General features: G+C 39.6%; 2 protein-coding genes and 1 pseudogene across 2 annotated transcripts; all 3 read right to left on the bottom strand.

Moving 5' to 3' along the window:
- Positions 1–32,871: 32,871 nt before the first annotated feature.
- Positions 32,872–35,484, bottom strand: LOC121967931 (zinc finger MYM-type protein 1-like). The gene is made up of 2 exons (XM_042518472.1): positions 34,351–35,484; positions 32,872–33,453 (listed from the first exon to the last, which is right to left on the bottom strand). The coding sequence occupies exons 1-2, from the start codon at positions 35,482–35,484 to the stop codon at positions 32,872–32,874; spliced, it is 1,716 nt and encodes a 571-aa protein (XP_042374406.1).
- An 11,152-nt stretch (positions 35,485–46,636) lies between these two features.
- On the bottom strand, positions 46,637–60,364 carry LOC122055294 (annotated as a pseudogene).
- Positions 60,365–60,515: 151 nt separating this feature from the next.
- On the bottom strand, positions 60,516–63,068 carry LOC122055293 (probable anion transporter 6). The gene is made up of 3 exons (XM_042616662.1): positions 62,858–63,068; positions 62,569–62,647; positions 60,516–62,134 (listed from the first exon to the last, which is right to left on the bottom strand). Exon 3 carries the CDS (start codon positions 62,035–62,037, stop codon positions 60,706–60,708), a length of 1,332 nt encoding a protein of 443 aa, XP_042472596.1. The 5' UTR covers positions 62,038–62,134; positions 62,569–62,647; positions 62,858–63,068; the 3' UTR covers positions 60,516–60,705.
- Between the last annotated feature and the right edge of the window lie 9,021 nt (positions 63,069–72,089).

Here is a 72,089-nt window from a genome sequence, read left to right as displayed (position 1 = left end):
ATCCTGCGCAAGGCTACTAAATTCCAGTGGGATGAAGAATGTGACCGAGCATTTGAAGAGTTGAAAACATATTTAAATTCTTTGCCTGTACTGGCCAAGCCGATCGGGGGTGAGTCACTTTATATATATCTGTCGTCAACTGAGCATGCTGTAGGCTCGGCACTTGTGAAGGCGAGCGGCGAAGAGCAGCCGGTGTACTTTTTAAGCCACATTTTGAAAGATGCTGAATCTCGTTACACTGGGCTCGAGAAGTTGCCCTTTGCTTTGGTTCTAGCCGCTCGGCGCCTTCGACCGTATTTCTTGGCTCACACCATCATTGTCCGGACGAACAGTCCACTCGGAAGAGTACTGTTGAATCCAGAAGCGTCCGGACGGCTCATCAAGTGGACGACAGAATTAAGTGAATTTGACATCCAATATCAGCCCCGCTCGGCGATCAAAGCCCAATCCTTGGCTGATTTTGTGACTGAAGTGCAAAGGCCAGAGCCGGAAGCTATGTGGAGAATATATGTGGATGGGTCTTCCACTCGGCTCGGAAGTGGGATTGGAATATTGCTGCTCTCACCTCAAGAAGAGAAGATGCACCTATCCGTCCGGCTGGATTACAAAGCTACCAACAACGAAGCAGAATATGAGGCCCTCATAGCCGGATTGCAGGCAGCCCGGCATGTGGGTGCCGGTCGGGTGACTCTCTATTCGGATTCGCAGTTGGCCGCTCAACAACTTTCCGGCACCTTGAAATCAACAATGTACGTTGAGGCCTTTGAAAAACTCAAAGCTATTTTCCGAGAGGTTCTTATACAGAAGATCCCCGAACGGAGAACCAGGCAGCAGACGAGTTAGCTAAACTCGCGAGTTCAATAACACCAGTTGCCATTCAGCCACCAATTGAAAAAGTACTGCTGGTGGCGCACGTCGATCGGATTCAAGGCCTCACGTTTCCAAGCGACTGGAGGACACCTATTATAGAATTTCTCCGTTCGGGCACCACACCCTCCGATGAATATGCAGCCCGGCTCCTCAGAAGAAGAGCCGGTCGGTTTACACTCATCGGAGATCAGCTTTACAAGAAAGCATTCTCGCGCCCGTTGCTGAAATGTATAAGCTTGGAGGACTCAGCTTACATCCTCCAAGAAGTACATCAAGGATCATGCGGGGGTCATCCAGGCGGGCGCTCATTGGCCAAGAAGATCCTCTTGGCCGGATACTTTTGGCCAACTTTACAAACAGATGCCGCTCGGACAGTATCTACATGCCTTTCATGCCAGAAGTATCACAACTTCTCCCACCGATCGACAGAGGAGATGAAGGCATCAACCATCTCGTGTCCGTTCGATCAATGGGGAATGGATATTGTGGGTCCATTTCCGATGGCGACCGGGCAGAGGAAATTTTTACTAGTGGCGGTAGACTATTTCTCCAAGTGGGTGGAGGCTGAGCCGCTAGCAAAGATCACTGAACAAATGGTTAAAAAATTCATCTGGCAACACATCATTTGTCGGTTCGGCATCCCTTGCCGACTAGTGTCCGACAACGGGCGGCAGTTCACAGGGAAGATGTTAGAGGATTGGTGCAAGAGCTACGGCATTGAGCAACACTTCACATCCGTGGCCTACCCCCAAAGCAACGGTCAAGCCGAAGTAGCCAATCGGGAAATTCTTCGTATTCTGCGCGCTTGGCTCGACCACCTGGGAGGAAGTTGGGCGGATGAAGTGCCGGGCGTTTTATGGGCCATCCGAACAACTCCTAAGGAAGGAACGGGTGTTACACCTTTTCATCTGGTGTACGGCGGTGAAGCAGTCATTCCGGTTGAAGTCGGCGTCGAGTCCGTCCGGATCCAGAGCTACGATGAGGACAACGCCGAACGGAGAAACATGGAGCTGGATTTGGTAGAAGAGGAGAGGGTAAAGGCGTCCGTTCGGCTGATGGCGTACCGACAACGAATGAAGCAAAACTATAACCGGCGCGTCATTCCCCGATCATTCCAGATCGGCGACCTTGTCTGGAAGAAAGTCAAGCCGGTCGGCGACGTCGGCAAGCTTGAAGCTCCATGGGCAGGTCCCTTCAGAATCATCGAAAAGCTCCGCTCGGGCGCGTATTATCTGGAGGATGAGGAAGGTCGACAGCTAGATAGGCCGTGGAGCGCGAACCACCTCCAGCCTTACCGGGCAGGGTGAAAGGTGTGCCTATGTAAATCATCTTATGTACTTTTTTTCGACTGAATACTTGAAATGCAGAAACGAAAAATCAAGAGAACAAATAAGACATCGCCAACAAAAGAACGAAGGCCCCGAGCCGCTCGGCCGGAGGTAAATGGGTCGGGCCAAGCGCTCTAAAATTGAAGGCCCCGTACCATTCGGACGGAGGTATATTATTCTAGCCCAGACGGTAAACCGTAGAGCCGCACCGACCGGCTATAAAAACCGAGCGGAAGACCGACGAGCCCCGTCGTTAAAAATCGAGAGCCGCGCCGATCGGCTATAAACATCCGCGCCGACGAGCCCCGTCGTTAAAAATCGAGAGCCGCGCCGATCGGCTATAAACATCCGCGCCGACGAGCCCCGTCGTTAAAAATCGAGAGCCGCGCCGATCGGCTATAAACATCCGCGCCGACGAGCCCCGTCGTTAAAAATCGAGAGCCGCGCCGATCGGCTATAAACATCCGCGCCGACGAGCCCCGTCGTTAAAAATCGAGAGCCGCGCCGATCGGCTATAAACATCCGCGCCGACGAGCCCCGTCGTTAAAAATCGAGAGCCGCGCCGATTGGCTATAAACATCCGCGCCGACGAGCCTCGTCGTTAAAAATCGAGAGCCGCGCCGATCGGCTATAAACATCCGCGCCGACGAGCCCCGTCGTTAAAAATCGAGAGCCGCGCCGATCGGCTATAAATATACCGAGCGGAAGAACGAATATCAGAGTAAAAAACCGCGGAAACTACAAATATTAAAACATTCAGGCCCGATTGGGGGTTGGTCCTTCGATGCTCGGCATTTGTTGACTTCACGCAGGCAGGATACGTGCAGAGCGAGTAGGCCTCCTCGCTCGGACTTTATGCAATGAGCCAAGCCGATCGGACGCGTGAGGGAGAATGCTTAAGAACATGACTGACGCTAAGCATCAACGTTAAGCAAACAGAAGAATATTGTGGACAATGAGTAGGAAGACAAGCAAAGGGACATCGTTTCATTATAAGAAAAATTATGCCGAACGGCACGTACAAAAATTTTACATCCGCCGAGCGGATGAAACACAGAAAGCACTCAAAAAACTCGCCTCACTCGGGGTCTTCAAAGTTAAAGAAGGTGTCCGGGATGTCGTCAATCATGGCCGCCAGTTCGGGAGGGGGAATGCTCAGGTCAGCAGGAAGATGCCCCCCCTTCTTGAAGTACGCCGTGGTGACCTTGATCGCCTCGAGGAAGGTTGAGGAGACGTTGCCACCAAACTTTTCGCCAAAGCGCTCCGAGCAGAGGTATTCCTGGCGCGCTGCTGCTAGCCGACTTGGCTCGCCCTCCTTATATTTTTTGAGTACCGCTCGGGAAGCGGTTAAGGTATCTTGGACTGCCTTCAAGTCCATCTCAGCTTTGGTGCGTTCGGCCGAACGGATCTCCCGCTCGGCATCTAGCTCGGCCCCTAGCTTCTTAGACTGCTGATCTAGGGCCCGGACTTCGACTTTCATTTTATCTAGATCAGCAATTGCCCGCCTCTTCCGACCATTGGCGCGCTTCACATCCCCGTCCCGCTTCTTCACCAAGTCATCGAGTCGGACCACCTCTGCAGCCAGATCGGCAGCCTTCTTCTGTTCGGCCTCAAGAGCTTGTTTCTCCCGCTCGGCCGTGGGACCTCCCGACACTTGGAGTTTTTCTAGGAGATCCTCCAACTCGGCTAGCCGATGGCTCGTGGCAATTTGCTCAGCCCAGCGCTGTAAGGGAAATAATAATATCAGGAATCAAACAACAGCATGACACGGGAATGAAGATGGGTTTACCTGAGTGGCCTGCTGCATATTGTTATCGCCGAGCTGCTTTGGCGTCATAAGGGCCACCTGAAGCTGGGCGTCCTCGAAGAGCTTGGCGAGCGGACCAGTCAAGGTTATTTCGTGAACGGGGCTCGATGGCCGATCGACAGACAGTAAATATTCCTCTGACGGGAATCGGAGGGTAGTCTTGATGGTAGGGTGGCCGGACGGCGCTTCTTCAGTCGCGGCCGCCTGATGCGAGGACTCCCCTATGGTGGAAGTTTCGCCCAACCGACGTAAGCGGCGGCGAGTTCGGGGAGGAGAGCCGGAGGGCGTGCGGTCAGGCGAAGTTACGCTGATCGGCACCTGTGGTTCCCCCTCTTGGGTCGGCGGAAGGCTGGGATCTCTTCGACGTTTCCGCCGAACCTCCAATGGTGGATCTCCAACCTGGGGAACGCCCAGCTCGGCGGGGGCCGAGGAAACAGGATCCGCCTCAACCTCCGTTGAAGCGGATGGGGCAGTTTCTGTTTCAGGGGCGGACTGCGCCCCCCCCTCTCCTGCATCCGCCGGGCGGCTGGGGATGAGTCCCCGCTCGGCGAGCTCTTTTTTCGTAGCCGCTTCAATCTCCACGGACTTCAATTTCAGGTTAGCGGTAGCCTTGGAGCGCCACATAACTTCAGCTGCAATAAAAGAAATTAAAATCAATTAGACAAAAAAAGACCAAGGGAGTAAAGGGTCCTTACTCATGCGGAAGGGGAGATTTGCCCGAACGGGAGACAATCCGAAAATATACAACACCCCTTTGAGCAGCAACTGGTCGATCTTGTATCGCTGACTGGACAACCAGTTCGCCGCATGAAGATAGGCTGGGTTGCTTCTGAACTTGCCAAGCTCCGGCTGAGTCGGCACAGCGGTCTGCCATCTGGTTCGGAATGCTGGCCGCTCGGGAAGTCGGATGTAAAAGAAAAACTCCTTCCAGTGTTTGTTGGAGGTTGGCATATTATCGAAAAATTTAAAGCCTATTCTACTTTGGAAAATAAAAGTGCCCGGCTCGGATTGTTTGGGGTAGAAGAAGAAGTGGAATATTTTGGGGTCAAGAGGGATACTGTGCAGCTTAAAGAGGACGACCACCCCGCTCAGCAGCCTAAAGGAGTTCGGCACAAGTTGGCCGAGCGGGATGCGAAAATAGTTACAAACCTCTAAAATAAAAGGATGGGTAGGAAATCTAAGGCCACCCTGGAATTGGTCTAAAAAGAAACAGATTGTGTCGATCGGCGGGTCATGTGGTCGGTCAGTCGGGTCGGCTATAACTATTTCATGGTTATCGGGAATCCCATACGTCCGAACTAGGCGCCGAGCACCCTCCTCATCAAACCGACTCTCCATGGCCACATACCAGGGACCGTGAACGCTGGTGGCGGGTTCAGAGGAACTTGCCATCTCGGAGAGGCAAGAGGACAGCAAGAAATCGAAAGAAGGGGAGCGAAAGAGGCGAAATGAGCAGGGAAAACCTAGTAAGTGAAGGAAGAAGACTCACTGAGGAGGAAACGGGCAGAAAAGATCACCGGGGAAAAGGTAGTAGCCGGAAAGTGGGACTGGATCGCCGAAGGCTACAGCGGCAGAGGAGGCAGAAGGAGGAAGCACGAGCGAGCGTGCGGCAGAGGAGGAGAACTGAGACTTTATACAGCCGGGGCCCGTCGGCCTCCGCCGTCCGATCCAGGTCACGAAGGACAAGGACGCCATCGGGCCGTCCATTTCAAACGGGGGGCGTCCCATCGTAAGTGATGCCGCCGCCACGCAATGGTCGACACGTGGCGCCCTGTCATCGAGCGCAATTAATGCGCCCATACCGCGCACGCTTCGCCTTAATGAAAAAGATTGCACGATTTCCGGGAAGATTTAGACAAGCAAACACCCATGTTGAGCGACAAGACAACCAAAACGAAGAGCCGAGCGGCTGAATTTGGAGGAAGGGCCGAACGGCCCCACGAATATTATAAACAACGGAAAGGCGACGAACGCCCGCTCGGACACATAGTCCAGTCAGTCGGACTCACTGCCTCCTTCGACTAGACTTGAAGGGAAGGCAAGTGATCCGGCGGTAAGAAGGGAGGGCCCACCCTCTGAAGGGTCCCAGCCTAAGGAAGGATGGAAGGCTGGCCAAGCGGGTAATGGTCCGAGCGGAGCTAGAGATAACCCATCCATGGGCTTGGGTTTCCGACGCCAAGGCAAGAAGATCGAAGGGCCGAGCGGAAGTCCGCTCGGCTGGGACCGAAGGGCTGATCGGGTGGTCCGTTCGGCCAGGATAGGGGCGAGGGTACAAAGGTGGCCGAGCGGCCTATGCGCTCGGCTCGGGTTATGGGATATCAGCAGAAGCATGTCTGATGATTAGGCCGTACACAAGATCACACGATGGAGGATCTTGCCGTCACATCATGGGAAGGTTGATACAGTAGCAGTATGGCCTCATAGACGTCTTCCTGACAGATCCATATCTGGGCATGACCCTTCTGACAGACCCATACCTGGGCATGGTCAAAGGCGGGTGGTTGCTTTGACTGGCGCGCCCAGGCTTTTTCGAGAGGTCTATATAAGGTCTCTATTTCTTCACCGGAGGTATATGAAAAATCTTCATCTTGAGGCCACCTATTCGTTATTCCTCGCCTGACTTGAGCGTCGGAGGGCCTTCGCCGGGACACCCCTCCCGGCTCGGTTTTGCTGCAGGTTCGCCGGAGCGCTCGAGGATCCAGCAGGGAGCGCCACGTGCCCAGTGTCCGTTGACTCCTGGTTCGGACAGGATCAAAGGTTGTTATAGCTAATTATAACATCCATCACACCTTTGTTGATACAGGTAGCTTGGTGAACATCATCTTCAAACAAACCTTTGAGCAGCTGTAGATTGACAAAGGTGGGCTCTAGCTCATGATGACTCCGTTGTATGGATTCACGGGCAATGAGGTCCAGACGCTCAGTCAAATAAAGATGATCATATCTTTAAAGAAGGATCCCCTCATGAGGACGCGCCGATCGACTTTCATAGTAGTGGGCGCGCCCTCAGCGTACAATGTTATTTTGGGTCGTTCGACCCTACGCTCAGTCAAATAAAGATGATCATATCTTTAAAGAAGGATCCCCTCATGAGGACGCGCCAATCAACTTTCATAGTAGTGGGTGCGCCCTCAGCGTACAATGTTATTTTGGGTCGTCCGACCCTACGCTCAGTCAAATAAAGATGATCATATCTTTAAAGAAGGATCCCCTCATGAGGACGCGCCAATCAACTTTCATAGTAGTGGGCGCGCCCTCAGCGTACAATGTTATTTTGGGACGTCCGACCCTAAATGAATTTCGAGTAGTTGTTTTAACCTTCTGCCAAAAAATAAAATTACCGTGGATGACCAGGTCGAGGAATTTAAAGGAAATCAACTGGTAGCACGCAAAGTGCTACGTTAATATCGTCAAGACGGAGGCCAATGTCGCCCGGAAGATTCAACGGATGGAGGTCAACATCATTCATGAAGTGCCTCCAACACTTACTAAGAAAAGGAGAAAGTGCAGATTCAGCCGGCTCGGCCGGAGGCAACCACTCAAATTACTGCCGACCTGACTCCCGAGCTTAAAGCCGAGCTGGTGACTCCTAAATTTTTAAGTCTCCAAATGGATTTCCATTATAAAGGTGTTATTATATTTTCTGACCTGATTATTCCACTCGGCTCAAATAAGTCGCCTGATATCTTATTCAGCTCAGAAGCAAGGAGATCATAATTATTCAGCCTGGTCATTCCATTTGGCACAATGTTATTCTGCCTGATTTTGTGTCCGGCTCGGACATCTTCTAAAAGAAATTATAATATAATATCTGACCTGATTATTCCGTGCAGCCCAGGTAAGTCGTGCAGTATATTATTTAGCTCGGAAATGTATTATGAAAAATTACGCAGGAGATTAAATCATAAATATATCAAGGAATGATAATTGCCCGGCCCAATCTCTTTCGCTCGACGTTAATATTTCGTCCAACATTCTCTTTGGTTGGAAATTCTTTTACTGTTATACATTATCTAACTTGGTTATTCTGCTTGGCATCTTTGCTCGGTGTTAATATCCTGCCCAGCCTATTTTAGCTTGGAAGTCTTATGAATTTTTTAAATAAATGCATTTGCCTGGCTTGGTTATCTCATTCGGTAGCATTAGCTTATATCATAAGTATATTAAGGGATTTACAATCAGCTTGTCTGATTCATCCGATCGAATTCGTTCGCTCGGCGTAAGTAATTCGTTCAGCAGTCTATTTGGCTCGGAGTTCCTCTACCCTATGATAATATTTTATCTGGCCTAGTTACCCTACTTGGCCTATTAGTTTCAATCAGATTATTAATCAGTTCAGTTGTTTGTTCAATATGACATTCAGCTTGGGAATACTTATAAGACAATTCATTTGCCCGACCTGGTTACCTTGCTCGGTGTCATTACCTTACTTGGCCTATTATGCCGGTCGATAAATAATACATGAGGAACATGAGGAATGCACCCTGGAATTCATTCTATAAGAAGTATTGGTGGTTCTGGAGATACACGAAACTAAAGATGTGCAAAAAAATAGGTGTGATCTAAACAATATTTAGCGTGCAACTTCGTATTTAATTCCTATTTTCTTCTTAATTTTCGGCACAACAATTATATATTTTGAAAATCTGACACGAAAAACACAAAAGGGGTTTACATTCAATTGAACATACTCAAGAGGTCTTTTGGAAGCTCCCTTTTTAGATGGTGGTGGTCTATAAACCGAGGAGGAGATTCTGTAGGTAGATAGTCACCCTCCTTCAATTGCTGGATAGCTCCCTCAATCGCATGACTGAGTGTCATGGAGATGCGGTCAACAAATTGATCGCTGAATTCAGGGGGTTTGAGATGGGCCTTTCGTCTAATCTTGAAGCGCTCGTCCTCCCCGACCTTGTACTTACCCAACTTAGCCTGGGCAGCATTCCGTTCAGCTTGGACAGCATACCGCTCAGCTCTAGCTGCCTTTAACTCCGCTTGCATCAGCTTTAGTTGGGTTGCTTGCGCGTTCAGTTCCCCCTGTTGCTCTAATATCAATAGATTCTTGGATGATGATTCTTGGGTTAGTTCAGGGGATCTAGAAGTCGATGTCCCGACCTTGTGAGCCTCTAACTCAGCCTTTGTAGCTTCTAACTCAGTCTACAGGGACTCTACCTGAGCTTCTTGCACGTCTAGTTCTTGCTATTGCTTCAATATCGAGAAATTCTTGGTGGAGAGCTCCTAGGTCAATTCTAGAGATCGGGAAGCATGGGAAATTCTCAGTTCTTTTAGTAGAGTAGTTTTATGAGCTAAGTCAGAAAGGGCCTTGTCCTTTAGGGCGCTCTCTACTTGAAGTCTGGATTGACTGCTTTGCAATAAGAGCTCCAATCTTTGCTTGTCTATCTAGTGGGACTCCACCAATTGCTGTGATTCTTTCAAGGTTTGGCCCAACTCTCAGAGAAGTTGGGCTTGAGCTTTAGTTTATTTTCGTAAAGTAGCCAGTTCAGTGTCGGGACTAGATGCAGTAGCTTCAGCAGTAGTTTCTAGCTTCGATACTCGTTCTCCCAGGACTTTGTTAGCTTGTGCAAGGTCCACCACTAGCTGGCCTAAATGTAACCCAAAAGTATAAAGTTGGAAAAAGAAAGGAAACAATGATAAGACCCACTTCCTACGGAAGGTTAAGTTATGAGATTTTATAGGGCTTACAGTAGTAGCTTGTTGAGCATGGTCATCAACGCATGCTAATACTGTGGGCCCTTTTAATTATGCATGAGATTGCACCCAGGATTCAACTAACGGATCAATCACCTGCAATATCTCATACGAGGATAAAGTAGGAACCCTTGGACCTTGTTGGGAGGGTAGACTGAGTGGTTATTTGAAACGACACCGCGAGTTAGTTTGGGAATCGGGCCTAGAAGGAGGAAGGTCAGAAGCCCCGCGTGATGTCGGAGGAACGGGCAGGGATGACTCTAGCATTGTTTCAGCCGATGCAGTTCTGACCGACCCACGATCCCGATCGGTCCCAGAAGGTTGGGACACGGAGTTGGTTGGGGGTTGGACACTCGAAACCTAATTGGTGACGAGGTTGGAAGGGTGGAGGAAGGCTCTGGTGTTAACTAGATCGGTTCTGATTCAACCATTCTCGATGCCTGGGTAGCCTCAGAAGATATAGATAAGAGGTGGGTCAGCCTCACATCAGATTGAGATCAGCTACGTTTGGGTAGACGGGGCTCTTTTCCCTAAGTAGAAGGAACTTCAGTCATCTCCAACATAGCCCACTCAGTTGCAGGTTGTTTGGGTAACTCCGGAGTTTCTGATTCAGGTCTCTGGCTCTTGCGTGCGAGGGGAATATCAGATTTAGAGGAATCAGAGAAGGAGATTTCCCTAGGAGGATCAACGAGGGGAAGATAGCCAAGGGAGGGTGGTAGAATTTTGACTTTTTACTTCGCCACTCTTTACTTCGGTGATTGTTAATTACGAAGTTATATATAACAATCAACTTCGTTAAAAATACTAGCGAAGTAAAATATTATTTTTTACTTCAAAATTTTAAAAACAAGAACTTCACTGTTAATTTTAATAATATTTTACTTCGGTACATTTAATTTTGATAAAGTAAAAAAATTTAAAATATACATATAATTTTTTTTATGCGAAGTAAAAAGATAAACCAGATACATATAGGAATTAATTAGATCTAATTTCCCATCAATCACTTCTAATTTTTAGAAGTCTTAATTAACATTATATTATAACCTTACTAATTAAATAACCACTACTCCAAAAAGAAACAAAGCCCTAACTCGTGCGTGCGTCTCCAGCCTACCGCCCCTCATCGTTTTTTCATCTTGATCGAGCTTACGTCTCCTTCTCCTACCACGCCTCCGTTTTTTCATCTCCAGCTTGCGTCTCCATCCTCCGCTTCTCAAGCCTTGCATCTCCGTTCTCCACGTCTCCAGCCTGTGTCTCCAGCCTTGCATCTTCGATCGTCCTCTGTTTTTTGCATCTCCAGTCGTGCGTCTCCAGACTTCGTCTCCGTCCACCATTTTTGCATCTTCAATTTTGCATTATAGGGTCAGTCTTCTACCGCTTCAACAATGTTCCTAGTTGATAAATTCAGAAACCTAATATTTCCTTTCACATGTTTTGCCTTTTCTTTGGAGTACGGTTTATAGGGATATATATGAACTATGTCCAAGGAAAAGGATGCCGAACCATGAACGTGCAAGGCTCTTACTTTCTTGTTCATCCTCTTATGTAATTTATCCACTTAGAAATTACTCGAGTGATTTTTTTTTTCAATCTGTAGTCCCTCCGTTTGAATTTCAAGCCTTGGAAGTTGCTTTAGAAGCTATATGTCATTGGCTTGATGCACGTACAAAAGAATTGGAAGCTAGTGCTTATCCAATCTTAGATGAACTGACATGCAAGGTATTATTTTTTCTAGTAATTTGGTTAATATCACAAGTAACAATCAGATCAATTAGCATATAAAATATGTATAAATTATTCAGCATGTAATTATATCATCTTTCATCCTAAGCATTTCCAAAAAAAAAAAGAATGAATATATATATATATATATATATATATATATATATATATATATATGCCTTATTGATATTATTTATGTCATGTTTATGTTAATTTATGTTATTGTTATTATTTATGTTATGTTTATGTCTGTGATATTTTAATTATCCACGTAATTGTGTAGATTTTAATATTGGTTTCATTTATGTTCTTATACAGCAAAGAGCATAATGGGTTGTAAAAAGGAGGGGAGAAAACCTACAGTTGAAGAGCTACAAGGATTAAATAAAGATAAGTTGCATGGAGTTATTGATGCAGAGCTACATGGACTTACTAATGAAGAAGAACGTCTTGTAAATGTGCAAAAGAACAAGAGAGGACCTACATTGATGGGTAAACTAACTGCAGCTGCAAGATGGGGCAAAAAAGTAAAGATTGATTATGATAACATGGGAAGGCCACCATACAATGCAAATGGAAGGGCTTTACAATCATACATTGGCTCTATTGCTAGATCCATGGTGCTAATTAATATAAAGTCCTGGCCTGATATTCCAGAAAATATAAAACAAAAAGTTTGGGAAGAGATCTCTGTAAGTATAAGATTAAATTTTATATACTGTTCATTTAAATTTGTTAATCCAATTTATACGTAAAGTGTATATATGAAATGAGCTTGTGACACTTTAAACCAAGACATCTCTGCACAAAAAGTTTATACAGCAAGTGTTTATATACAATTCAATATTAATTAGTGTACATAGAGTTATACAAATCTACAATTGTATCAACATGTAATGCTTGTTATACTGTAATGCTTGTTATGCAAATTTGCAATTGTATCAATATCTCTATAATGCTTGTTATACAAATCTTCATTACCTATATACAAATTTCAGCATGTCTTAATTACCTATACTGTAATGCTTGTGAGTCTGTTGTAATATTTTTTTTAGTAGAATTACTAGTAGAATTCAGCATGTCTTAATAGTACCAACTAATATTTTTTTTTCAGAATGTCTTCGAACTAGCTCTACAAAGTGAGTCTGCTGTAATGAGTTCAGCAACTCAAAAGTGGCTAGATTTAAAAAAAAAATTGACCAGCAGATTTGTATGGCCAAATAGGAAAAATCCTGAAAAGTTAATTTCTCCACCAAGTCAGTATTTGCTTGCCCTTGAAAAGGAAGGTCATTGTGATAGCCTTCGCTGTAGAAATCAGCAAATGAGCAAGTAAGCATAAGAAGAAAGCCTTTTATAAATAACTAAGTCAAAAATAGAAGTCCTTACCAAAAGTCGTGTTTAATCCAAGATTCACAGGAGTGAGCCCGAAGACATATAGTAAGCCCTCTATGGTTTGCTTCGGTTAGCTAAATTTCAGGCCCCGTAGCCTTTCCAATGCTTGGCAAAGGGATGGATCCTCGCAAATGTTGCCTAAATTAGGGATAGGAGGAAGATGTTGTTGCCAAGTTGTTGGACGGGATAAAAAGGTTAGGAGTCGAATGAAGAAATACTTATCTCTCCATTCACCTTGAGGAGGGATCCTATCAAACAGGATCGCCTTGGGACGAACGCGAAAACGGAATAAGTCATTGGTTACCTGTTGAGGGAAAAAGCAATGGTGGAACAAGCGAGAAGATAAAGGGAGATCAAGTAGGTGGAAGACGATGGTGGCAACACTCAGGATACGAATGGAATTGGGGAGGAGTTGTGAAGAGGGATACCGAAGTATCGGCTCACATCGACAAAAAAGGGATGGAAAGGGAAGCGAAGTCCCACTACAACTTGCTCCCTAAAGATTGCAACGCTTTCTTGGGGAGGAAGATGGGGGTGATCCTCTCTGGTTAGTATGACGATATAGGTAGGAAGCCCGTAGTTGAAGTGAATATCGTTTGCATCTACATCCATAAAATTTGAGGAGTATTGTGTATACCACTCGCTGTTAGCAGTCATTCTTAGCAGGGGATGGAAGAGAGCAGACGAGCATAGAAGGGAGAAGGAAAAGCTCAAGAACGCAAGATAAGGAAACAAGGAAGATGAAATAGCGAAAAAAAGGAAAGGAAGAATGCAGAGGAAGAAGAAGTGAAGGGGTTAGGGTTTTGAAAGATTTTATGAGAATGCCCCTTTAAAGGTTACCCTCTAAGTCCCTTTTTGAGTTGAGCCATTGGATCATCATAACGAAAAGGTGGGATAGACATCGAGCCATCAGATGGCTAGATGAAACGACGGGTGTTGGAAAGCACGTATATACTATGTGAAAATCGACAATAGACTTCGGATATTATCCGAAGTAATAGGTAGATAATTACCGAAGTAGACGCACGTGAAGTAAAAGGGTCAATTTTTCACTTCACCACACATTTACTGAAGTCTATCACCAATCCAAAACCGATTCAAAATTGGACCGTTTTCGAAGTAAAAAAACTCTATTACTTCATCGAGTCCAGTAAAATGACCGAAGTAGTTGATGATATATTACTTCATAGGTTTCGTTATTTGACGAAGTAAAATAGGTATACAACTTCACAATTTTTGAATTCTGGTGCAGTAAATATTTAATTTTACTTCTGCATAATTTATCTTGACTGAAGTATTTATTATTGTATTACTTCATCGTAGTATAGAAGTAATAGAGTATATTTTACTACAACAAAAATTTTAATGTAGCGAAGTAATTTATACGAACTACTTCATAAATTTGATTAGTAGTGAAGTTAATAGTTTCTTTAACTACACTACTATTTATATTTAGCGAAGTCTTTTTTGTTGTATTACTTCATCATTTATTTATAGTATCAAAGTAACTGAGCGTATTTTACTGCAATACAATTTTAATTGACAAAAATTTATATTATAATATTTTACTACAACACAATATTTTTTACCACCAAAATTAAACAAATATATCACAAACCAGTTCAGTAGGAAAAATATTTTTAACCAGTTCAAACTTATTTATACTTCAACATTTAGGCATATTGGTTTAATTTTGTCACTTATTACTTCAACAAATATATATCACGAAGTAAAATGTTAGATAAAATTAGAAGTGGGGCACGTGTTTTTTTAATTTATGAAGTCTAAAATAATATTTACTATATCAAATTTTTTTACTGAAGTTGATTGTAATTTATTACTTAATAATTACTGATTGTCGAAGTAAATAGTGGATATATTTTCGACTGGTCTAGATAAACAATATTTGTCTGGTCTTAAAGGGAGGACAAGATAACGTTACACCCGAACAAATTTTTAATATGACCATGTTGTGCTAAGGGTTCCACTCGTTGTAGTTCATCTAGTCAAATTCGGACGAACTACTCCAAAAGGTCACCCCTTCCATGAATAAACCTTGATCCTTTATAGGTGCTCGGGTCTTAACTTGGCCGAATATAGTACTGTCCTCAGTGTATTTTATGCAGCATGTGCGCATATTCAAAGGCAAAGACATCAAGACGCTAAAAATAATTGGAGGTAAACAACATATGTGACAGAGACTTAAGAACTCGATTAATTATATAGATGGATGCAAGCAATAAGGTTTGATCAAAACTAAAATGAAACATACAAATAAGATAAGTCAAAACAACTTGGGAAACAAGTTGGGCGGGCGAGTCTTCATTATCCTCCTGCGGTCTAGGAAGAGGCGGGGGAATCAGAAACTAGATAACCACCTTCCTTTAATTGCTCTATCGCGCCATCAGCTCCTAATAGAAGATCCTTGCCAATAGAGTCAGCGATAGGTTTGTTGAACTCAGGTGTCTGGAGAAGAACTTTTTTCCTAGTTTCAAACCTTTCGTCCTCCCCCACCTTATAGATAGTCAATTTGCCCGAACAGATTCTAACTTGGATAATAGATCCGCTAGTTTGGATTCCTTGGTAGTCCGGATAGTCTCTAAGTCCGAGCGTAGATTATCTCGCTCAGTATCTTGGCTACTTGGGTCATGTGCAGCTTTTTGCTCCTCTAATTGAGTGGAGAGGCGGTCCACCTCTTTCTTCAAATTCACTCGGAGAGTAATCTCTGATCGGAGGTTGGCTTTTGAAATCTCCAGAGTAGTCTTTAAGTTGGTCGCTTTTTCTAGCTCAACTTTCACTAACTCTCGAGCCTCTTGACGTTGAATTTCTAGTCTACTTAACCATTCGCATGACGGAAGAGAGGTTGTCTCAGAGACGCGCTGCTTTAGTGATGAATTTTCTTGGGCCAATGCAAATAGTTGTTGTGTTGCGCTCATCTCAATCTCCCAGAGCTAGAAAGGAGAATAGAGAGTATAAAAGGTCTCTATCACGATAAATAGAAAGTTAAATTGCATTACCTTAGTTTGTGCATAAGAGAGCTCATTTGCTAACTCCATAGGAGGTAGCTCACTCAGTTGATTGCCAGCGTCTTCCCAGGCCTTCGTTAGATGAATCGGTAGGAGTATCTAGCTAGTTGGAGCGGTCGGGAGAGGGTCTGTGGCCTGGGCGGATGGCACATCGAAGGAGGTGGAAAATTGAGGGGGTCGTTGGAGTGTCCCAAAGGTCAAGGGAGTCTTCGCCCAAGGGGATGCGGGGTCCACTGGCTCGTCTAGTAAGGAAATGATCTCTGATGTATGGATGGGCTCCAATGTTTGGCCACTAGAAGGAAGAACGGGTAGAATCGGTTCAGAAGATTGTTCTTGAACCTCCTCCTGGGCAAGCTCTTCTTGAGCGGGAGACAGATGCGCGAGGATGCCTCAACTTCAGCAGAAGACGTTGGGTCCTTAGGGATTTGGGTATGGATAAGCCTACGCCTTTTGCGCCTCCTTTGTGGAGCATCCTCCACCTCTGTGGGGGAACCCTCCAAGATGGGGATACAGTCAGAGGATGGGTCCCCAGAAATAATAACCGCACTGGGCTTGACCGTGTGACTGCTGGACGCCCCATTGAGGAGGGCGACCGGTTGAGCTGCTCGCTTGGTTAATAATTCTTGCTCATTTACAGCAAGTGCTTCCTCTTCTAAGCAGAGCTTCTTATCGACCAAGGCTTCGAAAATGGCGTCCGCTGCATAAAATAAAAAAAATACCTTAGTTAGTGAAAAGATAATGCAAAAGTTATTGAGCTTACCCAAAGAGCAGGGAAGTTTCTTTCGTATGGGGCTCATGCCAAACAAATGAAGAAGTCCTTCACGTAACCACTTGTGGATGTGAAAGCATTGGCCGCTCAACTTGGGGAAGTAGGAGATAAAAGAAGGGTCCTGTTTGTAATCCTCTAAGATAGGAAGAGGAGGAAGGGATGATTGCTACTCGGGCGACCAAGTAATAGGTTTGGGTAGCTTGAGAAAGAAAAAAAAAAGTGATTTCTAGCTTTTGTTCGAGGATGACATGTCCTTGAAGAACACTGTCTTTGGGCGAGATTGGAAAAGAAATACCCCAGGTTCTGATCTCTTGGGGTAGGAGAACATATAAAGGTTTCACGGTGTCAGAGGGATTCCATAAAGGCGAAACAACATGAAAAGCCCACACATGTAACGAAAGGCATTGAGTACAAATTGCTGTAAGAGAATATGGAAATACTAACTCACCTTCGACATGAACGGAGGGATGGGAAAAGGCAACATAGTTGTTAGCTGGTTCGTAAAGAAGATAATATGGTTAGTGGGTGGATGGTGAGGATGAGCATTTGAGGAAGGGATGGTGATGCGGTAAATTTGGGGGATTATATAACGAGAGCGTATGTACGCCTCCTTGGCAGCATCAAAATCCGAATAGATCATGGTATACCAGGGGCGAAAGACTCTTGGGTCATGGGGAAAGATGGAAAGAGCAAGGATGAAAGGAGCAAAGATGAAAAGAGCGACGATGGAGAGAGCGACAAACAAACGACTTACTAGATCATCAAGCTTGAACGAGAGAACGTCGGGAGAGAAGAAGTCATCGGAAAGAAAGGTTGGAGAAGACGAAGTGCAGAGTGTGGAGAAAAAGGGGTTTGTTTAGGGTTTTTATAAAGGGTTCTTTAATTACAGTCGTTTGATCAAAACGACCTACGCCTGAAGGATCGTTGAGTTACGAAGGGAGATGTGTCATTGAGTCGTACGAAGAAGCATATGTTAGAGGCCATTTCAGAGAATGAGGAGTGGTTCCACATGACATTCACCCATAAACAAGCATTTATGATGGAAGTGACAACCAAATCATTCCACCAACAGAGTGCATCTCTGCACATCCTCGGTATTCCCTCCTTCACAAGGCGTTGTTGACATGCAGTTTTTGAAATTTAGGTGCTAAGTGTGAGAAGCACAAGGGAGAGGATATATTACCGGATGGGCGTATATTCCTGGACGATCCTGGCAGGTGGGAAGTATGAATGAAAACTAGACTTGAATTCAGTCAATCAGCTATACTTTATTCGACTAGATTTGAAGAGGATGCTAGTGATACGAGGATTAATGAGGAGACCCAAAAGATGACATGACGGTCAAAGTCAACGTAACGTGACAGTCAAAGTCTGTGTGACATGGTATTCTGAGTCAAGGGGAGAGGGCACCTCTTGCCTGCCTTCGTCGCCTGCGCTAAGGAGCCCAGGTTTAGCCCGACCAGCTAAAGGTCGGTCGGGTTTAAGGCACTCAGCCTCATACTTCTATAAACACGCTCGGATAGGCTAAAGGTTGGCCAGGTTTAAGGCACTCGGCCTCATGTTTCTATATATATGCTTGGCCAGGTTAAAGACCGGCCAAGTTTAAGGCTCTCCCGCCCTTGGAAGCTCTATGTAGGCGCAGCCAGACAAAGGCCGAGCGGGCTTGAGACCTTTAGCCTTATAACTCTCTTTACACACACCCGGTTGATTTAAAGGTTCGACCAACCTTAAAGGCAATCAGTTTCATATTGAGTCCTAAACGAATTGCCAACATGCATAGGCTATTACATATCCTATTACATGTCTTCTCGGACATATTTCTAGCATGCTCAATATTACATTATATTATTCTCTAAACGAATTCTGGACAACACTCAATACCCAACAGGGCAACTTTAAAGCCTTATACTGCCTCACAAAGACATCAAAGAATGCTCGGCCGGGTAACAGACCGCCCGGTTAAAATCACATATCTCTGTTCATAAACGCTCGGGTAGGTAAAGGTCGTCCGGGTCTAAGATGACTAAGTCTCATAAGGTTTGCCATACATGCCCGACCAAATAAGGACGAACGGGATCAGAACACATATCCTCATCAAGCTGCCGGACTAAACTACTGCTCTTTGAATGAACTTCCAACACAGGGTTTCTACTATTTTCAGTACATGACAGAGATTATCTTCAGTATAAGACAGAGACGTCAACCCTAGGGATGGCAATGTATCAAGTTCGGGTTAGATTTTATATCCTTTGTCCCTATGCCCATTGGGTATAGAATATCCGATGGGTATATCCATACCCATTAAAGGATCAGATATCTTCTACACTTATAATTTTTCTTCTTTCTATCCAATTATTATCATTCAATAAAAGTATATTAAAATTAACATCCTATTATTTATATATATATATAATTAATAAAATAGATTAAACATCTATATAGCCTACTCCTAATATCAACAAAAATAGTTAGTGGATTTTAGAAAAAGAAAATTTTCTTTAATATATGTATATATATTATTTAATCGGGTATTCGGGTCGGATATCGGGTATCGATAGACCTTCCATACTTGCTCCATTCGGGTCGGATATCAGATCCTCCATCGGGTTAGGGTGAAATTGTCATCCCTAATCAACCCACAGAACATCAACCAACAACGTAAGGCAAGAACAGACATAAATACAGTCGACCTTATAAGCCGACCGGGATATACAGTGCTATATATGACTAAACAGCTCATTATGGAGATAAACATAAAATCGGCCGGTCGTATATCCCAGTTAAGTTATACTCCGCTAGTAGACATCTTAACAGCTTATCAGAATAATGATTATATGTCAGAGAATATTTTTCTAGAACCTTCTTATGTCTCCTATCAACCGACAACCTCTGACAACATATTCCTTCAACAAACGACATAAGTTATAAATGATAAAAGAGGTATACATATGGGTCAATGGGAGATTCCTCGGACAATTATCACATATTGCCAAAGTAATGCATACTCCATGACTCAACGACCTCTAACACTCCAACAAGCTATGCCACCTCATGATTACGGAGGTTATGAGATGTGGTATATTAAGGGAGTCTTCTCCGTTGGCAAGGTATGCATAATTCTGCATCTGAACCTTATCTTCGCGTGAGCCACTTTTTGCTATTGTTCTTCTTCTTTATTTCACCGGATCCGTACTGACTTGAGCGTCGGAGGGCCTTGCAAGGGACCCCCTCCCTGGTCTTTAGTCACTAACATTATGTTAGCTCGTCGGAGTGTGTGCAGTAGCAAGGAGAAGCTTCATTGCCGAGGGAAAACTCTAACTTCGATCAACAACCAAGCCATCGTCACTAGTGCGTCATCTCTCAACTTTTAGACAGGATCAAATTTGATTTGAGCGTCGGAGGGCCTTGCCAGGGACCTCCTCCCTGGTCTTTGATCACTAACATTCTGTTTGCTCGTTGGAGTGTGTGCAAAAGCAAGGAGAAGCTTCATTGTCGAGGGAAAAATCTAACTCCGGTCAACAACCAAGTCATTGTCACTAGCGTGCCATCTCTCAACTTTTAGACAAGATTAGTCATGAAGTTGATTTCCAACGTATGTGAAATGTATCATGTATCATTTGACTTTTTATAAAAAGGGTCACTGTGTTAGATGAAATCTTCGTAATTTACCTCCTCTTCAAATCGCATGAGACAGCTCTGGATGAGGATTATCATATTTTACAAGGATAATTTATAAAGTCATAAGAAGAAATGCAATTAAAGCATGTATACGAAAACACAAAAACTAATTATGATGCTCGCCATCCGACAAAATCCATTTGTATTGCTCGATTTATTTTCGTAGTCGGTGGTGGAAAATTTCTAAAATTGAGTCAGTCACCTTTAAAATTAATTGAATAATAAAAATTAAATAATTATAAAAAATTAAAATGAAAACACACACTCAGGGAATGATATTAGTGAAGTAATATACTCCATAGACATTGCTTGAGAAGTATACAACCTTAAATTACTTGGCTTTTACTCTATGAAAGAGGATTTATTGGAAGAAGAAATTCCTAATCAAGAGCTCTCTAGTGTTCTTCCAACATTTTTGCTTCTGCAATATTTTAAAATTATCCATGAGCAGTGAGAAGTCAGGACAGTGAACTTTAGCATGCCTCTGGGTTCATGTCTCTAGCTAATTTTTGGTTTTTTTTGTAATTCAGTATCCAACTTTTTACAATTCTAGTAATTTTGAAATTGATTGACTCCATGAAAGGCACAATGGCACAAAATTTTCAAACTTATCAGGTGTAGCATGCTTTAGGTGAGATATAAACTCTTGTTCCTTATAAAATTCATCTCACTTTTTATCTTCGCACCATAACCCGGGGCTCTCTATGCATTATATTTTTTTTGATTGATTTATCATATATTTTGATAAGAAAATGCAAGTGTGATTTTATCTTGATTATTTATGGGGTTGAAATTATATTAATTTGGTTTCAAGGTCCTGATTGCTATTAAAATCCTCATTTAGATCTTATGTGTTCTACAGAATCAAGAAGAAAATACTAAGAGACACGAAAAGAGGATCAAAAGTTGAATTTTAAATAGGATGAATATTTTTAAGATTACTTTTAAATGTGTATCATTGAGGCGGGAGGTTGCCTATCTCCAGAATTAATAAAGTCTCTCTTCCTGTCCGAAAGCTGAGTCGATGGGCGTTGGGGATGTGGCGCTCTCGTTGATTGGTCGAAAACTCTACAAGCGTAGATCTCCCGTCGACGTGGAACTGCAAGCACAACGCCGAGCCGGGGAGGGGTTCCCCGGCGATGACCCTTCGACGCTCAAGTAAGATCTCCGGCGGAAAGAAGTAAAGTAAAGAGGAAACGAGCACTGTAGCTACAGTAAAGAAGTGAGCATACCTCCGTCGAAGTCTGGGGGTCCTTATATAGGGCTCCCCAGAGACGCGTACACGCTCCTTAAAGCATACCCGGAATGGATGTGTCAGAAAAGCGTGTCTGACGTCATACCTCAATAGCATGAGTATATCCCTCACGAGACAATAGAAGTTTCCTCCGTACGATTCTCTGTCTGACCATGCCGCCGAACATGTCATTTGTCGATGACAATGGTCCCCAAGAAGATATCATCAACTGCTTCCTTTGTTCTCTACCGGGCCGAGCAGAGGGACCGCCCGGCTAGTACCTTTCAGGCGACACTAGGGCTGGACTGAGCGGGATTTCCGCTCGGCCAATCATCCTACTGTCTCGGTTCTATCTCGCCGAGTGAAGAAACCGTATTTGCAGGGCTGAAGCTGCGTTCCTCATTCGATCTAGCGGGGAGGCCGCTCGGCCCTCATTCCTCCTTGCTAGCCATGCTTGAGTCTTCTTAGCGTCGGAAGCTCAGCATCAGGCCGAGCTGTAATGCAGAATCGGACACACATACGTCCACTCGGCTGGATATCACGGCGTTGACCGTTGACTTTCCACGTGTCATCTGTTGGTGCAACATCCCTCAGGTCAAGGTTGACCTGGTTGACCAAGCTGAGTCTTGGTTTGAGTTTAGATGTTTGACAATAAGAAATTGATTGAAGAAGAGTCAAGTAGGTCAAGGTTGACTGGATACTTGACTGGGAAGTCCTAACTGGGATGTTAGGTAGAATGGAAGTCCTGGTGAGTGAAGCCAGGCAGAAGAAAAGTCCTGGTGAGTGAAGCCAGGTGAAAGCCCTAGTGAGTGAAGCTAGGCAGATGGAAAACCCTAGTGAGTGAAGCTAGGTGAAAGTCCTGGTGAGTGAAGCCAGGCAAAGGAAAATCCAGATGGATTAAGGATGATCGGACATCTGGTGTTGGGAAGTCCAAGTAGGTCAAAGGATTGACTGGATACTTGGCACGAGGAAATACAGATAGGTCAAAGGGATTGACCAGACATCTGATGGAAGTCCAAGTAGGTCAAGGGAGTGACCAGATACTTGGCATAAATAGAAAAGTCCAAGTGGGTCAAAGGGATTGACCAGACACTTGGTGGGAAGTCCTAGCAGGTCAAAGGAGTGACCAGATGCTAGGCATAATGTACCAACGGGTCAAGGTTGACCGGATGTTGGTTTGAGAGGCTTGGGACTTGGTTTTGGGCAAAAACCAAGTGCTAGATCGATCAGTGGATCGATCCAGGAGATGGATCGATCAGTGGATCGATCCAGGCCTTTCCTAAGCGAACAGAGAGCCTCTGGATCGATCCATGGATCGATCCAGATGTCCCAATCGATCAGTGGATCGATTGGGACGCGGCTGCTTCGCGCGATAAGCGCTGGATCGATCCAGGCGTTTTTTCCAGAGCACAGAGGCGCTCTGGATCGATCCGTGGATCGATCCAAAGCCTCCCCGATCGATTGGGAACATTCGAATCGATCGGGATCCGACCGTTGCGTCGGGTTTATAGCCGCAGGCGAACGTTGTCTTCGGCACCTCTTCACCGATTCACTCCAGATCTCTCGCCAGCTCCTCCACAGCACTCACAAAGCTCAGATCGCCAGTTCTTGAAGGATCTTGGAAGTTCTCCAAGTCAAGAGGCGGATCAAAGCCAAGAAGAGAAGCTAGGGTTAGGGTTTATACTCATTGTAAGCTTGTAAGCTTGTATTTCTTGTATCCTTTCCCTCTCTTCTTATATTGAGTCTTGTAGGGCTTCTCCGCCCTTGGTAGTTACCATAAAGGAGAGTTTTATTAGTGGAGGGTGTGTGTGTTGGTGTGGATCCTTGGATTAGTCACCTCTTGTGAGGTGGATACCAAGTAAACCAACCGTGTTAGCGTTGTGTGATTGTTTGTGTATTTTCCGCTGCCATATCTTTGAAGAAACAAGCAACGCCGAGCACCGAGCGAACGCGACGAGCTATTCACCCCCCCTCTAGCTACTTTTGGTCCTAACATCATCGCCCCTACTTATTACCGGATCAGCCTCAATTAGAAGGTCGGTGATAAGGCCCCATCATAACTTGAAGTCGATCCATGATGAAGATAACTTTACAGATCTATACATGAACCTCCAAAAGAGGTTTTGCAAATCAGTCAAAGATGTAGCTCTTTCCATGGCCAGCTAGCCAGCTCCATCATTTTCGATGTCGACCTAACCATTCCAGTTGACATTTTCCTATCCATTGGCCTTTCTTAGTATCAAAACTACTCATGTCAACACAAATCTTGGAGATTCACCTCTTTACATAAGGGATGTCACATGGGTCGAAAAGAATCCTTATGGGGTTTCTCTTTTTTTAGGGACACTGATTGATGGATTCCTTACTAAATAACTAAATGGGTATAAGTTGTTGATGCACTATTTTATTTCTTATACTTAGTATTTTTACTCTCTCGTATATTTAATTTTGTATTTAGATCATATTTTATAAGTTGATATTTATTTAGAGTCTTGATATAATTTTTCCTATATTTTTTAGGATTTATCTAAAAGGTACATCTTGTTTTATAGGGAAGTAATCTGGGTTGTTGATCAGGATCAAATAATCCAAGGGTTTATCGAGAAGTGGAGCTCCAATTCAATGTGATTCCAAGTCCAATTTCAAAAACCAAATCCAATTCTCAAGTCCACTCTTAAAGCCCAATTCCAAAAATTCAATTTCACTTCTCTTATTAAATTCAGATCCCTTTCCTTACCCAAACCCGAAACCCATTAATAAACTTACCTCTTCACGCGGAGGAACAATACCGGTCTCATCTTTATCACGTCTTTATCCTCTTCTCCTCGCGTTTTTGGCTAGGGAGCGCAACAAACCCACACAGCGCCAACCTCTTCTTCTTCCTTTCTTCTTCCTCACCATCGGCCAACGACTCTTTCCTTACCTTCACTGTCGTCGGCCGGCCAACGCTTTCCACCTTCTCCTTCTTGATTCCAAGCGGCAACGACAGCAAGCATCCTTGGCGAAAGCTGTGAGCGACGGCAACAGCAGTGACCATCTTCACCTCGCCGGAGGGGTTTTCCGGTGTGATATCCATCGACTTGCTTCCTTCTGGCAGCTCCACCGTTTGGGGTTCAGGCGACAGAGAAAGGAGACAGCGGCGGTGGTTCATCCCCTTTCACAGTGCAATCTCACAGCCCAACTAATTTCATTTGGAGAGGGTTTCTTCAAGTGAAGAGTCATCCCAACATCGTTGTCAAAGTGAGCAGAGGACCGATAGTGTGCTACTGTTTATCGGAGTTAGGGGTTCGATCTCCAGGCTCTTGTGTGACGGCAAGGGTAGTCCTTGGTATTAAAAGAAGTTGAGTGTTGATTGTAGTTGGAATACTTAGTTTAATTCTATTCACTGTTAATGTTTGCTAATTTTGATTGAATGCTTGTATTAAACTTAATTCTTTATGTTTGAATTGCACTCATCTTGCGTCATTTGTTTCATACATAGTAGTGTCCGGTGAATTGTTTCAACCATTAGTTAAATTCAATTTGATGCATTTTAGTTTGTTTAATTTTTGCTTTGTCTTGTTCTTTCAATTTCGTTAAGTTCTAGTTTTGATTGAATACAATTAGGATATATTAACTTAGGTTTATTACATGTTTTAGGTTTTCTTCTATGCTTAGTTTCGTTGCAATATCTTTGATTTACTAGATTAGGTTTCATTAAATGCTTTATTATTTCATTACTTAGTTTAATTGTGTTGATGGTTAAACCATAACATAGAGTGATAATGTGTTGTGGATTAATTATTGACAATTAGTTAGATCTTATTTCAGTATTAGTTTCTACTTGATTTGCTTTTAATTTGTTAAGGTTAGAATTAAAATCCAAACAACCCCCATTTCTATATTAAAAATCTAAAAAATATGAATAACATATAATCTTAAATTACCATCTTATCGTTACATTCATTGGGAAACGACCTGAGTCATTTTTATACTATATTAGTATAATTAGAGAGATCCAGTACTTAAATTCATTTGATATCGTATCACGGCAAATACAAAGTTTTACAAGTTGTGTTTTAAATTTATCTGATATATGAATTAAGAAACGATCGTAGATTCAACCTATACAAGGATTTGGTTCCAATCCACTAGAGGATTTGGTTGTTTGAAGCTCACATCACGGCAAAGAGAATGAAAGCATGCAACAGAAGGTAACAGTGAAAATAACAGGAATTGAACCGATGGAATAGCTAAATTTCCCAGTCTCTTTCAGTTACAAGAAAAATGATAATATTGTATCTGGGACGTCCGACCCTATTGGATTCCATCAAAATTTTCTATTGGCTATTTGAATAGATCGTAAATACTCATGATGAACGACCCAAAAATTCAATATGCTATAGTTATATTTTTCATTTGGAGAAAAAATTCCAATAAATATATTGTAACTGGGTTACACGGTAGTAAAAAAATACTCCAAATCCTCTAGTTCGCAAATATCTGGTTCTTTCTTGATCCCTTCCACAATTTGCAGGTTACTAAAATTGTGATCTGTTTCATATCTAGATTATAATTTTGTGTCGAGCATGGACGTATTTCTCATGGAGCTCACACACACGTGGCCGGCGCGTGTGTTGCTGCAGGTGGCTTCACATGCAAGCAAGGCGTTGCTTGCTTGGACGATAAATCTAAACATGGACAAAAAAATAAAAAAAGGAATATTATGAAAAACAATCAATCATTTCAAAACGATAAGAAAGCAATAAATGTGAGGATCTTTAAAAATATACTATTTCAAACGATCGAAGAATTAAACAGGAAACAAGAAGGAAATAATTTGGTAAGAACTTAATTACACAATTGGAAGGATGTGGCAAATAGACAATGTGAGGAAATATTATATTCGCCCGATGAAATTATGTCAATTTTTCGATCTCGCGATTGCTTCTTAAAATATTCAAGAAAAATCTTTGGTGAATCTTTATAATCTAATTATATTTATTATTATTATATTTTTCCATATATTCTTTTAACAATCTTTATAAATAGCTTGTTAATTAGTCTAAGACAATTAACGACAAGAAAGTAATTATATTGTTTTCTCTCTGTCCTTTTTGCATTCTTCCTTCCAAACAGTCAAAATCAAGAATGGTTAAGGTGAGTGATAATTTCTTCATAATTAATTAATTAATTTCATTGTTAGTTTAAATAGTTTTCTTTTTGATTCTTGAGGTGGTGATGAGGTTGCCGACGTCGGATGCAAAGAAGCGAACCAAAGCACTACAGACGGCCTCAGGATTTCCCGGTAATTAATTAATTAATTAGTTAATATTCATTAATTAGTTTCACAGTTGTTAAATGCCGATCGATCGCGGCGGTTCCGGCAGGCGTTGTGTCAGTGTCGTGGGACAGAGACCGGCTGATCGTGGTGGGGGAGGGGATCGACTCGGTGACGCTCACTGTCGTCCTGCGGAAGAAGATGGACCCCGTTGGCGTCGAGCTCCTCAGCGTCGGCCCCTACTGGAAGGACGACGACGAGATCACCTGGTCGCCACCGCCACCGGTGAGCTATAATTATCCGTACCAAGCCCCCGCGCAACCGTACTATCATCCATACCCGTACAAGGTGCACGGTGATGAGCAAGAGAACTGCAGCATCATGTAGAGATTTGTGTCATGGATTAGCATGCACGATCGAGTTTTATAAGATCGTGGGTTTGCTTGATTGTAGTATCATTATAATATATTCCGTATTAATTAAATAAATAATGCACGATCGAGTTTTATAAGATCGTGGGTTTGCTTGATTGTAGTATCAATATTGTAATATATTCCGTATTAATTAAATAAATAATGCACCATCGATCGTGGGGTTGCTTGATTATAGTATCATTGTAATATATTCCGTATTAATTAAATAAATAATTCTAAACAAGTTAAGCTTTTATTATTTTTAATCATTTATCCATTAATATGCCACGTTATTATTCTTTTAAACAAATCCAATAATATTAATGGTTAAACGTGAGATGATATATTTTAATAATTTAAAATGTTAAAAGGCATATATTTAAAATGAGATCAATTTGAATTCCGCTTTTGATTAAAAAGAGATCAATTTGAATTCGGCTTTTTTTTTAATTATAAGGAGCGCATTTCGTTTTTTTAGAAACACCGTAATTTTAAAATTATCAAAAAATATCAAAAATAGTATTATTCTCTTCCTACTATTCTTGTCAACTTGCTAAATTTACTTTCTCTAGAAGACCATTTTCCAATGCATGTCACAATTTAAGATTTATAAATCAAAAATTATTTGTATGGTTTAGATGCATATCACTTCATCATATGATATTCTTATATTGACAACTTCAACACAAACCTCTTCCCTTTGTCATATCTCTTCTTGCATTTATGTGACATTGCAATAAAGTAGAGAGCTTCAGTTTTGTCGTAAGGCATTAATGAGTACTACTTTGAAAGATTATTGCTTTGAAGAAAATCGGTGTGGAAGGATAAATTTCAAGTAAGACTACATTTGGTAGAAGAAAAGAGATACGATTCCATTATGTACTTATAATATTTGCTACAAATTAGTTTGTAATATCAAGAAAGACTAGGATATTATTCTTTAATTAAAAGGTGGTTTAACATCATATCTATCTTCACCTCGCTTAACCATTCGTATTAATTATAATTTTGTTGATATCCAAAAACCCTAGGTCAAATCCCGCTAACGGACCTAGAGAGATCAGATTGCACTCAAATCAATTCATGTGATTTTCTGATACATCAAGGACTCCAACGGTGTTGTCTATTGTTGATTTAGATCTCTCCGGAGCCGATTGAATTTTACAATAAATTTCAGTCAGAACATGGGCATAATATGGAAAAATATTAGGCCCAGGTGGGCCTGATATGAGATAATATTAGGTCAAAGTTGGGTATGATATGGCAAATATAAGATCCACATTGGGCCTAATATTATCTCACATCAGGCTCACCATGCGCCTGATATTTGCCCATATCATTGGGCCTGATATTTGTCATCTCCGTCAATTCGTCCCAGGGTCAATACGAACGAGGTAAATTATGGATCACTACTAGTCCTTGAAATAGTAACTAATGCATGAGATACATGAAAAAAATATTTACCTCAGCTATGTTAAAATTTAAACCTCAGAGCTCAAGCGTAATTGGGTTATAAGTGGCAAAAGGTGATTCGCTCGCCCGCGCCCCTACCAACCCGTCTCTAGGCCAACACGGAGGAGGTAAATCACGGGTGGCTACTAGTCATTAATGTAAGTGGTCAAGGCAGGGGGGGAGGTCATGCTCGGACGCGCGGAGTTTCCACCCCAAGACCTCATGTGGCAAGACCTCATGTCTTAACCACCATACCGCCTCGAAGAGACAGTAACTGAGTTACAAGTGGCAAAAGACGATTCGCTCGCCTCCAGTGCCTCTGCCAACCCGTCCCTAAGCCAACATGGAGGAGGTAAAACACGGATGTGTACTAGTCATTAGTGCAAGTGGTCAAGGCATGGGGGAGAGCATGCTCGGACGTATCGAGTTTCAACCCCAAGAGCTCATGTGGCAACACCCCATGTCTTAACCACTGCACCACCCCGAAGAGAGTAACTGAGTTACAAGTGACAAACGTGGAACCGTCACGTCAACGGCCTCCTCACGATTGCCCCATGTCATTAAGAGGGAGGTAAATCACGTGATCGAGGAGGCAAGTGGTTGGTGGAAAGATATACGAGTTGCAAGGATTTACACCCCGGCCAACCCCGCATCTCTACCCTTGGTCTCATGTGACATTTTCCAAACCACTTATCACCCCGGATAAACCGCGGGGGCGAGTAACTGGGTTACAAGGCCTCTATTGTTGTAGGTTCTTAATCATAAATTCTAATACCGAAATTCTAGCAATCATATGATCTCGAAATTTACAGTCGAAATAAATTAAACATAAAGATATATAATGGATTTAGAGTGAAATTGTCAGCATCTCAACGTCATCCACGAAATTTGATATGAAGAGAAGAAACAATAGGCAAGATTCTTCCGTAGGAATTGTGATGACAACGTCGTAATCTTCTCACCCATTGTGGCAAAAAAAAAAAAAAAAGAAAGATAAATACATTCATCCTCTACGCCCCCGTCAAACCGTCCCAAGGTCAACACGGAGGAGATAAATCGTAATCTTCTCACCCATGAAAAATAGAGAGATCCATCATTATACATGAGTGATTTATATAATTTAATACAATAACATATCGAGATTATTGAGCAAGTTTTCTTCGCGGGTCCTATTTGACTAAATGTTTCTGCAATCTTATAAAGTTAATCATTTAGCGATCTGAGCTGGAAGAAAATAATGTTGTCCTAGATAATGCCTTCTTTGTTTTTTCGCAATCGGAAATGTAGTTCTTGCAAGCTTATTAATTTCAAAATGAACGGATTTCAAGTTCTGTCCATCGCGTAAATAAAAAAAAAAGTATGTTAGCTTCTAACATGGTAATCCAGTATTACTCAATCGGCATAGATGTATTCTGCATAGAAATTAAATTCTAATTATTTAAGAAAAAAATGTTGGAAAAGTATAAAGAGGAGCAGGGCCGTTTCAAGATTCCCAGAGCCTTAGACAAAAATAAATTTAAAAAATCTTTTAATATATTTTAATTTTTTTCATAATTTTTTTCATTTGAATTTGGGATTGAGAATGACTGGTTTAAAAAAATTGATTTATTTTTTTAAAAATAAAATATTATTTTTATATAAAATTTATTTTTTTCGTTAATATTTAGATAATTTTTTTAATACTGTTAAATTATTTAATCTTTTTGAGACATTGAGCATAAATAAAACTTTAATAATTTTAATTTTTTTTTTTGTTTGATGAAGCATTTTACTTTACCTTTTATGGATAAAAACAATCTCTGATTCATATTATTATCGAGGAAGAAATATTATCAGTGAAGGAGGAGAAGGGCGTTCTATGAGAGTATCACGAGCGAGAGAGCATAAACTTAAAAAATTATTGATGAGAAAAGAAAAAAGACACCGGCGAAAAAATATAAATATACAAAATTAATAAGGAGAAAAGAAATAGACACGAAGCATTGGTGAAAGAACAATTAGGGGTTTTTTAGAGATATTGAGAAGGAAAGAGTTTATTAGTTTTATAAGATATATAATTTAATAGAATAAAATATTGGCTAAGTACAATTATGAGGAAATAAGATTAAATAAAATAAAATCTTGGCTAATTGTAATTATGAGGAAATAAGGATACGCGTAATGTGTAAATAGGAATAATGCATTAATTAATAAGATATCGTTAATGGGTTAGCATGATATTTATTAATGTGTTTGCTATCATTAATTAATATTAATGACTCAAGTTAATTTTTTTTTAATATCTTTACTAAATTATTTAATCAATGGACCTCAATAATATTGGGGCCTTAGGCATAAATTTTAATGGTCTATGCCTTGAGTCGCCTGAAGAGGAGGAGAGTATGAAGCAGTAAAAAAAATAAAAATAAATAAATTGTGCTCTCTCTGGGTTCTCTCTCTTGGCTATTAATTCCCCTATTTTTCCTCTTTCTTCTCGCTGCCTTTCCTTGTTCTGATTGACAGCAGTTCAGTGATAGCGTTCCGGTATAGCTCAGATCGTCACGATAACTCGTGCTCGGTTGTGTTTGCGATCTTGCCGTTTTATCCTGGGAGACAGACGTCCACCTAATCCTCTGAGCACCATGGAAGGGACGAATCTATTTTAGGAGACAACGTTCTACTGGACTCGACATCCACTTAGTGTTCATGTTGCAGCTCTCGGCATCTAGTCAGTGTCTCGAAAGCAGCGAACCACCGACTCTGCTTCCATTCAGGTCGGGGAAGCCCCTTGGCTCCTCGCCGACTCTCGACGGAGAAAGGGTGTCCGCACGGGAAGACGAGGTATCTACTCGGCGCAGGGTTTGGCTTGCTACAGCCGACAGTTTGAGATTATCTGTTCAAGTCTACTGATTGTAAGTCTCTGTGCATCTGGCATAAACTCAGAAACGTGAAACAAAGTTTCTGAGACGATCACAACGATTGTAACGGATTTACACCCAATAAAAAAATACACTCTATCTCTTAATAATTTAGCAATCTGAGCTAGAAGAAAGAATGTTGTCCTTGATAATTGTGGCATTGCCATTGGAGCATGTGGTGATGATGCTAAACGATGCAGATAAACCAGTAATTCATGCCGGGGCAATAGTACAATGACATGGCATTTATTTGATTTATCATGTATCTAAGAAATGAGTTTCAATGGACGATGGATCTAAGAACGTTGGACTGATGAGTCATCCGCTATGAGCACTTTTCGACTAAAATCAATTATTCCCGAGCATAGCATCGTGACATTAAATATCAAGAAGAGAATCATCATTGAGCTACTTACAAGAATACACCAACTCATTATCAGAGCCCAAGAAATTGTTTCCAGGTGTTCTGTAAAGGACAATTATAAAGGGAGAGTGAATGTTTAGAAACGAACTGCTCAACTAATATTGATTCCAATGGCAAAAAAAAAAAAAAAAAAAAAAAAGGAGGGGCCTCCACATGTAGGGTTGTAAACAAATTAAGTCATCAAATTTTCTAGTGTTCAAATTTATTTGATAAGATAATTAAATTATATCAAATTGAACCTAAAATAAATTAAGTTGTGAAAATAATTATTCAAGTTTGGCTTGTTTTTTTATTTATTTTACGATCTCGAACTTGGTTTGTCTAAATATTACTAAACTCTCAGTTCAAACTGATTCGATTGTTTGAAAATTTTATAGTTTTAAACTTGCTTAATTAGTTATACAAGCTTCTTTGCTTATTTTAATTTTTTTTTAGTTATTTGTCATGTTTATGAGAGTGTTATTGATAAATATGATTCATAAGTTTTGTTCGTGAATGTTATTCCTGATCAATTTAGAATCCTTGTTCGTGAATATTAACTAGCTTAATTGACCTTATGTATATTGAATGAACATAAATAAATTCTTATTAAGTTGTACATCAAACTTATTTATAAACATTTGATTGATTTACGGCCTCTTAAATGCACACGGTTCTTAAAGCCTACATATCATTGAACAAACAAACAAATAACAAAATCACATAAACTATGTGGATGCATGGGATACAATGACAATCATGTTCTTGAACAGGGGCAGTGGCGGATCCAGAGAAAAATTTAGAAGGGTGCTTAAAGAAAGACTAAAAAAATTTCTTACTATCAAATAAATATATTAAAAGATAACAGTACTAAATACAGATATAAAAATATGTGCATACCAATAAAGTAATTATTTTTTAATACTTGAACCACTAGCATCAGATCTAGACATACAAACAAGAGGAGGCAACTGGATCCTACGAGTGCTCATCTGTTGAAAATGCTGTAAAATTTGTTCATTTTCAATTGTAGCAAAAATGTCCTTCTCGATGTATACTACCAAACTGTCATTCATCCACTCATCCCCCATCCTATTACGCAAATCAGTCTTGATAATTTCCATCGCAGAAAAAACTCTTTCAACAGAAGCAGTTGCAACTGGTAAAACTAATGCTAACTCGATCAAACGATATACCAATGGAAAAATTGTATTCTTCCCCGTTTCAACCATCTTTTTAGCAAGACTTCCCAAATCTTCAATCATAGAAAATTCACCTCGTACATTTTGAATGTAAGTCTCAAGTTGGTCCTCAAGTATTGCACGATCAGTCAATGAAAAGTCCTCCGGATAAAGTTCAGCAAGGTGGAGTAGCTTACCAATATCAAATTGAGAAAAAGAGTCCTTTGGATCTAAGCAAGCAATGCAAGTAAGTACCTCCGTACTTGATTCTGAAAACCGATTACTCATCTCTTGAACCATCATATCAAGAACCTAATATTATAACAGTAAAAAATGAATAAAAAACATTATTAGAAAATTAAAATTCAAAAAAATATTTAAAAATAATACCTGATAAAAAATTTCAACACGATAGAGATGAAAATTAGTAATCATTTGTCCATTACGTCTGCTGCGACCACGAGTTCTCATATTTTCTTCCATATTCGGTACTGGAATCATGTGGTTACTACAAAATTTGTTGACGACGTCCAAAAAATTCTCCCATCCTTCCTCTCTCAATTTTTGTAATCGAACTTTCATTGTCTTGATCAAACTGACAGCCAGTACAATGTTTTGATCCTTTTGTTGTAAGGCAAGTGACAACTCATTTGTGATTCCCAATAAAGATTTCATTAGGGGTGTCAAAAATGAACCCGACCCGATGACCCAACCCGAGTCGACCCGAAAAAAATCGGGTTCGGGTTGGGCATTTTCGGGTTCGGGTCGGGTTCGGGTTGGAGGGTTGGAGAGTAAAAGAGTCTCGGGTTGGGTCGGGTTGGGTTCGGGTTGACCCGGGTTGACCCGGGTTGACTTAAATATAGGATTTTGTGGGTTTTTTTGGGGTTAAATCAAATTTTATTTTAAAAATTTAGATGTTTTTATGTATATTAATATCATGTTTGTATGATAATGATGGAATATTGAGATAAAAGTGAAGAATTATAGGGAAAATAGCTCAAAAAAGTCATTTTGAATCGGATTTTCGGGTTATATGGGTTGGGTTCGGGTTGATCGGGTTGGTCGGGTTCGGGTTCGGGTTGAGGTGTTTTGGGTTGAACTCGGGTTCGGGTCGGGTTCGGGTTGGGTTAAAAAAAAAAAAACTCAATCTGACCCAACCCGACCCGACCCACCCGAATTGACACCCCTAGATTTCATCAAATGCATCACAAACACAAATTCATAATTCTCCATCTTATCAATTAAACTGGTGGCGATACCACTATTATCATCATTAGTACCATCATCATACACATTTTCAAGCACTTGTAAAACAGAAGTCCACGTAGACATCAAACGGATAATAGTTATGTAATGTGAACCCCAACGAGTATCCCCTGGTCGTTTTAAACTGATTTCCTGATTTTTTCCTTTGCCACTAACAATATCACCTTTCTCCAAACATTCTACAAGTCTATCATGTTCAAGTTGTCTAAACTTATCTTTTCTTTTGCATGAAGCACCAGTAATATTCACAATCATAGTAACATATTGGAAGAAATCACTCACAATTCGATTGCTTTTAGCAACTGCAACAACAACTAGTTGAAGTTGGTGAGCAAAACAATGGACATACCTTGCAGATGAATTTTCCTTCAATATAAGAGCCTTCAATCCATTATACTCACCTCGCATATTTGAAGCTCCATCGTATCCTTGACCTCTCAATCTTGATAATGACAACTTATGTTTTGCAAACAATTCATCAATAGCCTTCTTTAAAGAAATAGCAGAAGTGTCAGACACATGTACAATAGCAAGAAATCTTTCAATAACACATCCATGTTTGTTCACATATCTTAAAACAACTCCCATTTGTTCTTTGACTGAAATATCTCGACACTCATCAACCATAAGAGAAAATATATTGTCTTTTATATCATTAAGAATGACATTTGTGACTTCAGCAGCACAAGCCCGTGTTAAATCCTTTTGAACTGTTGGAGACTTCATTTGATTGTTTCCAGGGGCATTTTCATTCATGGTCTTGGCAACCTCATCATTTCTTTGGGTATACCACTCAATCAATTCAAGAAAGTTACCTTTATTTGAAGAATTCAATGACTCGTCATGTCCACGGAAAGGCAAACCTTGTTTCAAAAGAAAGCGTGTAACATCTAAAGTTGCTGTTAATCGAGTGCGATTTGCAACCTCCATTTCACGCCCCTGTGCTTGTAGCAAATGTGACACACTTTGTCGTTGATTTTTAAAAGCCTCAAGTTGTGTTCTCGCATCATTGTGAGCACTAGCTACACCACCAACATGCGTATTAAATACTTCCATTGCTTTTCTCCAATTAGTCATCCCTGAATTAGTAAATGCCTCATCTCCAACTCGACATCCTCTATGAGAATTTTTAAAGAGATAACACCAAAAACAAAAAGCTGCATCTTTTGATATGCTGTACTCTAACCATGAAATTTTTTTAAACCAAGCAACTTGGAAACTTCTATGCTCTTTACCAAATTGTCTTTGGGGATAACTATGACCAAATGATTGACAAGGTCCTCTAATCAAATATTCTCTTCGAATCTGATCTCTAATAGAAATATCAAATTCATTAATTGGTTTGCGTAGCCTTGGGTCACTAACAACATCATCCGGGTTGAATTCAACACGAGAATATTTTTTCTTACTATTTTCTTCCATAGAATTCTTAGAAGACTCAATACTTCGTTTTAAAAATTTCTCCATAACCTATGTCAATTTCTCAAAATTATTAATTTATGCAATCAACATAACAATTAATGTATTACCAAGTATAAATCATGAAATTAGAAATTAGATGAAATAAGGAACAAGATTCACCTACAATCGAAGAGATTTTACTTGTTGTGGAGAATCACCAGCGGAGCACAATGGCAGCGGCGTCGATAGTGGCAGGCTGGCAGCGACGTCGACGGAATAGTCTAATCGTGAACAGTAGTGGAGTCACTGGCGTGAGGCGCCGACGAAGTGAAGAGACGATAAAGATGAGGGCAACGATTTGAGGAGATTGGAGAGGGGGAAATAATGAGATCTCTTAATGCGATTAAGGTTTTTGGTTTAAAGAAGAAATTAGAAAAAATTAGTTTGGAAATAAAAGGGTTCGGCGGCTGATGAAAAAGAAAACGAAACTGTGCTGGGGCAGAAAAAAGATTTTTACTGTGGTAGAGAAAGATCGAAACAAGAAAAGGGAAAAAGGGGTTTTTAATGGCATTTTTGTGAAAAAGTCCAATGATTTTAAACAATTATAATTATGCCCTTAATTTTTTAATAATAATTTTTTTTTTTTTTCAGAAGCAAGGGGGTGCTTCCGCACCCCCTCGCGCCCCCCTGCCTCCGCCAGTGAACAGGGACAATGGTGACAGCTTATCTAATTGAGGACTTGTTTCTTTTTCATGGCCACATAAATAATGCCATATCGGGGCTAGGAGAAGGGTTAGGTCTCTATAATTGAAATGGAAGCTATCAACAACATGTGTATTACAACTGCTTGAATATTGCATTGTCTCACTTGGCGTCTTAAACATTGGAGGGGTCTTGTCGGATATTAATTTTGGTGCCCTCACAATCTCGAATAGTGTTGAAGTTTCAATCTTTGACTGTAATGGTATAGTTTCCGTATTATATTAATGTTTCAATAGATAGTGCAAGTAATAAATTTGAATTGAAGAAAAAAGAAGATGAAACATAAGGAGATATTATTTTATGCTGAATATGTTTTTAAATCTTGTATCATGTGGGGAGAAATGATTAAAAGTATCATTTTGATAAATTATCTAAATTCAATACTATTTAGCACAATATCTCCTTTCTTAACTTCATCATTGTTCTAGATAGAAATCTCACTGTTGTGATGCAGCGATAGAAATCCACCTCGCAACAAAAAGTGATAATGTCGAAGCCTTCTCCTCGCTTTCTTCTCGTGATGTAGCGTAGTCAATCTAGTATAGAATAACACACGTCAAAGGACTCGCCGAGAGTTTCTTGGATGAGGTCCCTCTAATGCATAAGTCACCAGAGAGCTCAAGATAGAATAATCGAAAGGCAATGACAAAAATGTTAAAGTATAGAGTAAAAGTAGATGAGCAAATAGAGTAAAAGTAGATCCCATAATAGATTGTTGATATTGCCCATGTTGGGGCATATTAACATGCAAAGGTGGATCATGGGATCATGACCCATTATCTATAACCTCCTCCTCCCCATTATCCCTTTGATATGCAGTGAGTATATAAAGGGCCTTGGGCCATTAAGAGAGGTGTGGAAAAGTGGATGGAGGGAGGTTGTTGTTGATCGCGAGGTTGTTGTTAATCGCTTACGGAGAAGTAGATCGTTCATAGTCGAAGATCACCGAGTCGAGGGTTGAGACGTTGTGAAGCGGTGGTCATAGTTAGATACACGTGACTATTATCCCGACTATAAGTCGTTCGTAGTCTCCGAAGTTTACAACAACGTTGATTGAGGTATATCGAAAACTTAACTCATTTCGTGTATGTAATCTCTTATATGATTCTATTATGTCAGAACAAATTTCGACATTGGTATCAGAGCCAGGTTTAATGGAAGCTCCCTAAGTAGGAGACCATTGGAGTCGACGGTGTCGTCACCAATCTCGACCACGTCGCGCGTCGATGTCTAGCCGTGGGCCAGCGAACAATGTTTGTCGCGGCAGAAAGTGTCACGGCAGAAGCTCAAATCGTGGGCACCAGCGACCTCGTGAGGAGGCTAGCGATCGTCGTTCGTGGTCGGTGAGCGCCGATGACTACGTCGGGAGGCCGATGATCGACAGCTGAGGTCGACAATTGTTAGTGCAGTTGGCACCAATGGTCAAACCTAAGTTTTGATAAATAACAAATAGATTAAAGTTAGATGTGTTGTGATCTAACCTTTCTACCAAGTGTGCAGGACTTGACTGGTTAGACATCATGCTGAAATCCAATTAGGTCTGGAAGACTTGATAGCTGGTGTAGAAGTTCAGATAGGTCAAGAAGTGACTCGATATCTGACGGGAAGTCCGGCTGGGTCCGTGGGACCTGGACAGCTGGTTGAAGTCCAGTTGGATCTGCAGACTTGACAACTAGCAGGAAGACCTAGTGGACCAAATAAAGTCAAGAGATTCTGCGTGGTAAGATAAGTCACTGGAGGAGAGTGTTCCAGTAAGAACGAGTCTCAATTAGGGACTTTAGGCATTGGTCCAATTTAGGTATATTTTGGAAACCTAAATTGAGATGGTGATTAGATCCTGGTCTCGGATAGACATAATTTAATTAATAAATTCATATTTTATTATTGTCCTAACTTCATTTTGCAAGGTATACTTTGTTTTTGGACTAACACATTTTGTAGGATGAAAGGAGCAAAAACAACCTCGGATGAACAATGTCCCAGGCACCTCCAAGGGTCTCAGAGGCACCTCGGATCGCACCTTAGAGGCACCCTGGACGAGCCGAAGGTGCCCTCAAGATGATAAGTCTGCGGATAAGACTTCGATGTGCGGAGGCACCCTGGATGCGTTGGAGGTGCCTCCAAGGCACGTTAGAGGCACCTTAGAGTGCTTAGAGGCACCTTCACGTATATAGAAGTCACAGTAATCGGAGCTTATCACGACCAAACTTTTTGAGATTAATTTTGCACTTAGAGGAGCCTCAAATGAGGATGGGAGGTGCCCTAAACAACCTATAAAAGGAGAGATCGCTCAAGCTCTCAACACATTTCTTCTACAAGTTTTTGTGCAACCGTTCGACATTCCGACCGCTCCAACTTCGTACTACTACTCTGCTACGACGTTACTGCGCTCGACTACTGCTGAGAAATCGTCCAACATTGAGCACGATCCGATAAATCTACAAGTGTTAGGTAACAAAGTTTCTTTTTATACTTAATTACTACATAAAGGAAAGTGTAGTTTGTTACACTTATCCTTATTTTTCTATTGTACTCTATTCCCTCTTCTGGCGATTTCAAAAGAGATTTTTAATTCCACTGCATACTCAGTTTTATAAAACTGAAAAGAATTTTTTTTTAAAACCACATGGTTCACCCCCCGCGTGTGCTACTATCCTACAAAGTGGTATTAGAGCATGTTTGCACTAAATTGGTGCAATCACCAATCAAATAGGGGGATTTGTTTTATTTATTCATTTTCAATTTTGAGATTTTCGATTATATCTGAATTGGTACGATTACCCTTTCAGATAACATTTTTTCTTCGTCTCGATTTTTCTCGAAGTTGGTGCAACACCACTGGAGCTCTATATTTTGTCTCTCTCTCTTCACCCACACTACTAATCCAAGAGCAAGTCTTGGTACCTCTTTCTAGTTTTTCTATTTTTGCAAGAATACTTTTTAAATGGCAAAAAGCGAGGGCTACAGCACAACTCCTCCACCACAATATAACGGAGATGACTTCTCCTATTGGAAAAAGAGAATGGAGGTCTATCTAAAAATCGACATCGACCAATGGTTCACCATCTGACGAGGATACAAGGCGCCGGTAGATGAAACAACTAAGTATCCCTCGACCTAGAAAGATGGAATCCAGAAAATAAGAAGAAAGTAAAGATCGACTCAAAGGCATTAAATACACTTCAGTGTAGTTTGACCAAAGAACTCAACCGGGTCGGATCATTCGAGAATGCTAAGGAACTCTGGGACAAATTGATTGAGTTGCACGAAGGCACAAGCGATGCAAAGGTAACAAAGCGTGATTTACTATTAAATAATTTGTTTAATATCAAAATGCAGGATGGGGAACCAGCAAATCAGTTGCATGCAAGAATCAAGGACATTTTGAACGAGTTCCACCTAATCGATCACCAACTGGAGAACAGGGATGTAAAGGTATGCTTTGAATTCCTTTCCCCAAAACGCACAGTGGGCATATGTAATAGATACATATAAAATTTCGAGAAATTTAAATAAACTCAAGTTAGATGAATTATTCTGTGAACTAGAATTGCAAGAACAGACGAACTCCCAAAAGACCAAGAAAGGTATAACATTCCTTACAGGTTCAACAAAGCAGACGAAGAGCAAGACCAAGCAAAAGACGGAATCTGAATCTGACTTAAACTCAGATGCACAAGAGCAATTGATAAACATGGTAAGAAAAATGTTCGCCAAAAAGAAAAAGGACTTCGGTACAAAGGACCTTCAAAAGATGATTAAGCCCAACATTAGCAAGACAAGCATCACTTGTTTCGGATGCAATAAAAAGGGCCACTACAAGCATGAGTGTCCAAACATCAAAGAAGATAAACCCAAGAACCTCAACAAAAAGAAGACACTCAAAGCAACCTGGGATGAGTCATCTTCAGAAGAATCGGACAACAACGAGCCGAAACAACACAACTATCTTGCACTGATGGCTATCAGACCAGAATCAGAAAGCGAGTCGGAACAAGACGACAAGTCAAAATATGAGTCAAGCCACGAGTCCGTAGTCGTTTTCGAATGTTCCAATGAGGTACCATCTTTGTTGAGTAAACATTTCTTTAAAATTATTTCATGCTTGCATAAAAAATTATTTGCTTATGAAAACCAAATAAATGATCTTAGTAAAGAAAATGTAGAACTCAAGGAACAACTTAAATCAAACCTAACAATTAAATCAAGTCAAAATTCAACTCAAATTGTCAAACTTGAAGAAGAAAACTCAACCTTAAAGTCTGAAGTTGTAAACATTAAAAGTTTACTTGAAAAATTTCCAACAAGATCTAAAAACCTAGACCTTATACTTGCATCACAAAGAGTTGTCTATAATAAATCGGGATTCGGATATAAAAATAGCTCAAATAAAATATTTATATAACCAGTAACCCAAAGTAAGAAACAAACCAAAGCTTGAGTTCTAAAAGCTTGTCTAACCAAGCAAGTATGACTCAATCAATATTATATAGCTAAAAATGAAATCCACTATCTAAAAATAAAATTTAAACCTACTAATTTAAATCTAAACCTAAAATGTAAAATAAAATCAAATTCAAATAAAAAAACTAAATTTAAATCAAATAAAGTAAATCTAAACTCAAACTATATTCAAGTTTATTACAACTATAAAATAAATCGATATAAACCTAAAACTTAAGATAAACCCAAGTCCAATAATTCAGGGGAAGACACCAAACTAGTTGACACCTCCAAAGCAATACCGTACCCAGTAAGAGCAATTAGGATTAGATAAATTATGGACTAATTTAACTTGACAAATAATACTAGAGAAGTTTGGGATGATAGTAGGTTAGGGAAGCTCTATCTATTCATGTTTAGGAAGAATCATATGTGTTCGACCTAATGCATTCGGATTAGTGTAACTAACTAAAGCTATCCCTTACCAATCTAAACTGGTTAGACCAAAGTTTTGTATTAAGTTCTTTGACCAGGACTATTTGAAAATTTTCAAAATACGTGGTTACTCTAATGATGTCCATGTGACTCATAGCAGCCTAGATATTGATTCAAATTATGTCTGCTTGATTAACCCAAAGCTAAATTTGAATCTAACACAAGTTAAACTAACCCTTACAAATTTAACTTAACTTATCTCACAAAACGATAGGATACCTTTGTCTGAAAACTTAGACTGGGTGAGATGATTAGATCAATTAAAAATTAAACTTAAAATTAAAACTTAAACTAAACTTAAAACTTAAATTAAAACTTAAACTAAAATTAAAACTAAATTTAATTAAACTCAAAACATTAATCTAACTTAACTAAATTCAACTCAATTTAATTAAAATTTAACCTAAACTTAACTTTAATTAATAATCTTGTTGGTTAGTCCTAGGAAGATCGTACCGGTTCCACTGTACAAAAATTTTGTACAAGTGTCGAATCTTTTCTTAATAATCTATTGTGTTCTTTAGAAGTTAAATTAAGAATCGCAAACGGAACTTAACATTATTGATTCCAAATTTAACTTATCTGTTCTTAATGGTTTAGACTTGGATCGCAAGCGGAACTTAACACTATTGATCCAAATCCACCTACATTATAAATTCAATTAAATATTAATTTTTAAAATTGACTTTCAGGTTAAACATGACGAGGCACAAGACCTTCTTGGATATGGCAGCAACCATCACTTCCTAGACAAAGTCTTTTAAAGAAAGCTAATATTTAATTTCCTTATATAACTCTAGGTTTAACTAAAAAGAACAATCGAATTAAAAATTTGAAAAACAAAAACACAAATTCGAATAGCAAATCCAAAAAACTAGAATCTAATGTCTCTTGTGTTTGGAATTCTAACAAAGAAAAATAACTAGCATGATACAAAAGAAAATTAATAGTTATACCTTTTCTTTGCAAGCTAATGACATCAAGATCTTCTGTCGTATTCCTCACCTTTAGAATATTTAATTCGTGGGGAGGGGAATCTAATACATTCGATACTAATCTTTTTTATATAAAAAAATTATAATAAATTTGAATCATAACATTTTTTATTTATTATTGATATATTCTTATTTTCAAAACTATTCATATTTAATGTGTTGTCGCCAATAGTAGGGATAATCCGAGTGATTTACTCAGGCTGATCTTGAGTGATCTACCCGACCTAAAAGCCACGAGCACCGACGCTATCACCAAGGTTACCTTCCTCTATCCCTTATGTTTTTCCTTTCTCACGTTGTAAATCCGAACTTATCTCTTTCTCAACGCCGTTGGGCCTTCGGTTACCGCCCGGGTAAACGTTAACGTGGCTTCGCCCTTGGTTGTCGTAACAACTATGAGTTCATAATTATTATAATACGATAGAATTGTTATCCTACGGACTTTATCCTACGGATTATTGCAGACCATCTGTCATGTCATTTTTTTTATTTTTAAATATAACATTTTGTCTATTTTTTCTTCTTCGTTCTCATTGAGCCTCATCGCCCGCTGACCACTCGCCCAGTCTTCGGCTTCCTGTTGCATGGAGCAGTGATCGATACGGGTATATATATATATATATAATCATGTTCTTATTTCTCTATTGAGACTGTATATCTTTGATCGCCTTTCACATTTGTCCATGCACTACCATTTGTCTATTACCCGCTGAGTGATCCGCACTCACCACCTTTGCACTGGTTTTCTTTCGCCAGGGAGCAGGTAGAGGAGTTATAGAGTTGCTTGGAGGATCCTGGCTGCCAGTCCCACCTCACATCTGAGTTGAGCTTTCCATGCTACTTCGTATTGCGCTATTTGTATTTTGTATTTGGATTTGGTATTGAGTTATGTTATCATGTTTATGATTTAGAGTTTTGTGGTCAATTTTATTCGTTTTGGGTTTATTATGGTGTAAGTCATGTCGGCATGTAGATAGTCTAATATTTTACGTGGTTTTATGTTTGTACCAGCCGTGTAGGTTGTGGCTTTTGGTGATTTCCGCTGTGTTTTACTTCCAGCTATGTAGGAAGCTTATAAACTGCATGGTTGTATTTATATCCAGCCGTGTGGGCTGTTAATAGCTTATGAGTAGTCTTGTGACATTGTATACATGTTTCATTTGTCACTGCTACAGGGGAGGTGTTGTCCGATGACCGATTTTCATCGGACAACCTTACTCTCGGGCCGTGACACTTATCTTGTATCTTCACATTGAGAAAATGGCAATCAATTTCAACATGTTTTGATCTATCATGTTGGACAGGATTCTTAATCATTGTCATAGCTGATTGATTGTCACACATCATCATATAGGACCTTGAAAACTAATTTTTTGAGTCACCTCAGATGAGTCTAGTGGCTAGCGCATTAGGTGTTGCCACAATGAGGTATGGGGTTCGAATCTCGAAAAAGCCGAGGTAAATATCTCCCTTATGTGCTAGTCACTATTCCAAAGGCTAGTAGCCGCCCGTGATTTACCTCCTCCGTGTTGGCCTTGGGACGGGTTAGCGGAAGCGCTGTGGGCAAGCGTATTCGCCTTTTTTTGCCACAATTGAAAACTGATTTTCAACTCTTTTAACAATCATTTTAACCATATTCCTTCACAAACACCTTGAACTAAAGCTCGGAGTTCTGCCTCAACACTACTACAAGCAACTACTGACTATCTTGCTGTGCCAAGTGACCAAATTTCTCCATACGAATAAATAATAACAAGATGTTGAATTTCACTCTGAGATCCTGCCTAGTCAACATCGATAAAGATTCCATCGATCAATTTGTTGTTTTATGAAAGAAAAGTCCTTTTCCAGGATCTCCTTTCAAATATCTTAAGATTCTATGAACAACATTCAAGTGATCTGAAGGATTGGTGAGGAAATGGCTAACACGACTTACTGCATAATCGATATCTGGTCGTGAGTGAGGCAAATCAATTTACCTACTAGGCGCTGATACTGCTCCCTATCACCAGTTTCTTCTTCTGTTCTAGCCTTCAATTTGACATTAGGATCTATAGGTGTTTCCGATGGACGACAACCACTCATACCAATTTCACGAAGCAAGTCTAACACGTATTTGCACTACGAGACAAATATTCCTTGACGAGTCATACCAACTTCCATACCAAGAAAATATCTGAGAAGTCCTAGGTCCTTTACCTCAAATTTCTTGGATAGGACATTTTTAAGTCGTTTTATTTCCTCTTCATTGTCTCCTGTAAGTACAATATCATCGACGTATACAATTAGAATGGTCACCTTACCATTGAGGGTGTGCTTAATAAACAATGTGTGATCGGCTTGGGATTGATACTAGCCTTCCAGCTTCAGGACCTGGAAAACATGTCGAACCATACCCACGGTGATTGCTTAAGTCCATACAGAGATTTCTGGAATTTACACACTTTCCCTCTTGTCTAACCATTTTCAAATCCTAGTCGAATTTTCATATATACTTCTTCAACTAAATCCCCGTTCAGGAATGCATTTTTCACATCCAGTTGGAACATTAGCCACTCTTGATTTACAGCGCAAGATATGAGAACTCTTATAGTATTGAACTTGGCAACTGAAAAATTCACATGATAATCAATCCCATAGGACTGTGTGAATCCTTTTGCCACTAGACGTGCCTTAAATCGATCAACACTTTCATCTGCCTTTTGTTTTATGGAAAAAAAAACCCACTTACATCCAACAGCTCTCTTCCCAAGTGGTAGTGGTGTGAATATCCAAGTTTCATTCTCCATTAGGGCCCGATATTCTTCAAGAACAGCAGTACGCCATGCAGGACTTTGTTCGGCTTCAAATACATCTCTAGGGATCAAGATTTTGTCTAGTGATGACACAAAAGCTCTAAACTTCGGTGAGAGACTCACATATGACAGATGATTCTGAATTAGATGCATTGTGCAGGATCTGGTACCTTTTCGAAAGGCAATTGGTAGATCCAAATTGAAAATAGAATTATCTAGTGATTTAGAATTCACGGGCTCTGACTGTAGACTAATTGTTGGTTTGTCACTTGACTATTTCATTCGTCACTGGATTCGGGATTGATTCTTGGTTGTGCTCGATCTGTTCCAAGCGTTTTCTCCTCGTGTAAACTTTAATAGACTTATTTGGAAGATTGAGATGATCAGGTGGACTGTCAGAAGACTGAAGTTGGTCAGCCAAAGGAGATTGGTCTACCAACGGGTTGGTTGATTATCAGTAGGTGGCTGAGACAAAAACTGTAGAGTGTCAATGAGAAGGACCACTTCCAATTCTGAGATTCATGTGTACGACTCTCCTCCTGAATTTCAGAATTGGAGAAGAATGGACGTCTTTCAAAAAAGGTGACATCCATGGTAGTGTAGAATTTCTGGGTCATAGGCGAGTAGCATTTGTAACCCTTTTTATTTGAGGAGTACCCAATAAACATGCATTTAATTGCATGTTCATCAAGTTTACTTCTATTATGGGGGTAGACATGGACAAAGACAATACAACCAAAGATTTTTATTGGAATTTTCGAAATAAGATGAGAATTTGGGTATAGGTGGACAAGGGTTTGGAGTGGTGTTTGGAAGTTGATGACACAAGAAGGCATCCTATTTATCAGATAGGTTGTCGTAAGAACAGCTTCACCCCAAAATCTTTTTGGAGCATTAGCTTGAAACAGCAGGGATCAAGCTACTTCTAATATGTGACGAATTTTACGTTCAACAATCTTGTTTTGCTGTGAAGTTTCTACACAGGAACTTTGATGTACAATGCCATGGTCATTCAGATATGGACCATGACTGGAATTAAAGAATTCACGAGCATTATCTGACTTGAAAAGTTGAATATCTGTGTGGAATTAGTTCTTAATCATTACATGAAAATTTTTAAAAAGGTTGCTGGTTTCAAATTTATCTTTCATAAGGAATGTCCAACTTATTCGGGTATGATCATCAACTAATAGTAAGGACCAACGAGTCCTAGTGAGATTTGGTATTATATTGGGACCCCAAATATCCACATGAATAAAGGAAAATGGATGAGACGGCTTATATGGAATAGGGAAAGGCGTGCTACGAGTATGTTTAGAGAGTTGTCAAACATCACACTGAAATGAATTTGATTTTTTACTAATGAATAGTGATGGGAACAAATGCTTTAGGTACATAAAATTTGGATGGCCTAATCGATAGTGCAATAACATAATATCACTATCTTTATTGGAATGAAAACAAGTCTTAAGATACTTGACTGGCTGACACTGAGAGCTGAGTTGTTTACCAATGAGAGGATTGATTGCTTTGAAGAGATCAAATCCGGAATAGAGTTTAGCACTGCCAATCATCTTCCCCGAATCCAATGCCTGAAAAACACAAGATTGAGCAAAAAAATTAGTCTCACAATTAAGGTCAGAATTAAGTTTATTTACAGAGAATAAGTTATAATCTAATTCTAGGACATATAACACATCTTGAAGAGTAAGAGTGGGTGTCAGGCGTACAACCCCTCTTCCAAAGACTTTGGATTGTGACCCATTAGCTATATGTATAGCCTGAGAACTATAATATGGAACAAATGTAGTGAATAATCTTCTATCACCTATCATATGATCATCGGCGCTAGAGTCAACTATCCAAGAGGAGAATGGGTGTTGATTTGTTACATGAAAGGCAAAATGATCAATACCTTGAGAACCTTCAACGGTTGCTACATTGACTTGGACTGTATTGGAGTGACTTGAGACTTGAGGATTTGCCTGAAAGCATCCATTTGGTCCTTGGTGAAGGGAGATGGTTTTGGCACATCAACAGTAGTAGTATTACCTCGATGGTCATACTTTCGCTTAGGCTTCCAATTTTCTGGCTTGCCGTACAAATCCCAGCAAGTCTCCTTATAGTGGCCAGGTTTCTCGCAATGTTCACATCGTGAGCGTCCTCTTCGTGGAGCAAGATTTTGAGGTTGTTTTCAGACAGTAAGAGATGTGAATTCTTCTATGGCAGTGGCTAAGGCAGAAGACTCAAACAAAAGTGTCTTGGTTGGAGTTCCCATCATGATCCTTTTCCGTCTTTCTTCACGATGAACTTCAGAAAATACCTCTCGAGGATTAGGGAGAGGTTTCTTGTTGAGAATTCGGCCATGCACCTCATCGAGAGACTTGTCCAATCCCATAAGAAATTTGAATACCCGTTTAGTCTCCATAATCTTCTTAGCGTATGCAGCATCGTCGGTACACTTCCACCCGTGAGATTCAAAATGATCCAATTTTTGCCAAAGCCTTGTCAATGTGGAGAAGAAGGCAGTGACTAATTGATTAGCTTGGTGTAGGTCTTGAAGAGTACTTTAGATGTGGAATAACTCTAGTGTTATCACTGGTTGAGAATGTTTTACGGGCAGCATCCCAAATTTCTTTCACGGATGGATAGAGGAAAAAGTTTTCTCCTATTTCAGTGATCATGGAACTGATGTGCCATGACATGATAACATTATTTTCTGTTTTTCTAATTTATGATATTTAGCAACAGGTTCGATGACTACCCCGTGAGATGGTCATCACAACCACGACCGGTCACAAACATTATTATGGATTGGGACTGATATGGGTTGTAATTATTGGACCAAGGGGATGATGTGGTCATTAAGGTCAAGGTGATGTAGTAGTCAAAATTAAAGCTCACCTGGTAGTTAAAGGTATTAGGTCTAGACCGACCAAGTGATAAGCTGTGCGGGATAGTGACTAAATAAAAACTTAAAAGGTTGTTCAAATAAAGGTCCTCAATATATACTCGGGCAGGTCAAAAGGTCGACCGAATGAAGGGCTCTCTGTGTACACTCGATCGGGCGAAATCCGAGCGAGCTTAGAAACACTTAGCCCTATGTAAAACTCTCAGCATATAATTGGCCGAACGAAGGCCATCCTAGCCAAGGGCTCTTAATGCTCACCCCGCCAGGCAAAACCCGATCTGGCCTAAGAGCACTTAACTTTATATAGAGCTCATAGTATATAACCGGCCGGACAAAACCTTATGAGAATTGTCATGCTATGGATCTTTTCCTACAAAACCATACGGACTACTGCCATGTCATTTTTTTTATTTTTTAAATATAACAATTTTCTGTTATTTTTTTCTCGTCGTTCATCGAGCCTCCTCGCCCACTGGCCGCCCACCGCCTTACCCACCGCCGACGGCCTCCAACCGCTTGGACCCAACTAACACTATAGCCAGGGGAAAGGTGAACCCTTAGGGGATAGGGATAGGCATTCCGGTCGCGATCAAGCTCGTTCGCTGCGATCATGACCGAACTCGATGGCTGTGATCGCGCTGGAATGCGGATGCGATCACTGCCAGAATCCGGAAGCGATCACGCGGGATTCCGACCGTGATCACACCGGAATACGGAAGCGATCGCGCGGGATTCCGGCCGTGATCACGCCGGAATACGGAAGCGATCGTGTAGGATTAAGGTCGTGATTGTGCCGGAATACGGAAGCGATCGCGCGGGATTCTGACCGCGATCACACGGGCCCACGATCGCACAAGGCCGCGATCATGTCCGAATCTAGTCCCTGCCAGACCCCGACCGGTTCGCGGTGAGAGCAGACGCGACGAGAGAGAGCAGGCACGACGAGCGATGATGCGTACATAGATTTATTCGCCACTTAAGTTGTCTGTATGGTTATGTAGGAAATGGTATGTAGAATAACAATTTTGTAAAGCTTGTAATGTATAACCGGCTGAACAAAGGTCGAATGAGTATAAGGTTCTTAGTGTACGCCCAGCTAGGCAAATCTCGGTCGGGCATAAGAGCACTTAGCCTTATAGAACTCATAGTATATAACCGGCCAGACAAAGACCGGACGAGTATAAGATTCTTAGTGTACGCCCAGCCAGGCAAATCCAAGTCGGGCATAAGAACACTTAGCATTATAGAACTCATAGTATATGACCGGCCAGAAAAAAGGTCGGATGAGTATAAGGTTCGTATAAGGTTCTTAGTGTATGCACAGCCAGGAAAATCCCGACCGGGCATAAGAATACTTAGCCTTATAGAACTCATAGCATATGACGGTCAGAAAAAGGTCGAACGAATATAAGGTTCTTAGTGTATGCCCAGCCAGGAAAATCCCGGTCGGGCATAAGAACACTTAGCCTTATAGAACTCATAGTATATGACGGTCGAAAAAAGGCCGGACGAATATAAGGTTCTTAGTGTATGCCTAGCCAGGAAAATCCCGGTCGGGCATAAGAACACTTAGCCTTATAGAACTCATATTATATGACCGGCCGAGAAAAGGCCAGACGAATATAAGGTTCTTAGTGTATGCCCAGCTAGGCAAATCCCGGTCGGGCATAAGAACACTTAGCCTTATAGAGCTTATAATGTATAACCGGCCAGACAAAGGCCGGACGAATATAAGGTTCTTAGTGTAGCCCAGCTAGGCAAAGCCCGGCCAGGCATAACAACAGTTAACCTTATAGAATCTTATGGGACCCTCACATACATATTCCATTATCAAAACCAGAATAAGTTAATAATATCCCGAGTGTATTTTTGGCTCATTCTATGCATTATATTACTGCTTAAGCAAATTGCAGGTAGTACTTATACATAACATAGCAGATTAAAGCTGGAATGAACATAAAACTGGCCGTGCTTCATTAACCGACCGAGATACATCTAGCAAACAACCTCTGACAGCATGGTGACAGCTCTTCAAAACTTGTCGGGGAATATTCTTCAAAACCTTCCTCGAAGGTTACATGGTTCCTTATGAAACAGATAGTTACAACAACAAGGTTTCTCAATCCCTTCAGTAATGGCAGGAAAGGTAAACGACAAAAGAGGTACATCACGGGTAAGTAAAAGATTCTTCAAAAAATTATAACACGCGATACAGGTTGTACTTTTTCAATCACTGAACAAACTCTAATAACCCGGGGACCACCTCACGATCACGAGGTTATGTGAAGTGGTATAAAAAAGAGAATCCTCTCCGTTGGCAAGGTACGCGAACTCCGCATTAAAAACCCTAATTCCGCAAGCATTTCCACTACTGTTCTTCTTCTTCCGGAGCCGTACTAACTTGAGCATCGAAGGGCCTTGCTAGGGATCCCCATATTAATCACTAACGCTTTGTCAGATCGTCTAATTGTACGCAAGATCGTTGGAAAGCTCTCCTCGGCGTTCAAAGATCTTGCTCCAATTCACAGCTAAATCACCGTCATCACCAGCGCGCCATCTCATTGCTTTCAAACAGGATCAGGGACCATTGAAGATAATTGTGGCCATCAAGTTTGTGACCGATGTTAAGGGCAAAGGAGGAATCAGCTAGTGTTTGTGAACTGCTTGGTATATGGGAAGAAACATGAGGGCTTGTGACAGATGAATCGTCGAAGGTTTGGTTGGAATGGAATAGACCATGGAGATTGAGGCGAACGATTAGAAGGAGAAAGGGGCGCTGTTGTTGCAGAGGAGAAGACGTTGGCACTGCTGAGAAGAAGACAGCGTCGCTGCAGAGGAGAAAACGCTGGCACTACAAAGGAGAAGACAACGATGTTGTTGCAAGGAGACGTTGCAGTTTAGGGCTGTAGAGGAGACAGGGGTGCTGTCGCTGCAGAGGAAAAGGCAACGTCACTGCAAAGGAGAAGATGTTGGCATTGTTGCAAAGGAGAAGATGTTGGCATTGCTGTGGAGAATTCAACGATGATGTAGAGGAGAAAACGTTGGCAAATTTTATAATCCCTCTAATAGATCCTTCTTCGAAACGGGAAACGTCAAATTCATTGAGGACAGTGGGCGTGATAAGGTCAGGAAAGTATCTTTTAAGGATTACATTGGCAATCCTCCTATAGCCACTACTAGTGCGATTAGTAACAGTGTGGTTACCATACCACACATTATGGGCATCGCATATCCAGTGAATGTAGTGGACTAAGATATTCCCATGAACTTTTCAATGCAATTGGAGGAGTCTTCCACTAAAATTGAGGTATTGCCACATATTAATGAGCAAGTACCTCAACCACCTCAAACACAAGTACCTTGAAGACGATTCACAAGGGAACGGAGAACCACGAATTCTCGTGATTATGTTTATCTCCAAGAGTATGATTTTGATATAGGGTTGGAAAGTGATCCTACATCTTTCCAAGAAGTCAAACAACGCTCTAACACTGAAAGGTGGATTAACACCATGCAAGAAGAGTTGAAGTCTATGGCAGACAATGACGTTTGGAAACTTATCGAATTGCCTGAAGGAAAGAAGTCCGTTAGTTGTAAATGGATATTTAAAATCAAGCGAAATTCAAGGGGCAATGTTGAAAAGTATAAGGCTCATCTTGTTGCCAAGGGATTTACTCAGAAAGAAAACATTGATTACAAGGAGACTTTCTCACCTGTGTCGACAAAAGACTCCCTTAGGATAATCATGACACTTGTAGCTCATTATGATTTGGAGCTACATCAAATGGATATAAAGACTGCATTCCTCAATGGAGACATAGAAGAGTCTATATATATGGTGCAACCAAAGAACTTTGAGTCTAAGGACTCAAAGCACCTAATATGTAAATTAAAAAAATCCATTTATGGTTTAAAACAGGTGTCTCGTCAGTGGTACTGGAAAATTGATCAAGTGGTTACCTCATTTAAATTTAATGAGAACCCCATTGATTAGTGCATATATATCAAGTTCAGTGGGAGCAAGTTTGTTATACTTGTTCTATATGTGGACGATATATTGCTTGCGAGCAATAATAAAAGTTTGCTGCATGAAACTAAGTCATTTCTAACTGGCAATTTTGAAATGAAAGATTTTGGTGAAGCATCCTTTGTCTCAGGCATACAGATATGTCGTGACCACTCAAGATGTATTCTTGGACTTTCACAACATACCTATATTGAAAAGGTGTTTATAAAATGACATGCAGAATTGTACACCTAGTGATACACCTGTGTCAAGAGGTGATAAGTTCAGCTTACAACAGTGTCCACAGCTCGAACTTGAAATAAAGGAGATGGAACAATTCTCATATGCGTAAGCAGTGGGAAGTCTCATGTATGCACAAGTTTGTACTCAACCAGATATAACGTTTATAGTTGGGATGTTAAGCAGATATATAAGTAACACAGGATCATCGCACTGGAAAGCGGTTAAGAGAGTGATGCGATATTTACAAACAACTAAAGGACATATGCTCACGTATCGGAGATCAGATCACCTGGAGGTGATTCGATATTCAGACTCCGATTTTGCTGGATGCTTGGATAATAGGAGGTCCACTTCGGGCTATATTTTCATGTTTGCTGGAGAAGCTATATCTTTGAAGAGTGTCAAACAGACGCTAGTAGCCACTTCTACTATGGAGGAAGAGTTAGTAGCATGCTATGAAGCATCCAATCACGAAATTTGACTACGAAACTTTATCACAGCATTGCAGATCGTTGATAGCATTGGCAGATCACTAAGGATCTACTGTGATAATAAAGTCACAGAACTTTATGCCAAGAACAACCGTAGTTCGTCGAAGTCTAAGCACATCGACATCAAATCTCTAACGGTTAAAGAAAGAGTTCAGAGTTGTCAAATCATGGTAGAGCACATCATCACAAATTCCATGTTGACCGATCCACTCACCAAAGGCTTGGTGCCTAAGGTGTTTCATGCGCATGTTGTGGATATGGGAGTCCTTATGGAAGAATAACTCATCTAGTGGGAGTCTGTATTTATTTTATTGCTCTATATATTGATTAATAAAGATAAATATTTATTTTAATTATTGTATGTACTTAAAGTTCAAAATATTAATGGAAATTTATGTTTGTTTGACACTATGACTATGATATCATTATTTACTGTTGTTGTTTAGCAGTTAGTATTTGTAAATATGATATAGATTCCTTTTGGAATCATACAGTTTGGATCATAATTTGCTATTACAGTTTAGCATAAAGTATTTTGCAAATATGATCGGACCTCTTTTGAGATTATCTTAGGATCAGTTGAAAATTGACATATACTGATCATATTTCATGTAATTTTCACTGTACAAATCTACATCTTAATCTATGTCATTAATGACATTGGTATTGTAATTACTATTGGAGCTTGTTACGATCATATACAGTAGCTATGACCTCTTTAATCTTATACTAATGAAGTTAACGAACCAGATTGTTTACAAGGGTATTATGTACCCATAAAATTTGATATCAACTAAAATTTTACTTATAGTTCATGTACAACTCACAACTAGTCCAAGTGGGAGATTGTTGGTTATTATCTCTAGTTGGTGGGTTTAATTGTAAGTTGTGCATATGAGTACAAACCGAACTCATTAAAGTGATCTAACTTAGGCTTATTGAGTTCGGTTGTTGAATGTAAACCTTGTATGTGTAGAACCTATAGTCCCGCATCTATTATCATCTATATACTGATAATATATGTTCACTATATATATGGACTTATAATCTCGTATCTATTATTATGTATGGACTGATAATAGATGTACATTATATATAGAGTTGTCCCCAAGAATTTAGAAAATCATCTTAACTTAGTTTCATGTTCTCCATTGACAAGAAGTTTTACGGTGTCATCCCCTAAGCCCCTTGGAAAATCCTCCCCGATTACTTACGCTTCTTCTTCCTCAGGATCTTTTGGACGACGCTAAAGGACAAAGACATGGTCTTCAATCAGGTTCTTTGTCATTATGTTTATGTATTTACTTTCTTATACTATATTTAATTGATGAAACTAGATCCATGCTCATATTCTTATATTTCCAATGTACGAGTTCTTATTTCAGTTTTCTTAGAATTCATACGGTTTAAGTTTTACAAGAACATTGTGTTTGTAATGTTCGTATTATATCATCATGGGGATCATCTCTTTCTTGTATTGTCTGCAAAAAAATAGTACAAAAATACATTGAACTCAGGAATCTGAATCATTTATCTTCACTGTTTGTGTCACGTATGTTAAATGAACTACGACCTATATGAAAATTTTATAGATATTTCAATCATTTCCAATCACAGCTAATGAACATTCGCTTTCAAACTGTTGGATACATTAAACCAATTGTTGGAGAATGTTAACGACTAAATTTAGAAATGAGAGCTAGCAGGATCGAACTTAAATCTTATTTAACAAAAACAATTTTAGAAAGCAAGGCACGAAAAAATGTATGAAAAAATATTATGCTCAACTTACCTCAACAACTTTACAAGCACCTAAGATTTCCTTTTAGCACATGGATGATCAATGTCAAGGAGCGATGGCATCCTCTCCAGAAGTTCATCCAGATTTGCAAGCATCGCTTTCTTCTTGGATTTAGTAAGCAAACTTGTGGATGTTTGTCTCAGAATTTCCTGCAAGATGAAAGCTATATGTTAGTGCTCTGCAGGACAAACATGGAGTACTCTTTCAAGAGGTAACGGAAAGCAAGGAGACAAAGCATACCTTGACTTCTTTTAAGATGGTATCCAATGATATGAGAGATGCCAATCGCGCATCTTCAGCAGCCGTAGATGGATTTCGGATGGGCGAACCGCCTTGCACTTTTGTTAATAATGCTGAATCACTTCTCGTTTGTTGTAAAATTAGCAGCAGCAAAGGAACTCAGATTTATGTAGGGAAGGAATATTTCGAAAAGAAAAGGTAGTGTGTAATTAAGAAAACCAAACAAATTATGTAGCTCGTTAAACATGATATATGATATATAGAGCGCCAAAAGCACACTTTTCAACAATAAATATGAACAACAAAATCATCGAGTCATGTTTCTCCCAATAATTTAGAGTTGGCAATATGAATCTTTTTCTTTCATTGAGCTCTATGCAAAAGCTTATATCACTATTAATATCATAAACCACGATATAATAAAAGAAACCATGAATTCAAGTGTCGATTGATATTGGTTAGCAAGGCTAAAGTGTATCTTCTAGCTACCAACTGATAAATGTATTGTGCATGGGTAAATATTGTGCCTCCTATGCTGGCACAATTAGGAAGTATCAACTGAAATCACACTCGTCTTGGTTGGTACCATCGGGATCAACTGTAATAGGAAGATTCCAGAGTATCGACACAGTACATAACTGTACGACCAGACAATAAAACTCCAACTGGGTGCGATGCTTTAAATCTCAGCAGAAATTATTTTCATATCTTTTTATTATTGGACACAAGTAATTAATTCTCCACTGAACTAATTGCATAAACACAACAATGAATTTTTAACACCTATTGGTATCCATTAATGAAACTTTTAATAGAGAAAAAGTCCATCAATGAACCCCAAATTTTAATTAAGATAGGACAGTTTGTGTTTCATTACCTTTTTTCTCTTATGATCGACAGATTCCAGAGCTGATCGCAGCTTGTTGACATGGGCTGCATCCTCAGCTTCCTCTGTTGCCAAAGTACCTGCTATTTCCTGTTTAACCCATCTATGAGGAAAGCTCCAAGTAGGAAATTTAGAAATTAACAGAAAAATGGGAAGTGCTTAAGGTAGGTTTTATAGTTTAGCACTTTTAAATTACTAAAATAAGTACATCCAATGGAATATTAGAAATAGACTGTTAATACAGATAACAGGATAAGAATGGAGATATGCAGTCAAGAATGTTTCTGATTCCCGGTTCATCATACATGTGAACTCAAGTAGAAAAAAAGACATACCAATGCAGTGTTTGATTCATGGAATTGAATAACTATTCTTAGAGAATAAAATAGACAAGGAATAAAATAAAATAAATATTCCTTTGATTCATAGAAGGAAATATATATGAAATAACTATTCTTTATGTTTGACTCATTGAAATATTATAAGAAATAGATACAAAGTTGTTTTTACAATGATAAAATGCTTTACAAGAAATATTGTACAATTCATCTAGCTCACACGATTTGCCAAGTTCAGTGTGATTGATCCACCCTGCCTCCTAGACTAAGCAAACTGGCCAATTAATATGCATTTTCAGATTAAATAGTCCATCCAGCCCAACTTGTCCCTTACCCTCCCCAACTTGTTCTGCCCATTCGGTATTAGTTACGCCCAAACCATATAGTACACTTGACCCACCCAAATTGTTCAGCCTGCTCAATCTTACACCGTCCAACACATGCAACCCGACGTGCCAGTCAGGACCATTCAGTCCAGCAGTACCTATCGGGCCACCTGGCCTAATCGCGCCTTTTGAATCATCTGGCTCACCATGTCTTGACGAGTCAATCAATCCAACCACCTAATCATTCATTCAACTCACCCCCACCCACCTGCTTGGACTGAAGCAGACCAATTATAATCTGTTGTAAAAATACAACACTCCATTTGAAATAAGAAAAAGAGGTAAAGGAATGTAATTGGCCATAAAACTTCACGAACTTGCAACCATTAGTAGGATAATAACAATAGTAGCACCTTTAAATGTTGCCATTGTGACGAATAAACTCGCTTGGTGTACTCAGACAAAAGTTGGCCCAAAGCATCAGTACTCAGAAACTGTGCAGTACCAGGACCAGCCATCCATCCATCCATAATGGCAGTTGACAGAAGTTCTAGCTGGCTAGTAGAATTTCCACTGATAGAATCAGCACCCACGACAGGGAGGAAATCATAATTCTCTGCGAGCCATGACCGAATTTGGCGCTGCAACTCACCAGCTGGTGTATGAACAAAGAGTGCAGCAAGTGCCTTATTTCCAATTGCAAAAGCTTTAGCCTCCTCAGTTATTTCTCGGAGCTTTCCTCCAGTAACATGATGCCTCCACGTCTCCTACGCTTACATACCAAAGAATACTTAGGACACAAGTAACATATGTGTTAGCCAATAGTCTAAGTAGTACTTTTTCCCTGTCTTGAAAAAGGTTTATACCTAATCAATCCCTCGAAGCTTTAAGACTATGGATGACAATTTAGACTTTTTTTTCTGGTTTTATGTTCACCTTAAAACCATGGACTGAATCATAGTGAACCAGAGATCTACTAGGACTACTACCACGGCTAGAGCTTCTGCTATGGCCATCATTGCTTGTTCAAGGAACCGTTCTACTGAAGAAACCTACTAAAAAGGAGTGGAACAAGATTAAAGGATTTCACAGCTAGCAAGAAATGAAACCACTTCAGTAAGAAACTCTTAGAAGGTAGCAGCGAGTGGGATACATTACCTTGATCGATTGCAGCTCAGGTGATCGAGCAAGCAGAGATCTTATGTATAATATTCTGACACGTGAAACTAGCATAGTATCCATAACCTTCTTTGGTTCCATTTTACAAATAAATGAACAAACAGCATCTCTGATCTCAGCAAGTATTTCGTGTTCCCTAGCAGCACCTGCTTTGATGACTGCAGCCAAAACCTGCAACACGATTTACATTTTATGAGTAAGACACTCTAGATGTCATAAGGACTATTAAGTACCAACCAAAAAGATACCATTATCACACACAAAAAGAGCATTTGTGATTATTCTAAACATTATGTGCCAAATTGATATGATTCCATAACTATAACTAATTCCCAACTTACCGAAACACAAGATTTGAACCAAACAAATCTGTTTAAAAAGTTGTCGGTTGTTGCCAATTTGAGTGAAAAAATTCTAGGAAATTCCAACCCTAGAATAGCAGTATCAAAAGTTCAATTAATTAACTCATTGAATTTATTCATCTACAAATTGCTTTTAAAGTGTCAATTGTATCACCAAAAATTGAAAAGTATATCACTTTGTATTTTTCATAAAGAACCAACTTGGTTATGTAATAATGAAAGCAATTTAAACTATATGCTTTACAATGAAACTTTGGAGGACTACACAATGTATACTAAGCATCAGACTATCATCCTGCAATGGAAGGGCACAATTCACCATATGATTGACAAGAAATGATGATACATGCTGAATGAGTAACAAGGATAGCAATAAATACAAGCTCGACATAGAACCAAGAAAAAACCAAGTCAGACTAATCATAGTTAACTCCCTCATGTCATCCGAGACAACTAGCATGCTCTTTATTGTCCAATGTAAGAGTCACGGCCACAATTTCATATAGGTAGTGGAGACAAAAAAAAAACTACTCTAGAAATTCTAGGGTTTTTAAAGTCCACAAGTGTGGAGGAAGCCAACAAGAACAGGAATAATAAGTGGTCTTCATCTCATTTGTTTTTTCTTTTATTCTTCCACTTCACATCTTCTATTGGCTAGGGATAGGGGAATATGAAAGATGAATAAGAAGACAAAGGTGGGAGAAAATCAAGAAGCAAGAGAAGGTATAAGCAGGAAACAAGGGAGGCAGCACAAAGAGAACAAGAAGGGAAATGGGACTGAACAAAAGGAAATCAGAGATTAGGTCATCACGTTTGATTTTGATTGGTGTTGAAATGCATCGTGTAGGCATAAAATAAGTAGCTATCCAAATCAAGAACAAGATCTGTAATGATACCAAGATTTAACATTAACATTTGTGAGATCATTGAGTGCTTTGCCTAGTAGACAATGTTTGTAAGTGCAAGTACAATTACCTGCATCTTCCCTGTTGTCAAATAGAGACTATGCACATTGTGTTTTGCAAAAATGGCACCATGCAACTAGATTAAATAAACATTAATATCTACCATAATGAGGTAAATCATTATTAGCACACTTGATCTATACAATCAAAAATATATATCAGCATCAAAAGTTTATTAGCACCATCAGATATTGCAGCAAAGCTCTCAAACTGGTCCGGATCAAAATCAGCAAGTGCAGCAATAAGATAATCTCCAGCAGGTGTTGTCTTTCTTATCTCATTACTTGATTTCACAAGAGCTCCTGTGTTTTCATGCTTGTCCTGTGAACCAGGCAATGCTAGGGCATTGAGTGAAGGGACTCTGTTGTTGTCACCCCTGCCCAAAATAGAAAGAAGACATATATATTGCAGTCTTAAAAACTAGAAAAGCATTCAAATGTAAAATGTACCTGTTTAAGTCTCTTCCCTGCATGTCCACAGTTCTTCCAGCAGCAGGGCTCGACATCATTTAGGGGATAGAAAAATTGAAGGAATTTGAGATGGAATGAACAACCAAGAAGAATGTTTCTTTTGAGTTTATTCAGCTTAAACAATATTTATAGTTCCAAGCATTGATATATTGCTTACTCCCAAGCTTGTCAAGAACGAGATCTCAAATACAATGAGAGGTTCACAGGATAGGAGCATAAATGTAAGATCATACAATTAACCAACAATAATTTTTTGCAATATCAAAATAAGATGTTATCATCATTGTTGTCAACATCAACAACCTATATTTGTCCCAACTCTTTGGGGTCAGATACAATAACCCAAACCCAATGAATTCAATGAGATAATATTATTGTCACAAACATATTTGAAGATTCTCGAAGTACCTCCTATTAAAATACCACACTAAAATTGATTGGCTAAATACTTATGATTCAAAAGCTTGATCTACTAGAAAAGTGACCACTCTTTATATTTATATACTTAATAGATATGATCTGCTAGGAGCATTAATGTAAGGGCATTAAATGAATAGGTACTCAAAGAATTCACTCTTAGCAACAAGAGACACAAGTAGAACTTAGACATGTTAGTTCACAGCATGCTTTATGTCCTGGATTTTGGTGCCTGACCATAACCAAGTTTGAATACTACCAACTATCTCAAATTCCATTTGAAATCTATTAATCAAACTTCACGCGACTATATCAAACATGACAGCAACTTTAGACCAAAGCCTAATTGGCAATAAGTATAGATAGAATACCCAAACTGATAATACAACAGCATAGAGCTCGAAGCTCATGGTCCCAAAGAAGAATAGAATCACATTAAATCTACTAGTCTACATAGTAAAGACTATTTCCACAACTTAAATGCATGGCCATAAGATCAGTAAAACTCCCCTTTTTGCCACTAACAATAACCATAATAAAAGAAAAACTTTAAATTTTTCAGAGAATAATACAAATTTGGTATCTCATGCAAAGAAAAACTTAAATTTTTTCCAATCAGTAATACAAATTTGGTATCACATGCATTTACGATTTACCCTCTTGTACTGCTTTGGCTAACAATATACTTGTACACTTTATTTTTGCTACCATATCAAATGGTAATAAGAGTGTGAGTGTCCATGGACCAACAAACATGCCGGGGGAGGGTTAGTTACTCAAAAATCTTTTCACCTGTTGCAAATAGTAAAAAAAAGAAAGAACTAAATATGCAGAGATAGGCTGGGATCAAGAAGACATTTTTCCAACATTCTATGCTTGTAAGATCCATATCAGCTGACTTTGCGGCCTCCAAGATCCTTCCGGTGAGCCCGACGCCGACGATACCAGCTAAGGTCCCAGCAGTATTAGAAACTCCCATAACAATTCCTGCATATCGCGGAGCCACGTCCATGTGATTTACAGCGAACCCGGCTCTTCCGAGTGCTAAGAATCCAAGAGAAATCGAAGAGCATATGACAGTCCAGGAGGGATTCCTGAATAGTGGAATGGCCATTAGAGCAAGAGCTGCGATGACAAAGCCGATGGTGTTGAGAAGCTTCCGAGTCTTGGTCACTGATAAGAACCGTCTTGTGATTAAGTGATCAGCTAAAATCCCTCCTATGTTTGAGAACATGAACATGTTGAAGTAAGGAATCATCTTAGAAGATCCCATGTCCTGAAGACTGAGCTGAAGGCCGAGTTCAAAGTACGTTGGCAACCAGTTCATTAGTACGTACAGTGCGTAGTGAAAGGTGAAGTTGTTTACCACGATTGCCCAAATCGGTAAGTTGAAAATTATCTTCTTCCAAGGAATTTTAGTGAAGCGCCTCAGGTTTCCAGAACTTGGGATTTTCTTTTCTCTTGAAACAGGCAAGTTGGGCTCTCCGAAACCTGCAGTAGCAGCTTTGGGATGTTCGGAACGAACTGGATCACTAGAAAACCTAAACCAGAGAAATGACCACATGAGACCCAGAGCTGATTCAACCGTGAAAACTGACTGAGGTCCCTTGTATTTTACCAGACTTGGCAACACAAGCATGCCACCAGCTGCTCCTAGGTACATCCCGGATGTCGTAAGAGAAACAGAACGCGAGCGCTCATGGGGAGGGACCCATTGTGCTAGAATTGTGTGAATGGAGGGGAATATAAAGCCTTGTGCCACACCTACAAGGAAGCGGGCAACAACCATCATATTCACTTTGCTGGCATCTAGTGGAGCAAATGCACATGTTAGCGACCACAGCAAAAACGAAAACAGCAGAACTCGTCGTCCTCCAACATATTGTGCAGCCAATCCCCCAGGCACTTGTGACACAACATATCCATAGTAGAATACCGAAAGTATTAGACCCTTGCTTGATTGATTCACACCAATGCGATTTGCAGCCGCTGTGTACGCAATTGAGAATCCTATTCGCTCTAGATAGCACACACTTGTGCAGATAAAGGTTAATAAAATGATACTGTACCGCATTGGAAATCTCATCTTCTTCAACAGTTCCATTAGTTTATATCATGGAGTATATGCGCATGTATCCAAATTTCACTCCTTGTGTCGTTATTGTTCTTCAACAAAGATAATCCTGCACTCTTCTCTCACTCTGCATGATTTGGGAATATTGGCATGTTAAAGAAGACAATTAAACAAAATTATCTTAGTCTATAGGACTTGAAGCGATCTTCATAAACAAAATTAAAAATCTGAAGCCATGGATGGCCATATTACAGAAGATAATTATGGAATCTTGCTGAAGCGACAAAAAGCTGACAATTGATAATCTAACCACAAGCAACCACTAATCAATTAAGTTTGACAGATGTAGAATCACAAGCAACCAAACACTCATATCAAATATAGAATCTCCGCAATTATAATATTTATTGACTTGAAACACCGGTTATAAAAACCAAGGATGAAACACAACCAAATTTCAGCCCGAGCAGAAATGTATGGGCATATGGGCATATAATACCATGATTCATAGAAACAAGTGGATAAAAGCCTTCCTCAAATACAAATCTAAGCCAAAATTACCTCAAAAGTCTTGGTCTTCACGCCTACAAGTGGGATCTCAACTAGATATGTCAAACAATCCCCGCACAACTTCCAGACCCTAAATGAAGCAAAATCACACATCAAACACTACCAAAGATATAAATAAAAAGAAAGTATAATTATTTCAGATCAGATCTGATCTCGGACAAACATCGCATTCGACATATCACTTCACTGAACACACAAAATTGCAACATCGAAGAGATTGAGGAATCCAAATAATTTGAAGCTACAGAAGAGGAAGGAGAGTTAGAAACAAGATGTTGACCGTCGTTTCAATGAGTTGGCTCGACAAGTTCCCCTGCTCCAAACCCTAGGTATGCTTCGATGGACAGACGGCAGGGAAGGAAGAAAATGGACGAACTCGCGAGAGGCGACCACTGCTGTGGATTACTCCAAATCAGAAGAGGAGGAAGAAGATGTTTTGGATCAGTCGGCAAAAAGGGCGAGCGCGCTCGCAAGATGTTTTGGATCGGTGGAATGTTACGGTTTCGTGATCGGGAGGTATAATTGTAATATTGCAGAAATGATCTTGAGCGTTAAAATTTAAAGGGACGGAGGAGATTAAGTACCATGCCACCCTTATGAGGATCTATGATGAGGGTGGAATGGTAATTATGGCGATAAGCATTGTGTAACGGATTCTTTGCAACTAACAGAACAAAAAAAATGTGATTTAAAAAAAAAGTCATTTATTTTAAGACTTTTGTGAAAACTTTTTTTTAGGGCATATTTGATATTTTTATAAACTAAGAGGATAGATTATGATATGTTTATTTTGTTTAAGGTAATGAATATAAAAATTAATTATCACATAATGTTTTTTTAATATTATCTCCATTTGATCTGAGATTTTAAATCTGATAAAACATTAAATATTTTTTAAAAAATATTTTTATTTAGTTATAGTGATAAAATGATATCATTTATTTATTTGATTTATCTAATTTTTTCAATTAACTTAAATTATATAGTTTATTTAATTTATTTAAATTATTCAACTTGCATCAATAATCCAAGTCATTTGGTTGATAAATTTATTAAACATTCATTTTAACACGATTTCTTTATAAACTTTAGTTCAATTTCTTTACTAATCCTCTACCAAGTTTATTTAACTCAAATGACTTAATAGATTTGACTAACTTTACTATTAATTTATTCATCTTGAGTTAATGAAGTAGAAAAAAAAATATTTTAATTCAAACTATCCAATAAAATAAATTTATAATTTTGAAACAGTGAAAAATATCAATGACTAATTAATAATAAAGAATAATATAAAAAAAAATTGGTTGTTAGGTTGAGTACACTGTAAGTCAGGTTGGAGATTTTGCGTGATGCATAACAATTAATATTTATAAATTGTTATCATAAAAAATATCACCTAACTTATCTGAGTGCCCGGGCATGTGTCTAATTATGCTTTCGGATTTATACACCTATGGATATACAGAGTAAAGATATACAGATTAAAAATCTCATATATATATATATATATATATATATATATATATATATATATATATATATATATATATATATATATATGAATTTGAATATTAAATATTTAAAATTATTATGAAAATAAGTTTTAGTCCACATTTATTTTTCATGATAGTTTTATTTTGATTCGTAATTTAATTTTTTATTGATAAAAATTAATTTACAAATAGAAATTAAGTTTGGTTAATAAATTTAAAATATTTATTGCTTATATTAGTTGATATTTTTAAAAATTACTTAAAAAAATCAAAAACATATTTAATATCGTGCTATTTATTTATCTCTAAATTTTTATGTTTTTCTTTATTTTTTTACTCATTCATTATCTTGTGCCCTTACTCCTCTGCAAGTTATTATCCATACTCTTTTCAGTCAGTGTTTACTAGCTAAATATTTTTTGTTAAATAAATTTGATTGATAATTAATCAAAGTTAAAATTGATAAAAATATAACACGATGCAAGAAGCTCTCTCTAATACAGAATCCCTAGAAAGGGTCTATTGTACGTAATGACTATATCTACTGCTCGAACTATTGGTGCAGCTTGCACTAATGATCTAACTTAGATTTTATAAACGAGATTCATCCCCCCCCCCCCCTCTCGTTCATTTTCAATCCTACACGACACGAGCTTGTTACCTCTTGGTCACACAATAATAATTTTACCGCTATGTCAAGACTTCCCTTTATCGATCGATAATTTTTTTTTAAAAAATAGCAATTAAAATGTATAGTAATAGTATTACAATAATTTATTACTAGTTGCCAAATTAGTTGGTATTTATAATATTTTATTGACAAAATTTAATATTATTTATTTAATTAAAAATATTTATTAGACAATATATATTATATTTTAATAAATTATGCTCAATATTTTAACATAATTTTTTATTTTTAAAATTTTACTAATAGAGAAGTGGGATTTGGGAAAGACCCAAAATAATCTTTTGTCATGAAATTATCCTTTCAAATTTTACTAATAAAATTAAATACGCTAATAATATTTTTAATTTTTAAGAAAATATTAAGGCCTTAAAAAAATTATTCTGCCAAGGGTCTCATTGAGATGGCCCTGAACCTACCGTAACATTTTTTGAGGGGCATTATTTGCTATAGGTTACATACATTACAATGTATGCTGGAGAGTATACATGGAGGGTAATTTTTTTTAAAAAAAAAATTCCCCTCACAAAATATAATTATTATAATGTGTTTCTATCCTCGTATATTGATATTGAGCCTATGAAATAAACTATTGTATGATTTTTTTATTTATATATTCGAAAAATTAAAAACATATTTATTATATTTATAAATTATTGATTGTAAATTAATTTCATAAAAAATTTGTTCATTTAATTAGTCTCAAATATCCATAAATAATATTGTTGATGTAAACTACCTAGGTTAAGGTTGACCAAGTTCGGGTTGGCTCGATTTTGGATTTTGATATTCGACAATATGTGAAAGAGAAATTAAGTAGATCAAGAAGGACTAAATACTTAATTTGAGAAATCCAATGTGAAGTTGACAAGAAGAAAGTCGAAGTAGGTCAAGGAGGACCGGACATATGGTGATCGGAAGTCCAACGGAAAGTTGACAAGAGAAAAAATCCTAGTAGATCAAGAAGGATTGGACATTTAGTGATCAAAAGTTGGCAAAAGAAAAAGTCAAAGTGGGTCAAGAAGGATAGTACATTTAGTGATCAAAAGTCCAATAGGAAGTTCACAAAAGAGAAAGTCTAAGTGAGTCAAGGAGGACCAGACACTTGGTGATCGGAAATCCAACGGAAGTTGGCAAGAGGAAAACTCCAAACGGGTCAAGGAGGACCGAACACTTGGCAATTGGAAGTCCAACATGAAGTTGACATAAGGAAAAGTCCAAGTGAATCAAGGAGGATCTGACACTTAGTGATAGGAAGTTCAACGGGAAGTTGTTAAGAGAAAAAGGAGTTTAAGTAAGTCAAGGAGGATTAGACACTGGGTGATTGAAAGTCCAACAGAAAGTTGGCAAGGAGAAAATCCAAATGGGTCAAGGAAGATTGGACACTTGGTGATCGAAAGTCCAAGTGGGTCAAAAAAGACCGGACACTTGACATGAGTGAGGAAACTCTAGCAGGTCAAGTTGATTGGATGCTAGGCAACATGGAAGTCCCAATAGGTCAAGGTTGATAGGATATTGAGCAACAGAAAGTCCCAACGGTTACAGATGACTGGATGTTAGGAAGAGGAAGTCTTGGTTGGTTGATGTCAATCAGATACCAGGCAAGACATTATTTCAGTCGTGGAAATACTGAAATTATCAATCGATTGGTGATGACCACCAATCAATTGACAAATCCTAAACTCGAAATTCCGAGTTTGTTGCTCTAATCGATTAAGCTATTCCAATCGATTAGGAGTCTATAGAGCAAACAAAAGGTGTTCAAATTGAGTGGGACAATTGATTAGGTAGTGTCAATCGATTGGTGCTATCGATTGACTGTGTTTTCTCGAGCAAATAGAAGGGGTCAGAATTAATTGAGGTATAATTACGTTTTCTCGAACAAATAAAAGGATGCAAAATCAATTGAGATAATTGATTAACATCGAACAATTGATTAGTGTAGTTCACCAATCAATTCTGTAAATACCCCAAGTTAGTTTTGATGTTGATAAACTGAGTTAAGTTAGGTCTTATGTATTTGATGTCTTGTGTCTAAGTGTAAAAAACTTAGGAACATAAGAAGTTGAGCAGAAGAATGACACGGAAAAGGAAGCCGATAGACTTAGTGTATTCGAGAGACGAGGAGTTGCGAAAGAGTACACTGGTAGAACGAGAAGGAGACATGTAGTGCATCTAAGGGACGAGAATCAAGGAGAAAGTCTGCTCGAGCAGAAAGTCAAAGATGGATTCAGGTGAGCTCAACTTCGGACGATCAGATCATCGCCTAGGTGAGCGGAATAAAAAATGGTCAACTATTGTGGTTGACCATTCAAGGCACCTCCATTGATTGGAGGTGCCCTGATGACTCGAGGCCCCTCAGTTGTCTTCTGGTGCCTTGGAAGCCCGTCACCGGAGGCACCTCGGAAGAATTGAGACACCTCAGATGCGTCAGAGCTAGGGTCGGAATTGGAATTTGAAGGATCTAGTGCATTATTAAAAAAAATAAGTGCATTCATATAAAAAATAATAAGATGGATGCTATAAAAATAATTTTATTAATATAACACATAAATTTAATTTATGTTTAGAGATTTTATAATTTAGGGAGATAGAAATAAAAAAATTACAAGAGAAAGAAAAAAAAGGGGTTAACTGCCTTGTGTTTTTTAAACATTTTTAATAAAAAAAATTCTATAATATTTTAGTATTTATATTTAGTTTAGTTTTTCCGAACACGATGATTTTTTTAGCATTTATTTTAAAAGATATATAAAAAATTTAAAAAATAATAATGGACCTACTTTTTAATTATTATTTTTCAATGAATATATTTTATTACCATTTACTTAAAAAATATATTAAAAAATTATCTAAAAAAAGCCCCGCCGGAGGTGGGCTATGTGCGCCGGTCCCATCTTGACCACCTGCTCTACTTGAGTTGTTGCCGAGTAAATATCATTCATGTTTTTCATGTTAGATATACGTGAATAGAGAAGAGTGGAAAAGGAAAAAGATTCTATTGTGAATAGGACTTTAGTCTCACATTGAGAGCTTCAAGACCTGTTAGTTGGTTTATATTGATTCGCATACATTGATGACATGAACAAATGCACAGAGAGAGATTTAAATATTGTGCTTTTACGCTAAAGCACAGTGTGCTCTTGGATCGATTACCAATCGATTGAAGCCGTCTTTGCGAAAAAGAAACAGAGGCTCTAATCGATTAATGGATTAATTGATGAGTTCAATCGATTAAGTCTTGAACCTAATCGATTGGGATTCAAATAAAATGATCTATATCGTTGATCTAGAGTTGGTTGAGCTCAACGGCTAATTTGGAATCGATTGGAGCTTTACCCTAATCGATTCACAGCGGCATCTCGATGAGAAACGATTATATTTCGAAGACGTGCCTTTCCACGAATGAGAATAATCTCTCTTGCGAATACTGTTCTATAGCTCTCAAGTTCTCAAGTGCTCAAGATTAACTAAAGCTCTCCTCCTTGCTAAACTTTCAAGCTACTCAAAGAAGAAGCTATTTCAAAGTTTGTAATCTTCTCTCCTTCTTCTTCATTGTTTTGAGCTATTTCTTTTAAAAGAGAGAGAGTTGTAAATCTTGTGAGGTTTCTCCACCTTCGGAGTAGTTCCGAGAAGGAGATGTTCCATAGTGGAAGGGTGACTGTGATGTGGATCCTTGGACTAGTCGCCTCCTCAAGGAGGTGAATACCGTGTAAATTCAAAGAGTTAGCGTTGCTTCAAAATTTCCGCTGTGCAATCCAAGAAGATCAAGAAATAGAAGCGAGCTATTCAACCCTCCCCCTTAGTTCAACTGGTCCCAACACTTATTAAATCAAAAGGTCTCACTTTGCAACCCAAGTTCAACCGACAATAGGTCATGACATTTAATTTCTGACTTTTTCTTCCCTGGTTTGATCATTGTGCCTGCTCTAGCGTTGCTTCAAAATTTCCGCTATGCAATCCAAGAAGATCAAGAAATAGAAGCGAGCTATTCAACCCTCCCCCCTAGTTCAACTGGTCCCAACACTTATTAAATCAAAAGGTCTCACTTTACAACCCAAGTTCAACCGACAACAGGTCATGACATTTAATTTCTGACTTTTTCTTACCTGGTTTGATCGCTGTGCCTTCTCTCCCTCTCCACTTCTCGACTGTCTGTTTTCTTTGCCACCATCGTCTGTCGTTAGCCTCCCGCGACCCCAGCCCCTAGCCCCAGCCACCACCGCTCAAGGCCATTGTTCATTCATAATTTAAGGTTTTTTTACTATTCATATTATTTTTTATTTCAATTTAAATTAGGGGTTTTAGGGGTTAAATTAATTGTGATTTTTTATTTAATTTATTTTTAATTTTTTATTTATATAATTTATGGAGAGGGTTTTTTAATCTAAACATTTTTGTGAGGGCTCTTCCAATGATTCTAATATTAGTGAAGCTGTGGAAAATCAATCTTATGTGGAATTAGATTTAAATGATATTGTTAGTGATCCGACATTACGAAAATCATTTGAAGAGTTTAATATTTCTATTTGAGATCAAGTTCCAAGAGAATACTTGACTAGGGGGTCTTGTCAATCAATTGAGCATATGTATCCAAAAATATCTTTTGGTAATCAAGAAAGGAGTTTCCAAGAACAGGGAGATGTGGCGGGTGATTGAATTGGTAACAATCCCTGGTATTGTGGGTTGACATCTTGTGGAATGAGCAGAACATCAACGTCCACTATGGAGGTTGTTTGAACTTCTTCCGCTCGGCCTCAACGTGCTGTACGGCGCACGCTCGAGGCTCTGTATGTTGCTGACTCGCACCTGATCGGGATCCTTTCGGGGGCGGGTTGTCGGGGGCCGCTCGGCGCTCCGAGGCGACAGCAGGCTCGTGGGCTACGTCCTTCTTCCGCACTCCCTGCGCTTCCTCAATGTTGATGAACTTCGTGCTCGCCCGAGCAGCTCATCGAAATTCTTCGACAACTCCATGATAAGTGAACGAAAGAACTCATCCTCTACAAAACTAGGCCGGGCATACATATAAATAATTGTCAGAAAGGACTCCCGGGCTGAATTATAAATTGGCAAGGACATAATGCCAAGGCAAACCAGGTTGGGCCTACATATAAACAATTTTCAGAGAGAACTCCTAGGTTGAATTATAAGCTGGGCGAGAACACAATGCCAAGCAAAACCAGGCCGAATACTTATTTTAATAGGAATTTCCTTGGAGCACATAGAGTTTAAAGTCGCTTTCGACTATATAGATTTGACTGTATAGAGAGAGCTTAAAGTTGAGCTTGATTGTTAAAAGTTTAAAGTCTCCGGTCATCCCTTAAGGTTGCCTATCTGATCACTCATTAAGGTCACCGATCGAATGTGAAGTTTAACGTCTCTGGTTATCCCTTAAGGTTGCCTATCCGGTCACCCCTTAAGGTCGTCGATCGACTGTGAAGTTTAACGTCTCTAGTTGTCCCTTAAGGTTGCCTATCCGGTAACCCCTTTAAGGTCACCGATCAACTGTGAAGTTTAACGTCTCCGGTCATTCCTTAAGATTGTCTATCCGGTCACCCCTTAAGGTGACCGATCGACTGTGAAGTTTAACGTTTCCGATCGTCCTTTAAGGTTGCCTATATGGTCACCCCTTAAGGTCGCCGATCGACTGTGAAATTTAACGTCTCCGATCGCCCCTTAAGGTTGCCTATCTGGTTAACCCTTAAGGCCGCTGATCGACTGTTGAGAGTTTAAAATCTCCGGTCGTCCCTTAAGGTTGCCTACTTGGTCACCCCTTAAGGTCGTCGATCGACTGTTGAGAGTTTAAAGTCTCCAATCGTCCCTTAAGGTTGCCTATCTGGCCACCCCTTAAGGTCGACGATCAACTGTATATATGTTTTGTAGGCGTGAGCTCACGCTTACTTATGTCCCGGTATGTGGCTTGGGATTTATGATGAATCCGCTTGCACGGAGGCTACATAAATTTTCTGAGTGAGTTTACCAATACTCTTAAAGAACTGAGCATACGGTATGAATCACTTACCAACATATAATAGATCTACAATATGAAAGATAGACCACACAGGCTATAAAAGCTATACGAGATAATCTGACCGGATGAATATAATTTTTTGGTATTTGCGATATGTCCTTCACAAGCATTTTCATAATAGATTTTTGGATAGATTGATGTACTGCTCGAACTATGAAGACCGAGTGTAATAACCAGGCCAGGAAATTTCTTGATATCTGCAGAATTACCTTCGCAGGAATTTCGGTAATAGAATCCTGCGCTGACTAATAATCTGCTTGCGTTGTGAAGGCCGAGCTAGATAACCAGGCCAAACAATATTGCATCATCTGCGGAATGACCTTCGTAAGAATTTCTGTAATAGAATGTCAGGCTGATTGATAATCCGCTCGCGCTGTAAAGGCCTAGCAAGATAACCAGGCCAGACAATGTCTTATCATCTGCGGAACGACCTTCACAGGAATTTCTGTAATAGATTTCCGGTCAGGTTAACAGAATGCGTGAACTATAAAGGTCCGAACAGAATAATCAGGCCGGAATATTTCTTGACATTTGCGGAATTACCTTTGCAGCGTATATTTGCCTATAACCCCATTTGTGGCTCGGGCATTCAGTGTAAAATCCGATCACTCGGGTGGTGAATATGTTTCTTAAAGGGATTCACCTACATTCTCAAAGAGTTGAGCAAGAATTAAGTGCAAGATGTAAACCACTTACAAAGATGTTCTTTGTAATAAATATCCAAGCTAAATCATAGGTCGCATGAGCTATAAAAGCTGAGCGAAGTAATTACAACTTCAACAAGTTTGCAGGATGATCCTCGCAAGAATTTTTCATAATAAATCTCCGAGCTGACTAATGGATCGCATGAGCCATGAGAGCCAAGCAAGGTAATTATAACTTCTTGATATTTAGAATCCAGCTGAAGCGCATATTTGCTTATAACTCGGCTATAAGCTTAGAAACTCAGAATAAAGTCCTTTTCGATAAATTCTCCTGCATTTTCATTAAGAAAATTGAATGGAATATACAAGTGACTTACAGGCGTACTTGTCAAATTCTATAAGGTTGACCATCAGTTGGTCCTCCGACAATCATGCCAATGTTGCCTGGAGCCGCATTGAGGCGATTCTCTTCCTGTTGCGTTGGGGTTTGTTCTGGTTAAACCGAGCGGGAGCTTGGACTTGCTCGGTCGGAGACTGGATTGCTCTTTGTTGCTATTTTGCCTCCTGATACTCAATTCTGAGCGGACTATTTCTTGGTTGATATGATCAGCAGTTGAGAGCTTACGAACATCGGCGGTATCTGAGGTCATTAT

The sequence above is a fragment of the Zingiber officinale genome, chromosome 3B, assembly GCF_018446385.1.
Source record: "Zingiber officinale cultivar Zhangliang chromosome 3B, Zo_v1.1, whole genome shotgun sequence".
In the NCBI taxonomy this organism is placed as follows: domain Eukaryota; kingdom Viridiplantae; phylum Streptophyta; class Magnoliopsida; order Zingiberales; family Zingiberaceae; genus Zingiber; species Zingiber officinale.
Note: the sequence above shows the minus strand (reverse complement) of the source record. Positions and strands in the feature narration are given on the sequence as shown.

Excerpts from the sequence above, each read along its gene's own strand:
- LOC122055293 (XM_042616662.1), bottom strand. The coding sequence starts at position 62,037 with ATGGAACTGTTGAAGAAGATGAGATTTCCAATGCGGTACAGTATCATT.
- LOC121967931 (XM_042518472.1), bottom strand. The coding sequence starts at position 35,484 with ATGACTAATTGGAGAAAAGCAATGGAAGTATTTAATACGCATGTTGGT. Across the intron at positions 33,454-34,350 it reads AGAATTATGAATTTGTGTTT|GTTCTTGATATGATGGTTCA; the intron begins GTGATGCATTTG and ends TTATAATATTAG.